General features: G+C 37.4%; 1 pseudogene across 1 annotated transcript; it reads left to right on the top strand.

Annotated features, from left to right (window-relative positions):
• The first annotated feature begins 35,586 nt into the window (after positions 1 to 35,586).
• On the top strand, positions 35,587 to 61,168 carry LOC309866589 (large ribosomal subunit protein uL22 pseudogene; annotated as a pseudogene). The gene is made up of 3 exons: positions 35,587 to 35,751; positions 55,722 to 56,263; positions 61,113 to 61,168. The product of its transcript is annotated as a large ribosomal subunit protein uL22 pseudogene (transcript).
• The last annotated feature ends 10,921 nt before the right edge of the window (positions 61,169 to 72,089 follow it).

The following is a 72,089-nucleotide window of genomic DNA, read 5'->3' as shown; positions in this document are numbered from 1 at the left end:
CATAATTGTGTTTAGAGATGTATGAATTATTTCAAACTCATTATCATAATACCATAAACATGCTGATTTAGGTTTAGTTTACATTCTAGATGAGTTCAAAATCATCATTTTCATTCAAAAAATACTTACTGAGTACTTTATGTTATAGCCACTGTGTCAGGTTTTGTGGATTCAAAAGTGAAAGGATCCAGACCTCATCTTCAAAGAATTTATAGTCACATGAATGAACAAATGCTCCCAATCCTATCAGAAGAGGTAAATTCAACAGTGGAGGCTATAAAAGTTGCCACCTATTCCCCTAAAGCAGGCTTCAGAGAAGAGTGGTTGCCAGAGACCACATATAAATGCTGAGTATCTCCCTAATCTGACAATGGAGAAACTGTCATTCATTACACAAGGAATAACAATTACCAAAAAATAAGAGCAGTGAGAAAATGCCACATATGCAGCAAACAGCCAGTGGTCTGGTTTGTCTAAAATAAAGGATGCATGATGTGGTGAGAAGGTGGTGGGTTTTCAGGAGCTAAGACTTAAATTTGTAGGGGAGGGAGAGAAATTCTGAAATACTTTGTTATAGTAAAGATTTAAACATTATATGACAGATATTGGGCTGCTACTGCCTTTTTTAAAGCAGAATAGTGGCAGATTATATTTGCTAATGATTGAGATAACCAGGAAGTCTTGTAAGAGATAAGTTGAACAAGGACATACCTAGAGGCAAGGGTCTTAGGTGACTCTGCAACCTTGATGTGGGGGAGCAAGACAACAGGAGTAGACCAAAGAGGAAAGGTTGAATGGGGCCCTGAAAAGAGGGAAAAGCTAATGTCCAAATTTTAAACATAGATGATGGAGTGTGCCAATTTATTGTGTATCAGCTAAAAAAAAAAAAAAAAAAAAAAAAAAAAAATAGAAAGAGAGAGAGGGAAACAGAAAAAATGTCTTCCAGAGCCTTCTCATATATTTGGTATGTTCCAATTAAGCGATAAGGATTCCTAGAACATTACTGAAATGTCATGGCTTTAGAAATGTCATTATTTCTCAACAAAAAGGAGAATTAGAGTTGAACAGGTTCTTCTGGTCTCAGAACCAAATTATCTTTCAGAGCTTATTTATATAAAGAATAAGAATTGAGTTATTTACACTCATCTAGCATGAGGAAAGAAGGGGAGAAGGAAATCTGACGACAAGAGATGTGGTGATGTGTGTTGGGACGAGCCCTGCATTCTAATGACATCTTTTAACAGTGCTCTTTTACAGCAGCACACTTGTACCAGCTGTTGAGTGGTTTTACTTACATCCATTTTAGCCTGTGCATTTAGATGGTATGTACCACCACGTTTCCTATTTTTAGAATATTATTTGGGCCTGTGAGTTATACAATATTCTGAAGTGCATATCTTCAACATCAAGTGCAAAGACCAGATGGATGGAAACTATTTCTTGCACTCAGTGATTTATTTAAGTCTCCACCTGGCTCTTGAATTCCATGTGGTATTTAAGTCTGGATAATATAACAACACCATACATATCTGAGTTTATGACATGTCCATGAGCTTAGGGAGCATGCAAGCTAATGGAAAGACAATACACATAGCTGCATTTCCTATAAGTAGTCTGACTTATTATAAATACGGATATATTTTCCCTCAACTCTCTACCTATCCAAAAATACTTTTTAAAAGGCATTTCTTGTTTCTTAGCACATTTCTTTGTGATCCTACAGAATGAAAGAGTAGAGATGATAAGTAAGTGAGGAGAATGAGAATTAGGTAGGGAAGACCAGCAGTGTAAATGCCAAGGGAGGTGAAGAAATAAAGAAAAAAGACTATGCGTCGCCCCCAGAATACAAGTAAGGGTGTATGGAGGCCAATGCCCATGAGTTCTACATCTATAAAGAAAAAATTCCAGGTGCACCTGCGTGGCTCAGTTGGTCAGGAGTCTGCCTTAGGCTCATGTAATGATTTCAGGGTCCTGGGACCTAGCCATGCCTGGCTCCCCGCTCAGAGGGGAATCTGCTTGTTGCTCTCTTCCTCTGCCACTCCTCACACACACTCTCTCTCTCAAAAAAATAAAATCTTTAAAAACAAAATTCCAAAAGAAAGACATCAATGAGTCACTACCCGAAAAGTATTTGCAGAAAGTTGGCCAGATTGATTGGCTGGCTATTACCTTAAAAGAAGACAAATAAAGGGAAATGAATTACTAGTCTGTGTGGTAAAACTCCAGCATAGCAAGAAGGACAAAGGCTTTGGGGCCCCAAATTTGGGGCCTAGATTGCAAATTTCCATGTTTCCACTTACCAGCAAGGTGACTTTAAGCAAGCCATTTAAATCTCCAAGCCCTGCGTGCTTCTTTGTTTACATGCCAATAAGAATACCTAACTCAAGACTGTAGTGAGAATTAGATTACATAATGTTTGGGAAGTATTTTATGTGCCCATAATACACTACTAAATGGTAACTATTACGTAACAGGCACTAATGATGACTTAGTTGCCCCAGTTACTCAATAAGACATAAGCAAGATGCCTTTGTAGGTGTTCTAGGACAGGCAAGGAAAACTGAAAAAACTAAATGGAAAAGGCCAAAGATGTTTATGATTGGATTAAAATATGAAAACAAAGGTTATAGTTAAGATAGATAAGGGAAGTATGATATCTGGTCACTCAAAGCAAAATCAGTCTTGTTTCATGGGAATAAATGATCATCATTCCTCTAAGGCTGTTAAAAAAAAAAAAAAAAAAGGCTTTTTTGCCCAGTTGCTTAGGACAATGTTGGTATAGATGGTTTCTCAGTCATGATCTGCTAGACTACTCTGGAAAAGTTGAACTACCCAAACCATTTTTTTTCACTCTTGTGGTTTGTTTCCCTTACTCAGCAAATATGTTAGGTAAATGAATGGATGAATCAATCAATGGATGGATCTATCAATCAGTCAAACAATCAATCAATCCGTAGATTAGAAACCCAAAGTACCACCCATCTTAATGCATGAAATAAAGTACAATGTTACTTGTCAATGAAATCACTGGAAAAAGAGAAAGTAGCAGCTATTAGGAAGGGCAGTTTTCAACAACTCTGAATTAAATGAATTCTATTTTGCTTTTGCCCATTATTTAAATATGCCATAAACACATGCTGCAAAAGTCTCCAAAAGGCAAGTAACTTTCACTCTATGTCTCATGGTTACCACTCATTATCTAAAGCTATTCCAATAGCAGAGATAATCACCCAGCCTTTGGTGACCTGGAAGCCCTCCAGGAAGCAATTTGCATCAGCAAAGCTTTGCTAGTCTTGCCTGCTGGCTCCTCAAACTCTCCCTACACTGTGGTGGGAATACACTGCCCTGATTAGCAATCCACTTCCTCATTTCTTTTGGTAAGAATCAAATTCCAGCCTTCAAATTCCCACTACTTCCTCCCTGCACAACATGTAAAATGACTATCTGAAGTACAGTAAAACATCATTAGAAAGCTCTTTACAATGTCAAATTTGGTTACACTGAATGTCAATTCATAGAATGTCAGGATAGGAAAAACATTGTTAGGTATGCCATTTTACACTCTCCCACCTGTGTTATAATTTGGCCACTATCTAATGTGCTAATGATTCAAATGGTCTTAAGATGGCTCCCTGTTGTCCAGAAACTAATCATGACACTGTGTCATTTCAAGAGCAGGTGGCCTCCATGTTTGGTATTACTAAAGGCATTGCTGAACATGAATCCATAATGGCAGTGCTAGAACTAACTTGCCACTAACTAGCTGAGTCTGTGTAGCAAATTGACTTAGGCTCTTTATGCTTCAGTTCCTTCACTAATACAACAGAGAGAACAGCACCCACCTCTGAGGGTTGTGTTGAGGATTGAATATAAAACCCTAGAACAGGACTTGGTACACAGTAAGAATTCTAGAGGAAACAGCTGTGAGGATTTTGAGTTTTATTTAATTGGAGAGCTATGTATGAAAGTAGGGCTACTCCAATCACTCTTAATGAATTGTTTGGCTCTGAAGTGCAGCTTACTTAGAAAGGTCCATGGATCAAACCATGTCATTCATAGACTAAAAAGGATGTGGTAGGGCAGGGAGGACATGTATTCCCAGTCCAATCTGTATATATTTACATCTGCCAGGGAAGTTATAGTCCATTAGGGAACATTAATATTCCTTCTCTTCGTTCACACTGATGGAGTTTGAACTTCTAAGCCATAGGCCATGTTATCCCTTAGTACTGATATCACAGTCCTAAGCTTTGAACTGTTTATTGTGAAGGTGGGCTTTGCCTGAGTCTTAGATATTGGTTCCCAAAGCTTCCCATCTGGCTATGTGAAAGTCATCGGCAATGCATGCTAAACATAGATCCTAAATTCCGTTTCTGAACATTTTGATTCAGAAAGTCTTGGGATAGCGCTTGGGAATCTGGTAATTCTGAGGCTTAGTCCAGGTTTGAGAATTACTCCTGCCAAACAGGATAATTTTTTCCCCCCACTGAAGAAACAGCTACTTTTGGAGGGAATATTTAACTTACTTTCTTCATCCAATTACACTCCTCCAAACTCTACATCCTCAATCACATAGTGTATTTAACAGCAAAAATCCTAGCCATCTTATAGACTGTAGTAGATCTCCTCAGCTTCCATTCCCTCTTTCCCTCTAATCTCCTAGTCAGGTTTTGGCAGAATTGACCCAACTCTAGCTCTGGCGCTGTTGTGGGGGAAGGTACTGAATGAGTCAAGGCAATCTGTGCATCCTGTCTTCTTGGCCACAGGAATAAATATGAACTTAATTTGAGCAAATGTGATGATATATTTTTGGAGCCTTCGTAGAGGAACTTCTTCTGTTTCACTCTCTTACTCTCTCTCTCATGGGAGGATCTAACAGAAAAGAATTCTCTCTGTTCCACCAAAAATAAATGATGCCGCATTAAACACCAACCTGGGTGCTGTTGACAGGCTTAGAAACTATGAAAGAAGTCAGGTTTAGAATGAAGCCAGCACTGTGGAAAATTAACTTGCCTGCTGAGACAGAAACAACTCATGTCCCAAGAGACGTCACTCAGCAACTGGACGAAGCTCACCTGAACTTCACCTCACCATTGAACATTTTACATACATAACCCAAAACATTTCCTGTATTGAAGCTAGTTTGAGCTGCATTTTCTAGTCTTTGAAGCCAGAAGTATCTCTACTGATTCACAGTCCATAACAAATAGTTCAAAGCTTCATAATGTTGGTCTTGTTCTCACTGTCACAGTTAATCCAAAAGCCCTTGTGCAGAACACTAGCCCATCCAATTTTTACAACTCATCCTCACATCTGCAACTCTGATCTTCCCAACTCCTTGTGTAAGTCTCAGGGACAGGTAGCGTACCACAGTCCCTCACTTTTCCTCCTACCTTACTGGTTACTCCTTCTTAGGCTTCTTTGCCAGTTCTTCCTCTTCTCCCTGACTTCCCTGGTTCAGTCCTTAGACAAGTTGTCGCTCCTGTCCTCACTTCCTTAATGATTTCATTCAGTACTGTTTATGTGCTAATGATTTCCAAACATATGAGTAGACTTCTTTCCTGAGCTCCAGACTCATACATAAAATTGTCTACCTAATATATACTCTTGGATATCTAAGAGCCATCCCCAAACTCAGTATTACAAAACTACTGAGCATCTGATTTCCATCTCTCTGAAGCCTTCTCCATCTAAATTGGAATCCAGCTTTCAAGTTGCTCAGGTCAAAACCTTTGGAGTCATCCTTGACATCCATGTTTTTCTCATATTCTCACATCTAAAAAGTCAGTGAATTCGCAATTAAAAAAAAAAAAAAAAGAAATGCAAAACAGATGTCCAGTCAAGTCCTGTAGCTATACCAAACTGCACCATGTTATAATAGAATTACATATGAAAGAAGAGTTAATGGTACCACAAGAGAGTAATTTATAAGTACCAAATGACTACAAAAAAGTCAATGTTAGGGGCACCTGGGTGGCTCAGTGGGTTAAGCCTCTGCCTTCAGCTTAGGTCATGATCCCAGGATCCTGGGATCAAGCCCCTCGATCTGCTCTCTGCTCAGTGGGAGCCTGCTTCCTCCTCTCTTTCTGCCTGCCCCTCTGCCTACTTGAGATCTTTGTCAAATAAATAAATAAAATCTTAAAAAAAAAAAGTAGATGTTATAGTACTTTATAGGAGAGAAAGATCTGCTGCAGCTCTGGAGGTCAAGAAAGAGAGCAAAGTAAGATGATTACTAATGAAGGTTTTAAGTTGTAAAGATGAAGGTTTAAATCTACAGTATGACTTTTAGCAAGTAAGCTATATATTTAACCTCTCTCAGTCCAGTTTGTCCATCTATAAAATTGGAATTTTGAGATTAGATAATAAATTGTAAATGTTTTCAAAAAATAATAAAAATAAATAAATAAATAAATAAATAAAAATGCTATATGAATAGAACTTTTGCCCTGATAATACAGTTATAATAATAATGTTTTTAGAGTTCACATCTTCATTCTTAATTTCTCTCCCAAAATTATTTAGATATCTTGTATTTTTATTTAAACATATCTGAAAGAGAATGTTGATATCATATACTCATGTTTATCTGTTTCATTTTAGAGAATTCCATGTTCCTCCATTATGTCTATATCAATGTATGTATATGTACCATATGTTTAGCTAAATTAAATTTAACTGAATAAGTCTCCATACAATGAAGTTTTGCAAAGAGTAAATAAATGTTAACTATTGTTATTTCTAAATCATCACCACCATCAGTTGATCTTAACTACAGAATGCATATATGCAAGAATTTATCAGTATGGGGCATCTGGATGGCTCAATCAGTTAAGGGTCTGACTCTGGATTTTGCTCAGGTCAGGCTGGACATGAAACCTGCTTAAGATTCTCTCTTTTTGCCCCCTATCCTGCTCTCTCACTCTCTTAAAAAAAAATAAAGTAAAATGTATGCGTGCATGATTTTCAGTTTGTCCAGCAGAGCAAAACATCTGCTATTTATAAGATAAAATCAGCCAGAACAGTCCTTATCTTTTATGGATTTTAATTCTTTAACACAAATTACACTTGTTCATATCTGGTGTCTTATTTCAAAATATATATTTATGTAATCAAATACACTGAGATATTTTTGAACTTTGATAAGGCACTGGATGGACCATCAGGATTTTATGGATGGGAGACACAATTCTAAATGACTAGCAGATGGTGATATAACTAGATATTGACAAAACCCACATTTCCCACCTCTCTTTTCAGTTAGAGTTCTCTTATAACTTGGTAGAATTAAATTACCCATTAGATATGAGAAGCATATTTTCTAGAAAATCAAAATATACTTTATTCATTATTTATTTACAACTGTCTTTTTTCCTAAAAGTAATATGTGATGCATCTGAGACAGGATCCCCCTGCACTTAGATTGATATGCTTGGCATTTACAGTGGATGATATTACAGACTATGTGTGAATTATTTTGAGAGGAGAAGTGAAATAATTTTTGTTTTAGAATTTATGTCACAAAGTAATTCACTTCAAACCAATTGAAATTTTAACTAATTACATTTAAATTTAAAAATTTTCAGTTATACACAATTTCTCGGAAATTGGTCAGATGAATTTGAAAAATATATCTAGTATAAAATATATCTATATATCTAGATATATCTTGGAAAATATATCTTTAATCAGGATTTAGTTAGGAAAACTGAAGCAACCCTAGATATTGGTATAGAAATCAATACAGAGAATTATACACTTACACAATATTGAAAGGATGGGAGAATGAAGATAAGAAGGCTAGTTTCAGAAATTCTGCAAGTGAGTTGACCACAGGGAAGCTGAGCTGTCTATTGCATCAAAATGAGTAATTCTTAGAAGCTCTTGAGTCAGAAAACCATCACTGAATATCTTGGTTAACTACTCAGAACTCTCTACCCAGTTGAGCACAAACCAATATAGAAGGGAAGCAAAGCAGTGACAGGTGCACTTTTAGACACTTTGGTTAAAAAATAAAATGGTAATGCTAATAGTATCCTTTCAGGTAGAGAAAATTATGCATTTTCTAAGATTATGACACCACTTTCCATGGGTGCTTTTAGGAGTTTTACATCTTGTGGAAAACTACAACCTGTTGTGACCTTGGCAATAAATGAGCTTGTACTGTATTAAGTGGAAAATCCTAAGTCTTAATCAGATCAGAGCCAGATGATCTTGTCATCTCCTCATGATCCGCTGGATTGGATTTATTCACACACACACAGCTCTCCCCCTCCCCACCCCCACCGACCCGCCCGCCCCGGGGCCCCAGCAACATGTGCTCAGTATTTCCAAAGCTAGCTTATGTCAATCTCACTTCAGGATCACTTCTCAATCTGTTTTTCTAGCATCTCATGATCCCTTTAATATCTCTATACCTGGACCCTTTTGCCTTACTACAAGCTTGACTTTCCTGTCTATTCCAATGTGCACAGAGATTTTTTAAAAATGCTGATGGCTCAATATTTTGTGTATGCCGTGTAAATTTATGTGTGACAAATCCATCAGGGACTGCAGGCACAGGATGTGATAAAAATTCTCATTCCTTGAATCTACTAAAGCGGAAAAAGTACCAGAATGTGGCAAATAAGGGAAGCCGCAATAGTTAATTATCATGACACACAGCTCATCTGTAATTAATCCTTTTCTTCAGCAGGATTCTGCAACTGTAGCATTTAAAAAAAAAAAAACACAAAAAAACAAAAAAAAACCAAAACAACAACAACAACAAAAAAAACAGGTCAGATGATGCTTTAATTAAGGCTGTACAGTGTTGTTGCTTCTACAGCAACAAGAACTGTTTTTTGTCTATAGGTGTATGTGAAGCACTACAAATATTTTCTTAACATCTTCACAGAGTGCTGTTTAAGCATCTTTGCTAGCATTATGTCTGGAGACAAACTGATTACAATTCAAAGGCGTTTTTCTGTTCTCCTCACACCCATCTTAAGAGCCACTAAAACAATCTAAATGTCATGCCAGTGGGAGAAGACGCTCTCACCAAGGAGCTGGAAATGAAACATAAGGTACCACTGCAGTTGGGAATGGCACTGTCTTGAAATTTACAACCCTCTTGACCAGCTGCCCAGGCTCAGATCAAGGGTCTTGGCATGTGCTCAATTGACAAGATCTGACTGGTAATGAATCCACTACTGTCACCCTGAACTATTGATCCCCAGCTGCAACATTCAGTGGTGGGATGTATATTGTGAGAAGGTAATACAGAAAGGAAAATTTAACAGTCATTCTATTTTATCTGCAATTCTTTTACAAACTATTGCATGAAATTCTGGCAGTATGCCCTAGCTAGGTCCTATTAAAAAGAAAGAAAACTAAACTAAAATAAAAGTCTTGTCCTATGTTTACAAAGATAACTGCTATTGCCAAAGCAGAGAATTGCACTGTGATAGACAGTGAGTGCTCACCATTATCTGTGTTCTTTTCTTTGGTGAATGGTCGGTCACAATTCCCAGACCTACTACAATTAGATAGGGTCGTGTGACTTGTTCTCACACTTAAACCTGAGAAGCAGCAATATGTGGCACCTCCATGTCAAGGCAGTTTAGAATGATGGTGCCTTCTCCACATTTTCTTTCTTTGTCAGTCAGCTGATTTCCGATAATCCGAAATCCGAGTACTTTTACTTCCTGGCCCTAGAAGATGAAAGAATCTCATGTGGAAGACCCCTCCATCCACTCTACTAGCTTGCATTAAACTATGATATAAGCAAGTAAGTCCTCATTGTGTTATGTCACTGAGTGGGAAAGCTTATGTTAGTGCTTCATCTATGCCAGTTGATACATGTGCTGCATTTTTACACGTATTTGTATTATTCTTCTAGTTCCTCCTGTGATTACTAGTACGTATTTGTAAGACACTTGGCTAAATATAAGGATCTGTTGAGATTTTTGTGGCATAGTTTGTATGAATAGCATTTTTCTCTACACTGTGGCAAACTAATTTACATTGGTCTTAAAAATCTTAGGTTTCCCTTGACCAAGGTAATCAACTTGAACAATCTAATCAAGAAGTGACCAAGATTTGTCATTAAGTAGTCTATTTCTAAATCCTAGGGAAAAAATACCTAATTCAGCACTGTAGACTTTAATAAATTTACAAGTAAAATATGCTGTGCTAGCCAGGATTATGGAGTAGCAAGAAAAAGTCCTCCCTTGTTTAGAGGGCTCCAGTGACAGTCATCGTGGGTCTGTCAGGCTACATTGCCTACAGATGGTAGGCAATCATTCTCCCATTATAATTGTATATAAACTGCATAAATTATAAAATGCTTTACTTGGTGGGATGACATATCTATAACCCATAAAGCATTTAATAAGCAATGGGAAATAACCCTTTGTACAATTTGCTCAGTATAGCCTATAAGCAAAGGAATTTGCCTCCTTTTTTTTTTTTATTCATTTGGGAGAGACAGAGAGAGCAAATGAGTGCATGAGCAGAGGGGAGCCTCAGAGGGAGAAGGAGAGGGAGAAGGAGACTCCCCACTGAGCAGGGTGCCTGATGCAGGGCTCCATCCCAGGACTGTAGGATCATGACCTGAGCCAAAGGCAGCTGCTTAACCAGCTGAGCCAGTCAGGCACCCTAGAATTTGCCTATTGTTTGCCCCAGAAATATATATTGTTCTCCTTACTGGAGATCTCTGTGGTTCTGATAAATAACTCTCTAAGATCTTATTTTTGAGGTTCTCAAACAGATCTGGCTGCTTCTGTACACATTAAAAAACTTGCAAACATCAGCTTTCTGGAAAGATAGAGGAAAGATGAGGAATACACAGACATAAAAGCCTTGATCTTTTCCATCTTATCTCCAAAAAAAAGTAAATTCAACCAAGTTCCCCTAGACAAATCATTTCCAGTTTTGGTGCTTTTCCTTTCTTCAAAAGCAACTGGAACTCTGGGATACAGAAATTTAAGCCAGCCTCTTCAGTTCTTTGCCTCAGATCTTGTGAGAATAAGGAGGCTGCACTGGCTATTTGGAAATCACCTGAGAAACAGAGAGCCAGTAGTAATTCTTTTATATCTGCTTTACCCCTCCAGGCCCTGTACCCAATTCCAGCAGAAGTTGGCAAAGTCATGTGGCAACTGGCTTTACCACTAAAAGTAAATGAAGTCATGTTTCTTAGAAGTATTACTACCACCACTGAGAAACCGAAGCCATTTCATCATTCTTCCCATGGTAGGGTATGTGACCTGCTTTGAATGCACCAAATAACAATTGCCTTTTAACCCTAGAGCCCCATCTTAATGGATTCTGAAAAAATTATGCAGTAGGATTATAAAAACCAGAAGAGAAAGAGATGTTATTGGTGTTAAACTGTTTCAGACCTCAGAAATTGACTCTGTTTCATTTTTGTGAATGTATGTGAGGTCACCAATGTTTTGACAAAACCCACATATATGCCACATATATCCCATATGGGAAATGTGCCCACAGTACTCAGGCTGTCTGCTGTTGATAAATAGAAGCTATGTTAGAGCACTTTCTATAGTGTGAGGACTGGCCTGTGGTACTTCAGTGTTCAGACAGTGTGATGTTGGTAGTTCCTGAAATGGAAACATGGGGCTGTTAGAAATATCTTTTCAGTTGTCATCATGACTGACACCAGCAGAAAAGAACTGGTCCACTTGTGACATACATCTCTCCCAATTGCTCCTCTTATTTCACTCACCTCACCATTACCTTTAGTAGTAGAGGAAAGAAGGTAGGACAGACAGATGAATGAATGAGTGAATGAACGAACGGAAGAAATCAAGAGCACTTAATGGATTTCACCAATTATATAGTTTTTATTTTTTCCTTCTTTTCATTATTAACCATAATGAAGCAAATTCCTAAACTTAGAATTAGTTATGCAAATATTCTGTGCTTTCTTTGTTTAAAAGTTGTTAGCAGCTGCTACTAGGACACCAGAATGTAAATAGTATCAGGTGTGTATTATTATACCCAGCTGAACAGCTGCAGCACTTACATTTAATTCCATAGGTTATACTTAACCCTTACCTCCCTGCAATAATAGTGGTTCTTGTGTAAAGTTATCCCAAGCTTCTCTCTAGAAGCCCTTGCCAATAGTAATAAAGAATGCATGGATAATCAAAAAACCACAAAGAACTCAAAAATGTCATTTTAGGCAACAGCTTCTCAAATACACTCATCTAAGAGTTGACCAAGATACCAGATTATCTTTTCTCCATTCTGTCCATTGTCTGGGGGTGGAGAGGGTGAAGTGGGGTGGGGGACTTAGCACTGTAGAACAGGTACAATGGTGAAGGAAGAAGAAAAAGAGATCCAAATGTAGTAGTCCACATTTTCTATAATTACTTCCTGGAAAATAAAAGCACCAGTGTCACTCACCAGTCAATAAGCATCTTCATTGTAGAATATACTACAGAAAAAATACTGCACAGACCCTGCACATTTAGAATTAACTATCTGATTGGAAAGAAGTTATTAATATGGAAGAAATGTAAAATAATAATAAAAATGTAAAAATAATAAATGTAAAATAATAATAATACGGAAGAAATTATTTCAGAACATGTAAGTCTCATGGGAGTCAGAATTCTCAAAGGTGAGAAATGGTTTTAGGCCAGCATAAAAATTTGAGTTGGGACTTTGAAGGATAATTTTTATGTTAGTGTGAAGAAAATAGTAATTTAGAGTTCTTGGAAGTCAGGCTCTAAGTCATCTGATTACCCAGTGGCACCAAAAGGCTAGAGCCAACAGTGGACATAAAGAAATATTTCCTCATATCAGAAATGTGTGCTATTTGGGGCCACCTTGACACTATGTCCTACCATTATTTAGGAAACAAAGTTAACAGTGAATTCACTATTAAAAGGGTGTTATATTATGCTTCTAAAGTAAGAAGGATCAAAGGGAAGGACTAAGTCATCATTTCTGTTCAATATGCCAGATAGAAAGAGAAGGTCCATTTTTTTGGTCACCTACAAAATGACAGGCCACATGCTGAGCACTTTTCTTGAGAGGCCTAGTTTTTTACCCTCATAACACCATCCAACGCAGTTATACAGCTAGGATTTATGTAGCTCAGAATTCCAGTCTCCAAAGCCTAAGCTCCTTCTAGAACTCCATTCTGTCTTGTCTAGACCACTTACTGGTCTATCAACATTTGAGCTGCTCAGTAGAACTGAACAGCAGAGTAAATTAACTGAAGATACAGTCTAGACCAGCTTTCATTTGGCCCAGGTGTAAATACTTAGAAAGACAATAACATGAGTGAACAATTTGCCTAAAACCATACAATAATATTCCCATTAACTCCACTAAACAATGGAATCTAAGATTCACCATCCACACACACAAAGGTACACAGACACACACAGAAGTGCACACACATGCATGTACACTTTCACATACTCCATGCACACATCACTGCCCCTTCACCATACCACACCAATACGCAAACACACACACATAATCCTTTGATTCTCACTCTTCTCTCTAGAACAGCCCAGCTCCTGGCACATCACCAGAGGCAAAGCTGGCTATTTGGCAGCTGAGGAAGTTTAGCCAGACTCACTTTGAGGGATATGATGCCTCCACAGACCTCTTAATTCTGTAGATGGGAGTACCTACATGGGGAAAATCACCAGGTTTTCCAAGGTATTTTTACAAGCACAAAATGATGACTGTTAAAACCTAGGACACTGGATCCAGGCTGCAGGCCCTCCCTCACTCCCACTCTGGTTGCTGTGTCCTCTCCTGGGCACAGTTCCCACAAAAATATGTATTTCTCTGGGCCTCTGGCAAGGTAAAAGGTGAGTCATCGCGGACCTTCAGAAAGGTGCACCCTTGAAGGCAAGAGTAGTTTATAGAAGGGTTTCGGGGGATTTGATAGGATGCCGTTTGTCAATAAATTCTCAAATGCTGATCAGACCTGGGATGGAGCAAGATGGTCTGTGCCTCAAGCCTCAGACCAAGCTGGAAGCACAATGACTGAAAATGTGGAATTGGGATCCTACCCCTCCTCTTCTCCAGTACCCACAGAATAAAAACTGTATACTTCTGGATTCCTCAGACTTTTGATCCTATTACCTGTGGTCTCAAAAAACATTCTTTGTCTGAAAAGCAGTTACTTAAGCCTGACCTGTGAGCTTCAGGCATAATCTTTTAACAGCATCCTTAATTTGCAGTCAGGTTTGATCTCACTTATTCTTGTGGGAGACTCCCTTTGCCCCTTTCCTGTGGGCTCATACATACTTGCTTTCTCTCTCTCTCTCCTTCACCTTCAGGTGTTCATCTGCAGAGATGTTTTTGACACCTGTTGGAATGTGAGGTTTAAAAGGGTCTTTGAGATTTAAAGAGGGAACTTAGAGGCATGAAAGAGATCTTGCACACACCTTGCTGGGGACAGTCTGAGCAGGGAGCACCAATGCCTGGCCTAAATCTCTGCATCTTATCGTTGACTTGGTTTTCTAAGTCTCTGATTACTGCGGAAAGCAGAGGCATTTTCACCTTCCTGTGGCCCTCTCTAAAGCCTAGGAGAAATTCTGAATCATTTCCTGCTGAGAATTATAATACTAACATAGGAGGGGAGAAATTAATATTTTGAAAACTTTCACAAGATCAGAATTTTCCTTTTGGTGTCTCCAAATTTTGATGGACTCAAACTTTGATTATAAACTGAATAAAGATTTTTTAGAATTTTATACCCCTGAGTGATAAGTTTTCACTTTCTGCCCTCCTACTTATTTACTATGTAGTAGGGGACAGAATTGAGTGAGGCAGGGCAGTGGGGGCCAGGGGGCGGGCATGCCAATTCTGAGTGAAAATTAAATGACCTAATGAATTACACTTTGTTAGTAATTTCTAACATCTCTGCCAGGTAATTTCTATAGAAATTTGGATGCTTTATCCAAAAAAACAAAAAACAAAAACAAAAACAACAGCAACAACAACAACAAACACACCAAAACAAACGGTGTTAAAGGTTTTACCATAGTAGGCCAGCCAGGGAAAATTTGGGGAATTTGTAATGTACTTCAGATAGTACCATACAGAGAGCAACAACATATTGCCTATGGATGGGCCAACTGTGGGCTTATGCACATAGAGAGCATGGGAGGGGGGGAAACATCATTAATCTCTATGTCAAAAGCTTATTTAAAAAAAAAAAGGCACTGAGTATTTAAATGATTCATTCCACTGAATGCTAAGTAAAAGGAAATCAACCTACTTTCTTATGGTCTTTGCTTCTGATTTACATCACAGGCTGTAAGTTTCAAGCCCTCCAGACTCTAACCGAGGCTATTGCTGGCATTTGCTCATCTCATGGGTAATGTGATACAATTTGGGCAGTGGTTGTTTACAACTGGCCCTTTGTGACTAGCTAAAAGAGAGATGATGGACCTAGATCACTAAAAATGGGCAATCAGCAGGCTGCAGGTATAAAGCAACACGGCCTCTTTGTTGGTTTGAATGCCCACATTGAAACAGGATGATTTCACCTGGTGCAGCACCCCCCAAAAGGTAGCGTCTCCACCTCCCTGCTCATGCTCAAGTGCCTAGAGATGGGATTAGACTGGAATGTGCCACCACAGAAAGACATGACCACACAGAATTTACAGATTTAAATAGGCAAAATGTTATGAGAAGCAAGTAAACTGATATGTGATGACAAGCACTGACCTGCTCCCATGAAACAACTATAGAACAATGCAAGAAAACCTAAACACAAGCACTAGACTGTGTGGCTGTTAGAGAAGCATAGAAATGTCTTCAATTAGCGGATAAGACTTGAGGTAAGTTCTGATTTTAAAATGGAGAGATCCTCGGGAAAGAAGCTGAGGACTGGCTTGGGCTGGACCAAGTGAGGACAACAAATGGAGACTTTCTTTTTTTTTTTTTTTTTTTTAAGAGGGCAGAGGGGCAGAGAAGGAGAGAGAAAGAATCTTAAGCAGGCTTCACACTCAGTGGACCCTGAGATCATGACTTGAGCTGAAATTAAGAGTTGGATTCTTGACCAAATGAGCCACCCAGGTGCCCCACAGACTCTATTTTTATTCATTCCATAAATAAATGAGGAACCTCCACAAGCCAGGCAGTCAGCAAGATGCTGAGTATACTGTATGGAGCATAGCATAGAAACCTAGGGGAAACGAAGTGAAGGAAATGAAAGAAAAAGGTATATGAAGTAAAGAAATATGGAAAAACACTCCTTCAACAGAAGAAATATGTATGCCCACCCTATAAAAGATTGCTATTGAAAAGAACATTTGTCCTAGTTGTAAATAAGCAATAGAACAACAACAAACCAAAGTGGAATGTTTCTTCTCCATGCCTTAACTTTTTTTTTATTCCACAGTTAGTTGACTCTGTATTTCTAACATTATTTAAGTAAATAATCACACAACACTTGAATTCAAGTCTTTTACCTAAATTTCATGCATTTCTGAGATTAAAATGTTTTCAAGAGTTTAAAATGGTAAAAAAAAAAAAAAAAAAAAAAAGGAATTATTTTCTTTAGAGTTGTATGGTGCGGTGGAAAGAGTTCAAGAATTGGAGTCAAAAGTCTAGCTTCAAATGCCATTCCTACCACTTATTAGCTATGATCTTAGGTAAATTACTAATTATTTCTGAACTTCAGCTTCCTCATCTGTAAAAAAGATCCAAACAACAGGGCAGTTTTGAGACTCAAATAAGATATTGTGGGTCTATATGTCATGAGCTATAAACCATCATGACAATAGTAACTCTAATTATTGTCCGTGTAATAAGGAAGATGTATGTTATGCTGTATCATGTTTTGGGGTTCTTTTGTTTTTGCTTTAGATCTCTTTCATTGCTCAGCACAACGTCTGGTACTTAGTAGATAATAAATGTTTGTTGAAAGAAAAGAATAAAAAGATAATGCTTCTGGCTATCTTGATAAAAGTTGTGCTCCAAATTCTTTTTCTAGGAGTGCTTAAGAATATTACAGTCATTTGATCAAGCTTTACAATATACAGCCTTAGAATAGTTTTTGTTTTCTACCTCCTGCAGCAAACCAACTAGCCCTTACTGGAGTCAAACCCATAAACTTATGCCCATCTCAGATCACAGTTTGTTCTAACCAAAAAAAAGGAATCAGCCTGGATGACAGAGAAAAAAACGAAAGTGTGTACTGAGCCCAGTCCTATAGATGTGTGCAGGTTTAAGAGGCCCATTTTCTAAATGATGCATGGATCTAAGAGAATGAAGAGGCATGATTTTTGTCCCTCTTAAGGAAAACAGATATAATGAGCTCACACTTTCAGCTTCCACTCATCCAAACAGTGAGTTAGGGAATCACAGAACAGTGCTTCTTTCTAGAATCCCTCGTTACCAGACTTTCAGACATATCGTACCCTTCACTTTCCTAGATTTTCACCTCTGTGTAATGCATACAGACATATGGGTAAATCAACAACAACCCTCAAGGAAGCTATAACCACCCAGCATGTACATTTTGCAGCTCCTTCAACTTGCTTCCCATCCTCTTGCACAAATCAGGTTTGAATGCCCGAGCTTGTCACCTGGTATACAAAAATGCAGTCTAACACTGTATTTATTAGCAACCCATTTCCCTTATGTTTAATTTATTGTTACATTTTTTAAATGTACAAACAGTTATACCAGTTTTATACACAAAACCACAGGTACCGTTTTGTAGCTGTCAAAATTCCAGCAGCCTGTGGAGAGAGACAGTTGAATAGATGTCCTATGCTGCCATCTAGTGCTTTTGTTAAGACACGGGCTTATTCACATTTCTGGAAATGAGGAAACAAAGGCAGCTCAAGGCGCCCAAATTCTGGAACAGCTACTGATATGCATTATTAAACAGATGCATTTATGACACTTGGATCATATTCCCTGGAACCAAGCAACTTAACTTGTTTTCACACAACGGCAGCTTACATCCCTGCTCTTGCCTGGCAAAGCTCTGGCCTTCTACCCTGGAGGCACCTGGTTTAAATCCAAACTGACTGGGCAACAAAATGTCCCTCTGAGCCTCTTTCTACAGCTCCCATCTGGCTGAGGTTCTGTTGGCATGTCTCATCTTCCAGGAGGGATGATTTGATCTGAATGCCTTGTCTATTACTTCAGTTTTGGGAGAAGGTACAAAGGAGTCAGACAGCTTTTTTTTTTAAATCATTATCTTTAAAATTGACTAAAACACCAGCCATTTTCTTTTCAGTGGCCAAAAGTAATGCTTCTGAATTTTCTTTTGCTCCTCAGCTCACATGATTTGTATCATTAGTTAGATCCTAGATCTGCTTTTGACTCCCTCCCTTTATCTATTCCTGGATTTCAAAAATATCTTTCTTCTCCTCAATCAATCAGCATGTCTCTCTATTACAGACATGCTATGCTAACAGCACTGTATCCGGCATTGGTTGATGGGTGGATAAATAAAAAGAAAATAACCTTTCCATCTGTATCTCTGATCACTTCCTGCCTCTGGCCTCTAAGAGACTTTATCTTCCCTCTCCTGCTAGATTCTTTCACCCTTTCTTCTCTACTGTTTCTTTTTCTTCCTTTGACTGTATTCAAGCCTCTCTTCTGGTTAAAATAAATATGGGGCTTCACTTGATTCTGCTGTACTTTCCTGCTACCGGAAAATGTCTACTTTCTGTGCTTGTATCTCTTCAAGCTTTTTTTTTTTTTTTTTAATCTCAGTGAAGAAGTCACTGACCCACTAATCTGTTGCTCAAATATGGAGCCCATTGACTGGCAAATTAGGAAGTGCCCTTCCAACAAGATGGAGTGAATGTCTGTTAGGGCTACAGATCCTAAAAGGGATTCCTGAAACTAAGAGGAAGTCACAGTAGATGACATCTATGTTCCTTCCAACTTTGATTCTGTCCTTTTCAAACTGAGTTCTGTTATCATCTTCCCGGTTTTGCCAGCTATCCCCTACTTGACTCCATCTGTAAACTCGTTACTTTCTAAAAATGAAGTTAGCCTCTCCAGAAGATTAAAGGGTCAAATTCTGTTCCCCCTTTGTGAATTCATTGCTTCATCAGTGCACCCTGACTGTGCCCCTTTCTTGAAGCACTTTCTGCTCTTCTCTACTTTGCTCATTCTGTTTTTCAAGGATTCCATTGTTTTCGATTTTTCACTGATTTCTTGTTTTCCTTTCTGGAGACTTTATCAAACATGCATGTTTGTGGATTTTCCAAATGTATTTACCTATTGCCACTGCATCCTTACACAATGTTTCACAATAGTGACAGTGATGATGACCGTACCTGATGACAATTTGCTCATGAGTTTAGCTCCTGCTTCTTCAAAGATAGTTCCCAAATCCTCCATTTCCAATATCATTTTTCAGCCTTTCTCAATATTGACATCACCACTTACATTTGCAACAGTATAGTTCTTGTTTGTCCCATCAACACTATATGGTAAGTGAACCCTGGGCTCTGACTCTAGTCCCCAACAGACAGGCTTCCTAACTGTGTCTATTGCTATCAACAGCAACAATATGCCAAATCTTCAACTCAGCTTAGTACCTTGCACTTATTTTGGATTTATCCTTCTTTTATCCCCAATATTTAATCTCTTCCCCGTCTTAGAAATTCCTTCTTGATTTACTTCACATATGCATCTTCATTTCCATTTGCCTTTGCAAATGGGCTTAAACCCTTATTACCTTATAGCTGGGTTGCAGAGTAACTTCAGGGAAGCTCTTCTGGCTTCTAATTCCACTCCTGAACCAGTTCATCTCACAAAAAAGCTGGAGTAGTCTTTCAGTCTTTCAGACTTTGCTATTATGGAAGTCGCCTGTTAAACACCCATAATAGCTTCTTATTGCTTCTCAATACCACATCAAATTTCTGCAGCTTCACATACTCAAGGCCCTTTGCCAATTACATCCTACTTTCTCTGAACGCATGTTCCCTGAACACATGTCCCCAGTTCCACCCAAACTCATCTTTTTGGCATCACCTATACAGGAATATTTTGCACACAGCAGTCTTTACCCACTGAAGGCCTCATTCACTCCTTCCAAAAAATTAGGTCTTATTAACGCATCAAAAATACACTTGCCTCCGGATAACAATCTAAGGCAGATCACACCTGTCTCTAAACTCTACCTTGAGATCCTTCCTCAAGTGGTCTCACTTTAAGGGAAATACAGATGCTCATAAGAAGCTGGACAACAGGCTCTGGCCTGATGGGTTGATGACCACATTTGCTGGTCCCTGCTTTCTGACATAGGTCCATGACGTTACTATGCCTCAGCAGGAATGCTGCATGATGTCTGCTTAGTGTGGTCTGTTTCTGACGCTGGACACTCACCCTGCTTTCAGATTGAGAGTTTCTTGGAATAGGCCCTTATCATGCCCTAGATGAGTAATGAAGATGAAGAGGGCAATCCAACAACTTTTGACACTGTGATTTGATGCACCCACTCTAACATAATCATTTTGATGTAGCTGTTTTGACATTAAAAATGGCACTTTCAATGTACAAAATCACTGTTTTCTTTGTTGTGTCATTACTAATTGACATGTGAAACCAACATCCCTGACTCTTACTACACCTTTAACTCTCACCATGATGCATATTTTAAAACACTAAAAGCCAGAAGTTAAAATATTATGTCAAACCCATGAATCCATGTTGAAAATTCCTGGCAGGTAACAAAGCAGCTGGGTCCCAGTGTCATGGCACAACTGGCCTTGGAGGTGAGCTGGTGATGTGGTATGAGAACTGACAACAGAGCTCTGAGGGAAAGGCATTAGCACATTTATGGGTCTCAAGCTGGTACAACCACCATCCTAAGGAATCCATAGCCAGTAGGTGTGGTTCCATATGAAGAAGTCATGAGAGGTAGACTTGTAACTTACTGGTCCCTTCGGCAGGGAGTGTTCTTCATGAGCATAAAATGGATGGGTAATTGGACCCCGACACAAGAGTTTAAGTTGCTTAATGCTCCTGCATCTATCATAGGGCAAAGCTGGGGATAAAGGTTTATTACTTCTTTCCTGTAGAGCAAGAAGCGAGGTTGCACTGGGAGAGAGGGTGGCTTAGAGGGTCCTTACAGTATGATCTTCAGTTTTATCAAGACTGCGGCTTGTATTTCTTAAAAGGAAAGTTCCTTACAGACAGCTAGTTTATGGTTCACCCCTAAGTATTCCATCATTTCTGAATCTAGTATGGGATTCTGTACCCCATAACTGCTTAGTAACTGTTCACATGAGTGATTTGGCCCCAGCAATTCAAAAAAAGTTGCTGTAGTTTAAAGAGACAGATCTTTCTCTTTGACAGAAAAATTAATGTATATGGGTAAGGAGGGAAATGCATGTCACGAAAGTATTGTTTTCTTGTTCATTTGTTTACTTGTGTATTGTCTATCTCCCTACATTCCACCCACAGTAGAATGTATGCTCCCTGAGAGCCGGAACATTGCTTATATTCCCTGATGTTGCCCCATGCTTTGCATAGTGATTGGCATATAGTAGCTATTCAGTAAATATTTATTAAAGAAATAATTACTTTTTTCATTAGGAAAATAGGGTCCCTTTGGACTAACAGTTCCAAAAAGGAGTTGTTTGGTCTGTTCCAAAACAGCTTTGTGATTAGCTATGTTTTTCTCTGGGCCTTTTTCTGCTCAGAATCCCTGCCAGGGAAGAAATGCTAAAACTCCCATCTTTTAAATATGTAGATCCCTGACATTTGGTTGCTTCATGAATTTTACATTGCATAATGACAAGTGTTTAATTTTATAAACTGCTCCTGTAATAGATCATTTTCAAGGAGAGGCATAATCTGGAAATGCAGTGTAAAGTGCTGTTGCCGAATTAGACAAATGTCTTCCCTCAGCCAGCGATCCTTTCTGTAGTAAATGTTTTCAAGCACTGACGGATTGGAAGCCATGGAAATAGTCTCAACACCCAGCTGGCTGACTGAGTCAGAAATGAGATGGTCCATGGATCCTTCTCTCTTCCAGGCTGGTGTGTACCAACCCTCAGAATATCTCTGGAGTGAAGGAAACACAAACAATTGACTTGTTTCCTGAGGCCCAAATGGTCTTAACTAGGCCCGATTTTTAATTCTTTCACCATTACCACAAAAATGGAAGTCAGAGAAGTAAGGAAAATAAATAATTATTTCTGGGTTCTGAAAAAGGAGAGGTTAGTGCCTTATTACGGACTACCTTAAGTATCTATGTAACGTATCAGTCCTCTAGATCACCTCATGTTGGTTTGAGGTTATAACGGAAAGAGAGGCCACACTGATAGTCACATTATGGATAATTCATGCTTCATGCCTCACATTTCTGTCATTGTTTGGGCTCAGGAAACTCACTGACTCTCTTGTTCCTTGGTTTCCTTGTTCAAAAAATATGTTCAATAGGGTTCCCTTTTTAAAAGGATTCTGATTAAGAAAATGGAGATTTGTCTTCAAAAGTGAGTGGCTGTAAAAGCTATATGGTTGAAAGAAATGAGAGAGTTTCATAAATTATATACAAAGATTATTCATTACAAATATTTCAAGCAAGATCATCTAATATGGTTTTTAAAAAAGAGTTGTACCAAAAAAGATTACAGTCAGTTACCCATTGTCAATCCTCAGGGTGTTCTGTCACTCAACAAGGCAGCCCCAGGTGGCAGACAGAACAGTGGGCAGATATCAGGAAACCCTGAGTTTTGATAATGCTCATGGAGTGACTATTGTATCTCAGGTATTGGAAAAGTTTTATAAAAGCTAAGAACCTTGTCCAAAGTCACAGAGCTGGGATTCAAATGCAGAAGTCAGATTCTAGTGCCATACTTTAACCATTCTTCCATACTACCTTCCAGTAAAATAATTTCTGGCAAGTCACACTCAGCCCACACTTAAGTTTAGGTTGAATTACATAATATATAAAGTCTTTTCCAGATAGAACAGGAGACTGGGCAAGCTATTCTGTTTCTTTCACAGAATATATCATTATATCCTTCTTTTGCAGAGTACAAATGCACACGCACGCACACACACACAGACACACACACATCCTTCCATCTTTCCAGCTCTGTCCTGTCCAGTTGAGAGCCCAATTTAGCCAGCCCAACGCCTTATATGGCACTAAATGCTCCATAAATGGAATTGACCAGTAACACTGGATTCATGTTTTTAATGATTTGCTGATTGTGTCAACAGCAACCTCATGCTATCCAGGCTTTCTTGACATTCATTACTTTCAAGCAATCCTCTTCTCTTGTTTTGTTGATTCCCTGACCCAATACCCATAGCAACTCTTCCAGATTTATTTACTCTCTAGTAACCAATCCCATTTACAAACCCCTTCCCCACACCTCTCACCCTAGAAGATAATCTTCCAACTTTTTGAGATTGGTGTTCCTAGAATCTGCATTCTTCACTTGACAGAATTTCTTTAAATCCTCACTATTCCTTCTCTCCTTTCTGCCCATTTAAGGGAAGTAGTATCTGCCTTGTCTTTTCAGAAACACTTCCTCTGTGTGCTCCATCTTATGAAAACTTGATCTGTAATTTCTCCTTTCTCTTATGTTTTCCATCTCTTAATCTTCTCCCCATACCTCTAGGCACATACTCAAGTCAGGGGGCTGGAGTAGGCCTGGACATGAACTAACACACCAGATACTGTGTTAGACACATAATGCTTCATTTAGTCCTCACAACAACTTCAAAAAGTTGATTTTATTGTTGGTATGTTATATGATGGAAAATAATGCTTAAAAACATTAAGTGATCTTGGCCAAGATCATTTAGAAAACAAATGGGTAGTGCCAGGATTTAAACCAAGTTTGACTCCACCTTGGATATCCTTTCCATCATATCTCACTTATTTCTTAAAATAAATAAATAACCCCTTTCCTGCAACCCTGCCGTTTTAAGCTTTCCTTTTTGTCTTTCACTGCCAAACCATTTAAATATGGCAAGTGTTTATTAAATAATACTTATGTGCAAGTGACCAAACTATATGCCTCCTCCCAGGAAAGATAAAGATGAAGAGCATTATTCTTCTCTGCCAGAAGCTTACAACTGAATAAGCCTATGAAATATGTAAATAACAATAAAATGAGGCAGAAAGAAATACTAAAGTTATCAGAATCTTCTGAAAGTACAAAGAACAATTAACTCTGAGGAATGGTCACAGCAGAAATTTTCATAAAATATTGGTTTTTTAGTACCTCTTAAAGCATTCAAGCCACTTTCAATTGACCTGCAATTCTACTTTGGGAACATGTCTTCTTATTCCTCCCTTTCTGTTCTGTCATTCTCAACCCACAAAACCACCATAGCTTCAGAAATTATCTCATCTCCAGACTTTCCCACTCTAATCCAGCCTGGAAAAAAATATTTGCAGGTGGTTTGCCCTTCATTAAGCCCATCTCAGAAATAATCTTTTGTGGCTCCCTCTTGCCCAATGAGGAAAAGAAAATTCATTAACTTGGTCCCCAACAGAGGCCCACTCTGTAGAGTTGTTATGTAGATCAAATGCGGTAACATGTAGGGGAAAGATATGAAACCACAGGGTATTATAAAGATAAGCTATTATTAAGGTATATTATTATATACCCTACATTTGGGCCAATGTCTGTTCCCTGACCCACCCTTGGCCTTATAGCCCATGTCATCTATGTTCCTGTGATACCTTTCCTCCTCATTTCTAACTCTAGAATTCTATAATATACATCTCTCAAGTCCTGGCCATAGAAACTATAGTCTTACAAAAACATTATCTGAACGTTTAATGAAAATTTCTCCTGGGAAAACTGGACAGCAAAATGTGAAAGAATGAAACTGGACCACTTTCTTACATCATATACAAAATTAAATTCAAAATGGATGAAAGACCTAAATGTGAGACATGATACCATAAAAATCCTAAAAGAAAACACAGATAGTAACTTCCTTGACATCAGCCATACAGCTTTTCTCTAGACAGATCTCCTGAGGCAAGGGAAACAAAAGCAAAAGTAACTATTGGGACTACATCAAAATAAAAAGCTTCTGCACAGTGAAGGAAACAATAAAATTAAAAGGCAACCCACTGAATGGGAGAAGATACTTGCAAATGACATATCTGATAAAGGGTTAGTATCTAAAATTTATAAAGAACTTAATAAACTCAATGCCCCCCAAAATAAATAATCCAATTAAAAAGTTGGCAGAAGTCATGAATAGACATTTCTCCAAAGAAGACATTCAGGTGGCCAACAAACACATGAAAAGTTGTTCATCTACATTTACCATCAAGGAAATGCAAATCAAAACTTTACTGAGATACCACCTCACACCTGTCAAAATAGCTAAAATTAACAACAGAAGAAACAAGAGGTATTGGTGTGGACATGGAGAAAAAGGAACACTAATGCACTGTTGGTGGGAATGCAAACTAGTGCCACCACTGTGTAACACAATGTATGGAGGCTCCTCAAAAAATTAAAAATAGAACTAAACTATGATTCAGTAATCTCACTACTGGGTATATCAAAAGAATACAAGAACACTAATATAAAGGGATATATGTACTCCTATGTTTATTAGAGCATTATTTACAAAAGCAAATTATGGAAGTAGCCTAAGTGTCCATCAATTAATAAGTGGATAAAGAAGTTATCCATGTTCCTATGATACCTTTCCTCCTCATTTCTAACTCTAGAATTCTATAATATACATCTCTCAAGTTCTGGCCATAGAAACTACAGTCTTACAAAAACATTATCTGACCGTTTATATTTTTTATCTCCTCTCTCTCTCTCTCTCTCTCTCTCTATATATATATATATATATATATATATATATATATATATCCACCCACTAATATTCCATCATCTATATGATGGAATATTACTCATTCATAAAAAAGAAACAAATAGTGCCTTTTGCAATGACATGGATGAAGCTAAAGGGTAGCATGCTAAGTAAAATAAGTCAATCAAAGAAAGACAAATACATACGATTTCAGTCAAACGTGGAATGTAAGAAAACAAGGGTAAAGGGGGAGAAAAAAGAGACAGATAATCAATAAATAGACTCTTCATTATAGAGAACAAACTCTGGTGGTTACTAGAGGGGATAGGGTAGGAGGATGGATTAAATAAGTGATGGGGAGTAAGGAGTGCACTTGTCATGATGAGCACCAAGTAATATACAGAATTGTTGTATCACTGTACACCTGAAACTAATATAACACTGTATTTTAACTAACTGGAATTAAAATACAAATTTAAAAAGCCCAAAATTTTTTTTTAATTTTAAAAAAAGAAAATTTCCTCCAGCTTCTCTGAACATCTCGAGAGCTTTCCTTCCAACTTTTCCAATTCATGTCATAGCAAGTCAAGTGTTACAGTTGAATATATATCATAGCTCCCCTGTTCAATTATAAGGCAAAGACCCTCACCTTTTAAGGTTCATATGACAGTGTTTTTTACATAAAGTAGGTTCTCAGTTATCTGTTGAATGGAAGACTGTACAATGGGAGATTATGTTACTCTGTATTGAATAATTTTAAACAAAGCGAAGGGAGAAACTTTTCATATATCCCTTGCCAGAGCCTAAAGCAGGGCATGAGGGTGGAGAAGATACATAGCTATTCAAAATAGCACCACTGTGGTGATGATATGGGGAAAAGAGAAGCCAAAATTGACCCAGCTGCATTCCTGTGTCTGCCATTCCAATTCTTACTTTCTAGTACCAGTGAACCACTGGAAAACCTAAATGACAATCATTAGATTTGACATATTTCTCCCAGAAGTTCAGAATTCAGAAATGGGGGCTATTTTGAAAAACAAAACAAGTGGCTGAAAGTACACATTTTAATATTACTCTCCCTAAGTTCTCTCTCTCCCTCTGTGCTATTTATCACAAGTAACTAGGGGACCAGGTTTAAGTGACATCTTGTTATAAACTGTTAAGTAGAATGATGCTGCTAGGGGTTGGACCCAAGGAGATCTGGGACCGTGGTCAAAACCAAAGGTCTCCTTTGTCTGGTGTAGACTAGAGAGTTCAATTTAGTTGGCTTCTCCAAACTGACTACGACTTAAAAATTAGATAGGAAGCCAAAGGATCTCTGAGGGCTGACTCATGTAAACAGGGGACAGTGCCAAAGGCCTCAAGCCAGCCCCAGGTGTGCAGACAGCAGGTCTGTATTCACCTCTCACTGACCTCTAGTTGGCGTGACATTATCTATGGGCTCTGCCATTTACAACTACCACAACTGTATGGTGTTTGGAGAGCAGATGACTCCTCTCCCTGCTGTCACTTGGAATTCACACAAAGACTGAAAAGTGTGGCTGCTCAGGCTAGGCAGTGAGATCCTCAATTCTAGTCAGACTTTCTAAATTGATCTCAGCTTTTATTACCTTATCATCTTCTTTCAGAAAATTCAAAATGTTTCTCATATGTCCCAATCCCACTTGCTCTACTTCCTGGGGAAGATCCAGCAAGTCATTCATATCTATAAAATATTCTATCTTTTACCTCTGCAGAAGCTGGTAGGAGAGTCAGGGATGGTATGCAGTTCTTTTCTTTTACTTTTGAGTAAAATAAGATCTCAAAGATGGACAAAATTTCACACCTGGGAACAGAGTCAATGTAAAGAAATAAAACTTTTATCTGGGCTCCTTTTTGTTTACCTGGACTGTCTCCCATTTTCCATACTCAAAAAAAAAAAAAAATCATTCATAATCAGTTTTTTGCCAAAACCCTAGCACAGGACAGGGATTGGGACTTGAGCAGTGCCAGAGCACCACTCTGGCCTCATATTTGCCACTTGGTATCATTATTCTTTCCTTTCCAAAAGGACAACAACTGCATACAACAAATTGCAAAATTGGTGCAAATGGCTTAACTGTTTGCCCAGCATTCAAAGGAGAAAATGGAATCATTTCACTGAATCCAAGGTCAGTGGTCCTGAAACTGATGGATCTGCCAGCTACCCGAGCTCCCCGCCCTCTAAAATGTCCTGCCCTATACTGCTGGTCCCTGGATCACTTCTTGTACTTCTGACACTTCTGAAAACTCTGGTGGCAACTGTTTTGCTTAAATTATGAGAAAGAGTCGCTAGAGACAGTATCGTGACCATCCAGCTTTCTCTTCTATCAGGCAGTCCACCACTCACTCTTCCAAACTGGGGACTGTTCCAACATAATGTGGGCATCTAGTGTCTAGCTCTGCCTCCTCCCTCCTGCCTGAGGGTTCCCTTCCATATAGACACCTGAGCCATAAGCCATAGAGACCAGGCAGTTCTGCACTTCCTGTGATCTCTTCACTGGGGTATTCACTTCAAATATCCTATTACATTCCTTAAGAATTTTGGTATTTAACACAAAAACAGGAGAAAACTAGAATTTCCACTTGGGCTCAAAGCACCTTTTCCTCTTAGAAACCCGAGTAGAATATCCTGCTACAATGTCTAAAGCCCCCGGTCCCTAGAGATGCAGTTTGGGAATGCCACACAGCCAGGCAGCACTGACTGAGGGTGCTCTGTCTTGGCTGTGTGTTAAATAATTCAGGCACCCCCCTGGGGTCCCCTAGAATGCTTTTTCTTGCTCTTTATTTGCTTGTTTATATCTTCTGCTCCTTATTTTGCAAAGGATATGAGATAGACTAAAAAAATATGTACAGTAAATCATGTTAAAATAATAAGAGTTGGGTAAAAAGAGAGAGAGAGAGAAGAAAAATAAAGCCAGGAGAAAGATTAGCACAGAGGAATGTAGGCTATAAAGTTTGCACAGCTCCTAGAAGTGGGTTACAAATTTGGCTCTGAGCTTGTGAGCAGCCAAAGAAAAATATGATATGATTGGTGGTGTCTATGATATAAAAATAACACAGTTGCTATAAAGAAGCCAAGCCTTTCCCAGTACTGAGACCAGAGAAATATTTTTCTCAGATCCACATAAAGAGAACATTGTGTGATACCATGGATTTTGTAGTAACACTCCTGTGACAAACAGAACAACTTTCAAGTGACCCTGTCTCCCAACTTCCCTTAAGTTAGAGGATGATACAATATTAAAGCACAGCTCAATAAAAGCTCCTGTCCAGGGGTGCCTGAGTGACTTAGTTGGTTAAAGCCTCTGTCTTTGGCTCAGGTCATGATCCCAGTGTCCTGGGATCTAGGCCTGAGTTGGACTCCCTGCTCAGTAGGGAGCCTGCTTCTCCCTCTCTCTGCCCCTCCCCTTGCTTATGCTCTCTCTCCCAAATGAATAAATAAATAAAATATTTTTTAAAAGCACCTGTCCAAAATCATTCTCTAATATGAAAATAAATTACTAAATAAAATTCAGGAAAAAATAATTTCCTGAGAGAGTAACATAAAATGCTTAAACTACCCAGGTCTCTCGTGGTTTGAAATTATCTCAAGGGTAAATATTTAAATATCTGGAGAAAAAAGCCATCTGGAGATCCTTCGGGCCATTCTATGAGACAACTATTTCTTTCAGCTGAGAGTTTAGTAAGACTCGAGCCATAGAAAATTTGAGATTATGATTTTAGCAAGAATCTGAAAAGCCAATAGTTGCTTTATTAAGAATACTTTTGGCTATCAACTAAGCAGGAGAAAGGATCAAGTCACCATATTAAGGAAGATAAAGCGGGAGGAGGCTGTTAGAAGAGGGGGAGGAGTGGGAAAAGGATGAAAGGACTCTTTCCTAGGCTATGTGGTAGACTACATGGTCTTAAGAAAGTGAGCCAAGTAAGAGCAGAGCTGAGACTAAAATAATCATGAATTAGATGTCTATATCCTCTATATCCCAAATCCTTGATTAATTCCAATTCCAACCAAGATAATACTTCTCATTTTCCATGGCTATGTTTTAAGAATGACTGTATTTTAACTATAGACAAGATGATATTTCAGGACATTTAAGGAAAGATATCTATAGCTCTTTAAACTATTTAGGGAAATTTCAAAGTATTTTAGGTTTCTTTAGTATGAAAGTATTGAAGGTGCTATGTAAATGTAGGTTATTATTACAATTTAATGACATTCCCCTCAAGCAAAAACTGCTAACATCTACCAAATACAGATAGAAGCATACACACTTATTATTTGGGCGTAATTAATTAACAAGCACATAAACAATTTACTCAGTCACAGAAGATAAATACTATTAAACACGTGAGCCTAGAAATCCAATTCTAGGAGTTATCTTATCTATCTCATCTCAGGAGAGAAAATACAGAACTGGACTCCCCCCCCTCCACCCAAGGATCCTCCACAGACAGACATACACACACATATCACACCCCTAAGACTACCATGCAGACTTTTTAGGAACAGACTTCCCTCTAGGTCACCTATGAATAAAGTCCATGTAAAAACATGAATTCAATCCTTACAAAAATGTGGTTTGTGAAAAAACTGAAACAAAATCTTATGTGCTGCATACTGGCTACTATCCACCATCTCTACTAATGGTGCAAAAGGAGGGGCAGACCACAAATACAATAACAAAACAAATTTCAACTTATGCTTAACTTTGGAATGCAAGAGTTTTAGAGTCGAGAACTGTTTAATCCTAGACACAGCATATAATTGGGGAAGACGAACTGGAATTAACCAGCCTTAAATGAACCATTTGCTGCAGTTAATCTCCACAGAAGATAATCAACCTTGGTAGAAAATGGAGAGCTGCCTCTGTTTAAGAAACCATGAAGTTATACAAAGATCTGCAATCATATAGGTATACATGGAAGTCAGTTACATACAGCTTCATTTGGGTTTGTCTCTCAAAATGTAATGTCTTTCTCCAAATCTAGTTTTTCAAATGTGCTTATCATTGGTAACTTTTTCTCCCTCTATTCTGAATGGGTCTATAATAACTGGAACTGGTTTAGTGGTCACCGCATTAATCCAAGAATTAGAAACGAAAAGAATGATTCATTTCCCATTCTATGATTTTAAATACAAATTAACAACAACAAAAAAGGCTCCTCTAAATCTTCCTTATGGATTTCGATGGTTCAGAAATATGCAGAGCACTTGAAAGCAATAAAAGAAATAACCTAAGAAAATTAAGCAAAATGAATTTGCAATTAGTTTGCGAAATTGCGATAAATGCATTTTGAAAGCAAAGAGTAAAATGTAACTTTGTTCAGTATAATTTGAAATTGCCTTTTGTGCTTAATATAGTTCACTTATAATTAGATGAAGATTTTGTTCTGGTTTGAAACATTCAAAGTTCCATCTTGAGATTGCTATGTACTATGTACACAGAACTTTTCAGCAAGAAAGTCTGCTGGTGCTGCTGCCGCATTTGCTTTGACAGCCTTTATCCTAGTTTTATAGAAATGAAAGAGTGAAAGAACACAGCTGGTTCGAACAATGGAGCATGTTCAACATTAGGCCAAACACTTTAGATATTGCAAAATATTGCAGGCTATATTTATAGCTCTTAGCAGGTTTTTGAAATTCATGCTGATACTGCCTTACTCCTGCTTATTGGACCAAATTGCCATTTAATGATTAAATTATCTTTTGCTTAAAAAAAAAAATCACTTTCAAAGGCAATGACACTTAGACTAACCTCTTGGCATTATCAAAACAGTGATGACTTGAAATGTTTTCTAAAATATTTCAAGATGTCCTAAAAATTCAAGATCATTCTGGTTATCAAGAGAGTTTAAAAGACTTTTATACTGATATGTTTTATTTTTCCCCTAAGGAAAAGGAATATCCTGCTTCTGATAACCTCCCTCCAAGTCATGAAATTGTGCACTGACTCATACGACAGCACCTTCCAGAAAACTGCCCAAGGGAAATCAGAGAACAGGCTTTCAGGTAATTGCCTATTGCCTATTTAAACTTTCTTTTTCTGTGGCAGTTGTTTTTAATAGAATTCTCTTGTTTTTTTAATAGAATTCTGTGACTTTGGGAAGTGCTAGCAGGAGCTCATATTCTTTCACATTAATAACATAAGAAGCAGTAAAAACAAGTGGGCAGTGTTTGTAAGTTGTGACCATAAAACTGATCCAGGCAAAGTTTTAGAGGACAATGGGATTTCTACAGGTTTATCAAGTGTCTACAAGCTTAAAGGGCTAGAGCAAATGCTATCCTACCCTTTCATTTCAGAGTGAATGTCACCTAAATTCCCACAGCATCTGTTTGTTTGACACATTGCCATCTATCATCACTGCTATTAGTGAGATATTTGAATGTGTATGCTTTGTCTCCTAATCTAATGATAATCATAATACTGACCATTTAATAAATACAAACCATGTGCCAAGCAATACCCTATATATTTTGTTCTCTAAGAAAGTGGTTAAAAGCAAGACTGGTTCAGTTATGTATTGATGCATAACAAACCACCTAAAAACTCAGTCACTTGTTATTTCTCGCAGTTCTGAGGGTTGGCTGGGCCATTTTTCTGCTGGATTTCTAGGGGGTCACTCAGGTAGTTGCATTCATCTGACAGCTTGACTGGGGCTATTAGATCCAAAATAGCCTAATTTACGTGTAGTGAAATTGGTGTTGGTTGTCAGTTGAGGAAAGTCAATTTCCCTCATTCTCCAGTAAGCTAGGCTGGATTTCTTCACAGCATGGTAGTCTCAAGTTTCAGAGACCACAAGACTAGAAGCTGCATAATCTATTAAAACCAGACCATAGTCGATTAAGACCAGAACTCACACAATGGCACATCTACCATATGGCCAGTGCAAATCCAAGGAGAGAGAGAAAGACTCTCTCTTGGGAGGAGCAACAACTTCATTTGCAAAAGTACATGGACACAGGGAGGTATGATTCATTGGGGAACATCATTATAACGATCTATCACATTATTAGACAAATCTCTTTGCAACTTCCCACGTGGGTGATTGTGAACAATCTGTTTTACCTCTCTGATTCTCAGGTTCCTCATCTATAAGTGAATTATCTTGTGAGTTTACATGATCCATTCAGGTAAAATATACTTACTGAATCTCATTTTTGCTCTTTTATTTCCAAGAAGATTTTGAGACCCATGTCCCCTGCCTTTTTATTTCCCATAGCATGGGGTATATCGAAGGTTCTCACAACTGTTTTGTTTTGTTTTGTTTTTTTCTGATGCTTTGAGAGACAGTTATTTTCACCCATAGCATTTTGAGTTCTTTCTCCATGATTCTTAACTTACTCTGCCTGGAGCAGAGTCATTTGAGCAGAAGGTGATTAAAATATAAATTCTTCAGATGTACATTGCAGGCTGTTGTGTATACTGAGGTATTTATTGCCCACATACAACAAGGCAAGTAGCTAAAAAGAGAATTTATTTCTTTGGGATTTTTACTGAACTTTAATAATCAGAATCGCAAATTTTGGTTATTGATTGCTTTTTATTTTTCATTTATGTAAATTTTGCCTCTCTTACTGATCTGCCATATCCTCAGGAGCCAGAATATTTCTCAGGATACATATATTACACTTGACATGTAGAACATACTAAGCAGTATTTGATTAAGGAAGGAGACATATATGACAAATAGTCTAGGAAAGCTTGTTTCTCTTATTTTGCATAAATTACAACAATGTATCAGAATGTTCATACCTTAGGACAGCGTTCTAGACTATAGTCTGTGAAGACTTGAAAGGAGAAAGACTGGAAACATGCATATTTATGACTTCAGCTTTATAGTTTATTGAAAAAATTAATAGTAGTTTTTAAACCTAATTCAGTCCATACTTAATCATTCCAAAACTAAGGTCTTTAAATACTATCAGAGTTTACTCATCAATATTGATGCTATTGTTCACATAAAAGCATTCCTACATCATTCATCCATTGATTGAGGGAACAGCTTGTTGAATTATTTTCCTGGTTTCATTTAAATGGAAGAAAATGTGCACACCATTTCTGCTTATTTTATGCACAAAGCCTAAAAGTTTAGCAATCTTAAACACCATGAAGTAGGAGCATATTTTCAAGATTAAATGTCTTTTTCAAAGAATTTTTTTTAAAAATCCCCTAGCGATAATCCATAAAACACAGCAACACCACTGTCTTAAAAGGACAAGAGCTCAAAATGAAGAAGAGATTCACATTAATAATAACATGACTTAAAATGTCATTCTTTTACCTCAACTTTTTCTCAGCCATTCACTGCCTTCAAGTCTCAGATTGAATGACACCTTCTCTGTTAAATACAATCTTTCACTCTCCACTCAAAAATAACTCATTGTTTCTTTGATGATCCCATATCATGTTTTATATACTTTTATTAAAGAACTTCACTAATTAATTTACCCATTTATTCAACAAGCATAAAGCGGCCTACTATTCATCAGGCATCATGCTTAGCATCTGGAATACAGAGAGAAGCATGACGCTAGTTCATCCAATGGTGTAATTGTCTCTGTCTCTCCTATACTATATATCCCCTGAGGCACAAAGTGTTTGTTTAATGACTTGAGCAAGCCAAGGGCAGCAGGTGACAAGAGGTCCCAGTATTGTGAAGTCCATAGATGTGCCAGTAAGGCCTCCATTTTCTCTTGTTGGGTTCCATTTTCTCCCTCTGCCATTTCCACTCCTCCCTCTACTCCTCTCTTGGAACCATTCTGCTGTAATTTCGTCCACCATGTATAAAAATGAGCCCATTATTTTCTCTATCCAAACATCCACCATCTTCCCAGTTTTCCAAGACAGAAACCTAAGGGTCATCATCAACTTTCCTCTTTTCCTGACCTTCCACATGTACAAAACAACTAAAAACTTAAAAGCTATTGATGGCTTTTCACCACCTACTTAATAAGGTGCTGAGAGGACCAAGCCTTTCTTATAGCATGTTAAGACTCTTTGTGAGCTGGCCTTGCTTTTTTGCTGAACTCTCTAAACTCACTCCTGCTCATTCTGTCTGCACAAAATACCCAATAAGGGGACCAAGGGAACCCTTAGGAAAACAAAGAAAGCTGAAATTTTCTCACATGTCATATACATATGCTGCTTAGAGAATATAAAGGATAAGAACTTTATCAAGCTCTGTCCAAGGGAGAGTGACTCTGTTCCCCTTAGACATGGATATTCCAGTCACAGTTAACAGAACAGGGAAATTTAAAAATCACAAATTAATTTCAGACATTTCCTGAAAAAACTGCTTCCTCCCAGAGCACTCACCTTTTATGTAGATTGTTTTTATGATTTTCAGGTCCATATCATGAAATTGAAAACTAGAGGAAATACTAAAATAATCTAATTCAACCTCCTCATTTCACAGATGAGAAAACTCAAACCCAGAACATTGAGAGATTTGTCCAAGCTCATGTGGCTAGTAAATATCTATTTCCTTTCTTTCTCCCAACAAAAATAAAAGTAGAAATACTGTTATATTAAACAATGGATTTGTTTGTGCATTTTTCTGAGGCACTAACTTCTTCATACGCCAAAGCCTCTGTTCCAATGTGGCTTCATCTCTGACACTCACTTCTTATTTTGCATTTTCAATTAGACACAAGGTGAAATGTCTCTTTATGGAAATCTTGACTCACTTTTACCTGTCGCTGTGGGTGTATTAAAGTATATGAAGTTATAAAAAGATATGAAATGTGAATATAATCTAGTTTAATTATTTCCATCCTCCAAAGACTATGATTGCAGTTAGATGTCAGTGAAATCTCCAGTGGTTGAACTTAATGCCTGGAAAAATAGTGAGCAGAAAGAAAGGCTAGAGAAAAGGGAGCTGATGAAGAGTACCAAAAAAGAACATCTTTCTCTACCAAAAGAACATATATCCATGATGGAAAAACTGCAGCTTCGTATAGCATCAGTGAGTCAAAGATGATGACAATATTTGGCAAAGTTAAACCAAGCCAAGTTCAGTCAATTTATAGATCATTTAGCTACTTTTTAAGTGTAAAAGCACTTGAAACATTTTTATTTGATAACTTACTTGTACTTCCTTTCTGTTTTTCCATTAGCCAGGGGCTAAATCTGAGATAAACTGGCTGCTGAGGTACAATTTTTTGAACAGGCTTGAGTCAGCAGCCCTCTCTAACTTGCAGGATGATTAATGGGCATCAGTATAATAATCTCTACCTGAGTTTTAAACATCTGTGTTTGCATTCAACATCTTTATTATGCTGATACATTTTGATCCCTAACTATACAACCATCCATGCTCTACAACCAGAAGATAAGATTTCCCCAAACACTAAACAAGTCCATACTGTAAGGCAGTACCTTCTGTGTCTCTCAGACTGCTAGAGAGTTGGGTTTGGATCTAGAAAGGAAAAGAAGGCTTTCTGCTCATTTTCCCTGGCCAAACATTGTCAACCCTGGTCAAATATCATTTCCCCTGACCAAACAATTCTGCCAACCAAATATTTCTTGGGTATCAACTTCAATGTCAAAGGGTCTTTTCTATTTCCTGCTTCCTAAGATATTTCCCTTTTTTTTTTTGCTGCATACCTGTTCTTTCTTCTCTTTCAGTTGCATCTTCTGCCTTTGAGAATTTTTCCACACATGCACACATGCTTACCACCATCCTCACCCTTCTGTATAAGGCACAGGCCTGGAGAGATTGCTTTACATGTCATCTCATATAAGCCTTCTCTGCTAACAAAAGTCTCCACTCAGAGCACTGTCCCATGTCCTGACCAAGGAAGAATCCTGGCATGTAGATCTATGTCCAAAGTGTACAGCTGGGAAAGGGGAGAAGTATACTCCGCTATTATCTGAGCTCCAAACTTTGGAGGAAGCTTCATCTATGAGAATTTATTACCAACTCAAGTAAGCAACTGATTATGGTAAAAAAGTTTATATACAGGTATTAAAATTATGTGAGGCTCATATGCATACCCACAACTGACCTACCACCTCCTCTTTCGTCACCAAGGCAAAATGATAGTACTCTCGTATTTCCCTTCCATGTCCCTCCTTTTACATTATTTACTGATTGACTTCTTTTTCCCTTCAAGGTTTTTCTCCTTGTTTACTTCAGATATTTCATGTGTATAAAAAATGCTGAAGGGTTGGCAATAAGTAGCATAACTTTCATGGATCATGTACTTTTTTTGGATGATCTTGGCAAATGGAATATCTAAATGGCCTTTCTCAGTATCCTTCCTTGGCACCAATATGATATAGTTCCTCCACGTGGGAGCTAGGTGAACGCAAACAGGATTTGAATTCTGTCACCGTGACCTCAATTCATTATGGGGTGTCAGGAAAGAGAAGACTGAAGATAAAAAAAATGTTTAATGCAAAGTCTCAATTCTCCTGAAAGGCCTCAACATTCCAGATATCCAAGCTGTTTTTCTAAATTCACTTTTTACTGTGAAGAATTTTAGAAACCAAAATGATGGCAGTTTATACTAAGACCCTATTATCTGATCCATTTTTAATAGAAACTCCTTAGGCCTACAATTAACCACAGAATAATAGACTATTTGTTTTCATTAAATATGTAATCCATATTTTAATAAAAAAGAAAGATAAATATAATTTTGATTGCTCTTTTCTGAAATGGGGACAATAGCATTTGCCTCAGAATACTGTTGTGAAGGTTAAATAAAATAATATATTTAAACTACTTTGCATAGCATTGGGCCGAGCATATAAAACATACTCATTAAATATCATCTATTTTTATCGGATCATAGAACTTAGTAGTATTTATTATCTACCCATACTACAAATAATGGATTTCAATGATTCATGCCTAAAACTCAGAGTGGACACATCAATGACTTTTCACTGGATATCAAAATAGGTAGGTGATTGACCTTATTTTTCATTTTCAATGAGTTGACGTGGCATTATATTGATCTAACCCAAGTGGACCATTAATTCCAAAATAACTGAAGGATGAGAATGACAGCAGAAAGTTTAGATTTGAGTCCATTTGGCAGTTAGGCAGTCATAAATATTAAAGAACTGCAACCCAATCATACCATCATTCTCAGCTTGGAAGTGAGTCTGTAGGATTATTAGCTCTGCTCTCAGTGATACAGAGATTGCTTGGAAATTAATGTGCTTACAAAGTCCCTTATTTTAATAATGTTCAGATCCTCTACATTGTACAACTTATCTCATAGGGTTGCTTTCTAAGGAGAATTAATTCTGTAATATGAGCTCTGTGGAGTAAACACTATTAACATTAATTAATGAAAATGTTAAAGGATGGCATAACACAAATTGTACTCTCAAGGATACCAAAAAAACTTATATGACTTCAGCAAGACATTTATTCTCCCTCCTTCTCTTCCTTCTGTCCTTCCCTCCCTCTCTCTATCACATACAAAGATAAGGCTGGGTCTGGGCAGCAAATTCATGTTGCTTATCAATCTTGATCAATTGGGAGTGTCTTTCTGGAGAGCTACTAAGTTGGGAAGGATTGTGGTGTTGAATAAAGGTTCATCAAGAAAGAGTTCTATGACTGATCAGTGATATATGACATGAGAGAGGAAACTGGAGTCACTCTGAAATCTAACTGCTGCCCTGAATTGGATAATCTCTAAGTGTTTTCCAACTAAAAAATCCTATCAACAATTCTTTTGAGATCCACTAAAATTGAGAAATACTTCCTCACACCACGCCTCCAGAAGCACTTTATTTTTTTCTCAGAAGCACTTTAAATATGATGTATATTCAAGTGCCACCAGAAGGATTTCAAGGTAGAACTAGTAAAAATTACTCCTGGAGATACCTAAATTAGATGGAGAGCTTACCAAAAATTGGACCTTTTCCCTAAGCTGTAGTGAGAAGAGATGCTGAAAAGTCTCCTTGAAGATTCTTATGAGGATAATTCACCTCTGAGCCATAAAATTTATCTCTACCCTCTCATCTTCAGAAATGGTTAAGATGGATAAAACTGGAACCCCTCTTGGAAACTGGATGGATGGTTTTATTGTCAAGAAAATGTATTTAAGGAGACTTTCAGTGTTTCAAGGGTTGAGAAGGAAAAATTATCCAAGAACTAGAGAAGAGAGCCACATAACAGGTATTTCAAGCCCTATGCAGAAGTGGATAATTAGATTATCTATGACACAGTGTGCCTGGAGTTGTGAGTGCCTTGGAAGGCGATAAGTATGGGACTGAAAGAGTTTAAGCTCTAAGAGCAAGGATGATCCAAGATAATCCTGGACATTCTTTTTTTTTTTTTTTAAGAGATATTATTTATTTATTTGACAGGCAGAGATCACAAGTAGCCAGAGAAGCAGGCAGAGAAAGAGAGAGGTGGAAGCAGGCTCCCTGATGAGCAGAGAGCCTGATGCGGGGCTCAACCCTAGTACCCTGGGATCAGGACCTGAGGCCAAGGCAGAGGCTTTAACCCACTAAGCCACCCAGGCACTCCAATCCTGGGCATTCTTTACTAAGCTTAGTCATTTTCCCTCCATCTTCCCTCTAGCCTCTCTCCAGGATGAGAGGTCCTTCTCCAGGTCCTTCTCTCCAAGGACCATGAAAGCTAGTGCTAAGACTTGGTTGGTAGAGTACTGTGGTCTCTGTAGGGCTTATTAATAACCACACTGTATAGCATCACAGGAACCAAACCCCACATTTACCCTAAATGGATATAGAATTCAAACCTATACCTCAAATGGGCTGTGTAAACTTCCAAAGAGAAGACATGAAAGAGAAATACTGAAGAAAGAAAGAAAAGGGAAAGGAAAGAAAAGAAAAGAAATATGATGATTTTTCCCTAGAGTGTTTGGATTTACTCCTGTGGGTTACGCTAGAACCATAATTTAGATATTAGAATCATTATTTAGAGAAAGCTCCTAGCATATTTTATAGTACTATTTCAAAAGTTACTATGGAAGTAGTATTCACATCTCCTTCTTACCATCCACACATTATCAGTTAGATCTTACTTTATCAAAGTCCTATTCAGCATATGTTAAGGTTCTGTGTTCAAGACTGTTGAATGGAAGTTCAAAGGAAGGTGTAGAGCTCAGGGATGATGAAGTAGTTTGTGTCCATTAAGAAAAGTCTCCTAGGGGACATTAAATCTGAAAAGCAAATGTGAAGGCCAGAAGAAAAAGGGCTTCACATGACACAGCAGATATATAGATGTTCATAAGTGAGAAGTCGAGAAACTATACAGAAGATGGTGATGGGGTTCAGTACATGCCACACCCAAATACGGCACCATGGCAAAATGAATATTTTGAGCTGGGGAATCTGAGAAACAGCAAGTACCTGAAAGATTTTCTAACCTTCTTATGAAGCTGGTTATAAAATCAGCAGGTGAGAAATGCCCTTCCTATATTCAGGGGAAAGGAGCAGACTTATCTCCAAGGACAGAGGGATGCAAAAAGGAATCTGAATGAATGGGCCCTGAAAATTTCCTCCAATTTACTATTACCCGCTCACAGCTTTTTTCGTCCTATCACATTTTTCCATGACTCTCCAAGCTTCATGAAGCCCAGCAAAAAAACCACTCAGGTTTAACTGCTTCTTTGGGTTATCATTTCCTTATGGAGACTCACATGACACATAAAAGTTAAATTAAATAAATTTGTATGCTTTTCCCTTGATAATATGTCTTTTGTTTTCCTCCCCTGCTATGGCAACCATGCTCTGTGTAGAGGAGAAAGCACCGACATCTGACAGGTGGTTAAACCCAGTGCAACAAGTTTCGTTTTCATTCAATTCTGGATTCAGAGTTCCCCAGGCCTATTTGCCAGGGTAGTGATATTATCTGAGTAGCCAAGAAAAATTGTTAAGCAGCGTTTCAGTTTCAATTCAATTCAACAAATATTTACTAAGTCTCCATGCTTCGTATACATCTTTGAAGGCTTTAGTGGAAAAAAAGTAAAAGATACCAATAAAGAAATTGGATGATTTTAAAATAGAAGTATTGATTTCTACCTGTACTTCTAACCAGTTTACTATGATGAAATCAGCTTCTTTGCTCTCATAATGTCTGCTCTACAAAAATCACTTCTTTTCTGCCCAATGTTTGCATTTAATGTAAATTAATCTTTTGTCTTACCAGTCTGTCACTAGTTTCTGACTCCCAGACACACTCACTCATCTCCCACACCCCCATCTCCTCTCCTTCACCCCTCCGCCTTTCTCTTTTTTCCTCCTACAGTCCTTGAATTCTTATAGCCTTCACTAATAATAAGAAATGTTTTCCACAAATTCAGTCTTCCTTCCTTCTTCCTTTCCTCCTATTGTTAGCCCCTCCACCTGCCTTTACTCCCACACCCCTCCTCTTAGTATTGTCACTGGCTTCTATCAAAGCCTGTACTTAGGACGAATCTAATCAGTTCTCTCATTAAAAGGTTCACGTTATTCATAAAGCTTAATATGAAGACTTTCCCAAGAGTATTTGCATTTTTACAGGTGGCAAAATCTTAAGTAAAAAGGACTGAAGCTGTAATGGTAAATTTTCAATCACGGGAAATCTAATGGAGGAAGCCATTGAGATGTCAAAAGACTCTTCCCAAGCTCCCTGAAAAACATCTATATATTCAATTCCATAATATAGAACACTTCTCAGTTTTCTAAGAGATACCTGCTGGAATTTCTTGGCTCTGATTTGGATCCTACTCTGTAATTTTCCTGGGGTGGTATTCGCTCATCAGAACTGGAGCTCCTGGTGTCCAGGACTATGAGGTGCAATAATTCTCCTGGAACATTCAAAAACTTTAGAGGCTAGAAGCCTTGGGAATGAAGGAGTTAATGCTCTTAAGTGCCCATCAAGGCAGAGTTAATGGGTCTTAACAGAAACCTGAGCAGGAGACCAACCACCTGCATTCAGAATGACCACTTTTCTATGGAATCCTGGGTGGTCTGACTAAACAGGTTTCCCCGTGCCCTGGGGGGTCAGTGACTTTGAGAAGAATCCAGTTCAATAATGAGCAAAAGAATGATTAATAGTGCTTCCTGCCCTCAGTTAGAGAGGGGGTGGGCAGCAGGGTGCCGGAAGAAAAGCAAACAGCTGGATATTACATTGCAATGTGGACAGAAATCACTTACATTTTAGATTCGATATCATTCTGGTGATTGAGAAATGGAATCAAAGCTTACACTTGACTTAGCATGGCAAAGATTAAACTGCTGTGCCATTTTTATTAATTTTTTATTAATTTGTTCATTTATCATTAAAGACCTTTTTAAAACTCAGAACCACTGTTCTCTCTATTATCTGAAAAGGTATAGTAACTATTTAGCAGCACATTTATACTTTTTTTTTCTAGTTCTTCTATACTTTTAAAGAAAAAGAAAATTTCATGTGTGGGCCTTCTTATTGGATGTATATATTTTCTATATATACACATGTATGGATACATATAATATATAGTCTGTAAAACACTAATGAATTCATACTTGACATAGGGGTTTGGATTGGTGCAAAGTGTAACTACACTGTGGGCTCTGTGGGAGGTACTGAGGAGGTGGGGAGAGATGGAGGCTTGATGAGTGAGACTCAAATCAGTTCTCTAGTTCCTCCTCCGGTGCCCTCACATGAATCAAGGTTGCTTGTGACATTACTGTTGGCAGTTTAAATACTCATTTTTGAAAAAATTAAATGAGAAACAAAGTTGATATCCCAGAGTAAAATTTAAACTGAAAATCAAATTTAAGCATACAGAAAATTCTCAATATATGAAGTGCATATATACAAGTGTATTCAAGCTGGTTATCTCCATATTTGTGTGCACACATACAAACAAAGATATTTGTAGGAGCCAGTTTATTATTAAAAGAGACAGAATTCCTAAATTTAGACCTGGTTCCACTGCTAACTGTCCAGTGAAGTAATTAGGCAACTCATGTCAACTCTAAATCTCCATTTAGTCATCAGTAAAATGAGGGAGTTAGATATCCTCATGGTCCTTTATAGCTTTAAGATCTCTAAACATTTGTGTACAGAAGGTCATTATTAAGCAATCGCAAAGATCTCCTTTGATCTGATCCCTAATGCTACACCTGCATACGCAGCTGTGAAGGACTATCTTGGACACTGTGGTTAGTGGAGATCATGTAGCTGTGTAGAGAAGATGATGGAATGCAGTGAGTAGATAGGAGCCACCCACAGGAGAGCTGAAGAAGCTCCAGGAACACTATGATAAAGTATAAGCCATGTCCCCCAACTGGGGCACATGGTGGGTGGGGAAGCGGGGTTTGTCTTTTTCCCTAACTCAGCAATGGTGGTTGAAAGCATAGATCAGAGTCTGATGGTTTCATGTTTAAGTCTTAGCAATACCAGTCACTAACTGTGTATCCTTTGTCCAATTACTATACTGTTCTAGTCCTCAGCTATTCCTTCCACAGAAAATAAAGATCGTAATGCCCCCCCAACAACCTCCTTTAATGTTCAAATGAGAATGGAGATGATGTTTTAATATAGTTCTCAGCTCATAAGTATTCAAAAGAAAAAAAAAACTGCGTATGTGTATTTCACATGATAAACCCATTGCAAGCTGAAAATACTAAAGTCAAAAATGCAATACATCTAACCTATTGAACATAGCTTAGCCTGGCCCGCCTTAAACATGCTCAGAACACTTACACTGGTCTACAGTTGAGCAAATTCATCTAACACAAAGCCTATTCTATAATAAAGTATTGGATAGCTCATGTAATTTGCCAATTACTGTACCAAAAGTGAAAACCGAATGGCTTTATGGGTACAGAATGGTTTTAAGTGTTATCAGTTGCTTATGTTCATGATCATGAGGCTGACTGGGAGCTACAGCACCTGATGCTGTCCAGCATCATAAAAGAAGATCATACCATATCTTGCTAGCCCAGGAAAAAATCAAAATTCAAACCACAGTTTCTACTGAGTTCATATCACTTTCACCTCATCATGAAGTTAAAAAATCATTAAGTTAGACCATCCTAAGTCAGGGACTATCTATATGCATATATCAATATATGTTTCACATATTATATATTATTAAATCTTTGGTACACTCGATATATGGAGATTTATGGAAGAAGGACCACTGTTATTTGGCAGTAGAAAAATAGAAACCACTCATGAAGGATCGGGTTTTCATTTTCTGTGGAAAAGAGGATTTGGAAATAGAAAAAAAGAAGTATAAGCAGAAGAAATGAATAGAGAACTGAGCACCCTATATTGTAGATATGGTCAACCATTAAAAGTTCTATATAATTTTTTATGTCATGTTGATTGCCTATAATATAGATAGATGGCTGGAGCTTCTCCTGGATGATTCCAGTAATAAAGCCTCAAGGATTAAGCATCCGATCTATGTATTCATGTATTTACTAAATCCTTCCATGAGATTCTTCCAGAATGAAAGCTCTAGGAGAGCAGCGGCTGTGCCTATCTTGTCCCATGCTGGATCTTAAAAGCCTACAATTGTGCTTGGCATGATGTGGGTGCTCAAAAAATACCAAGTCTATAGACCATACAATAGATTTCATATTTGTTCTGCATTTGTTCTGTTGATTATTTATTACCTGTCTCCTCCTGCTAAAATGCAAGCTCCACAAGGCAGTCAACATTGCTTTGTTCACTGATGTGTCCCATGCCTAGAACGGTGCCTGCACATCATGGTTGCTTCATAAATGCTTTCAGAATGATGACTGAAGCAGATAGAGTGATTTAGAAGCAGTAAAGTCTCAATAATCCAGGCTGCTAGACAAGCTTCTTAACCTTTAGTTTCAAATGGAGGTTTCAAGGAAAATGGCTTCCACTGCCCCTCAAATGTAGAGCATTCAGCTAAATAACCAGACCTTTCAGGAGTTTCTGAGAAGATGAAGGCAAGGGAAAAAAGTCAGTTCCATATCCAAGGTTGCGAAGGCTGTTCCACATTCATCCAAACTCACGCTCTCCTACACTGGTTTGTCAAATCCTTTATTTAAATATCTCATTATCTAAGACAATTTTGTACTTACTGTCATGAAGGCTTATGAAACCTGCAAACCTGTCTTGCTGGAGCAGGTACAATTTAAGCCAGTGATTGTTCAAAAGAGAAAGGAAAGGTGAAGAATGGCACCATTGTGAAGATTTAGAGCAGGAAGGTAGACAGCCCTCGGAGCTAACCTCTGTTCTCTGGGGTGTTTGTTTAGGCTCCTTAGACAATGCATAGAGCCTAAAGATAGAGGGGGAAAAATTGTAAGTCTTCATGTATAATTTTTGTTGTTATATCTAAACTGATAGTTGAGGGCTAGGAGCTGAAACAATATTTTATAGAAGTATCATGTTGAAGTTTTTGCAGGTTTCAAAATATTTAAATATGTAAATTTCAATGGAGAGATGTTCAGATTTTTTGATAGTCTAATGATTTTAAGCATCTCATTTCTAGTCACACACTGACAAAAGATGTTCAGATTGCAGTGTGAGATGGTTTCTATGGTTACAGTTGTTTCCTAGCATTTTAGTGACATCTTTTGTGAGCATTGGCTGCTTCACTTATTTGTCACTAATGTATGTGTAGAACTATAGTTAATAGCCTTGGGCGGACAAAATTTTTTTTTCTGAATGGCTGTATTGTTTTTTAGCAGCATTTTTCAATAAGGTGACAATGCATTAGAATACTAATGGTATGTATGGTATTTTAAGATGTCAAGTTTTCAATAAAATGATAATGAAAATTTTGCATTTCATTTAATAGTTAAATATTCATGAATTTTCACAGCATGATGAACTGAGTGAAAAATAAAGAAACTGTATAATGTATAATACTAAACATCATAAATTAAGTTTCTTTTCATAGAAGCTATTCAAGAGTGTTTAATATATGGTTCTTCATGGATTTAGACCAATCTGAGCTAAATTAAAGGCATCTAAAAAGGAAACTTGTTTAAACCAATTTAACATATTTTAACACAGCATGTTTACAATGTAACAATATAAAGGAAAATGACACATTACAAACAATATATACATTATATAAAACTTATGATGACTTAGTGGGGGATGTAATCATCAGGCAAGAATATTTTGAATAAAGTAATTACGAAGTAGGAGATGGAGGCATGCATGGGGGTAGAGATAGGTGACATAACCATGAGTAATAGAATGAAAGTAGGTAGTAGAAACTGAGAGTTTAAAGTTCTATCCAATGATGATCTGTTTAAAGCATTAGGCTAATTTCTGGAGAACCTAGGAGTAAACATTATATCTTTCCTCTGGACCTGGACTGATACAGTCTTAAAGCAAATGTTTAGAGTAAGGGGGTGGTGAGGAACCTTTACCTCAGCAATAGAAATTAAAAGACTTTTCCTCTAAATTTAAAGATCATCTGTGGTCATGTAGCAGCAGCCACTCCAACGACCTGTTATATAGGATGCATCTACGGTGAGTATTGGGGGATGCTATGCATGCATTTGAGCTACCAGAGAGAAAGTGACTAACAGAATTCTAATTACTGATTGCTGTGATGTAGAGGACAGAAAAAAGCCATTACTTGACTCTCTATCAAAAAAATATAGTCAATCACTGAATAACCCACAACCTCCTGGCTGGGAATTATTCAGCTCTGCTCTCCTGACTGGCCAGGTATTCCACTGACCCATTCTATTAGAACTGTTAGATGGGATTGAGAGAACCATAAGAGAGAGACACAGAAGACAGACTTGGTTTCTGTTGAAGAGCAAATCAAGATTAGGACTAGTATAAAGTAAACAGAAAATCCTAGCCTGGTAGGTGCTGCTGATCTATTGGAGAATGTGGACTTAAGATACAGAACATTAAATCCCTGTAGGTTAAATGCATCATCAGAGTATTGGTATACCCAGATTGGTGGTTAACTTGGTACTACCTCTCTCTCATAGGTCTTATTGTCACTAATTTAATGCCTAACACATATGTGTAATAATATTTACAGATATATACAGAGGGGAATTAAAGACAGTTCTTTTTACAAGTATTTTATACATGAGAATGTTATTGCAATGTCTATTATTTAACCAACTTAGCATTATCCTTGATTCTGCTGAAAGGGTGATCATTTTATGTATAAAGGAACTGAAATGCCAATGAAATAAAATAATTGACAAAGTAAAAAAAAAAAAAATTTCACAGCTTTCCTTAATTTTAATTGACTGCCCAAACTCAGTTCATTCTAACGTACTGATTTTGACCAGGTAGTGATATTCAGGGTCCTAGCTCTACCATTTACTACCTGTACAAGCTGGTAAGGGCAACATCATCTTTCATGCCTCAGTTTCTTCACCTTATAAATGGGGATAACTGGGGTATCTAAAATGTTGTGTAGACTGAATGAGATTGATATATACACAACACTTAGTATTAAGCTTGTTGAATAGTAAACACACAATAAATACTAGCTATTCTCATCATGATTACAACTAATATCAATTCATTTAGTGAAAGCTAAATATAGGGCCAGTAGAGAGATGATGGGAGAGAGATGTTAAAGACTTTCTCAGCACAAATATCATGAAAGTGAACAGAGGCACCAAGAATGTTTAATGAAGTATTTTAAACTGGATATAATATTTTTTGGGCTAGAAGCCAAGAGAGCAAATTAACTAACTTTTACTTATCAGCTCTATTTTCCATGAAAGTAGGTTGGCATTATTGATCTCTTCCTCGCCTGAATTATGATGACTATATGACTTTATGAAACCAGATGCTTGTCTACGGCCATACTACCCTGAATGCACCCGATCTCGTCTGATCTCGGAAGCTAAGCAGGGTCGGGCCTGGTTAGTACTTGGATGGGAAACCAGATGCTTAAAAAAGAAGTTATAACATAAAGGACAAACATTATGTGATTCTACTCACATGACGTACCAAGATTAGTCAAATTCATAGAGACAGACAGCAGAATAGTGGTTATTGGGGGGGAAGGGGAAAGGAGAATGGGAAGTTACTATTTAATGGATACAGAGTGTCAGCTTGGGATGACAACATTTTTCTGGAGATGGAAGGTGGTGATGGTTGCATAACAGTGTTAATGTACTTAATACTTAAAAATGGTTAAAATGGTAAATTTTATGTGATGTAAATTTTATCATCATTTAAAAAGACAACTATAAATGGCCAATAAACATTGGGGGAGGGGACAAATGAAAAAGGAAAACGCAGAATCAATCCAATACACTGAGGTTAAAAAAAAAAAATGACCCCTTATCCATAATTTGTGGCACTTAGTCAAATAATATATTTTGATTTTCCTTTCAGTTTGGGTTTTAATATTCGAATTTTACTGTCAGTTAGAGTCTCAGGTCCAAGACTCTAAGATTTTGATTTAAATATTACTTTATCATCATTAATCTTAGGCAAACTCTTTTGGCTTCAGACTTGACAATAAAACAATTACTTCATATCACTAACAAAAGTGTCCACTTCAGTGGCTCGGGGAATCTAATGACAGCATTGCGATCGGTACTTCTAGCAAGGCGATCTTCTTTAGAATATATCTGTATCTTGTGCCAGCAAAGAGAGCATCATAAAGACAAATTGTTGGTAATGCATTCTCCCTTATACATTTCTGGGCTGATAACTAGTACCATTAAATATCATCCTAAAGGGGTTGGGAATGCTACTGAACAAGGAAAAAAAAAGACATTTTCCTCCTGCATAATTACAGCCAACATAAACATCATCCAACCTGAGTGCTGCTCTGGCATTTTCTTCTTCATTCTGAGGTATTTCTTCTATGTCTCAGGAGATGAGGAACTAATCTCTGTGCAGAGATCCCAAATAAGCAAAAGGTCTTCATTATAAGCTAGCATATTTGATCTCTGGCTTCCAAGCCTTATCCTTTCACTCAAAAGTTACCCTGATTTCAAATAGCCCCATTTCTCTGTTTTATCAAGAAGTAGCAACAATCTACCACCACCACTGTTATTATGGCATTTCAATCAACTCATTTCATTGCGGTTTGAGAAAACACTTTGTTGAAACCCAAAGGAAAATCTGCCACGTTTCCATTCAGGCATATGGCCGGGGGAAAAGAGCTTAATAACCAGTAATCAGAGTCTGCCTTCTTTGGGTGGAATCCACTGTGGACAAAAACAATTTATGCTGCACTGGACGAAAATAGTTCATCGATGTTATTTTCCAAGAGATAGTTAAAATAACTCCTTCTCATCTGATATCCCAAAACTAGGAGGGAGAGAGTTCAGATAATGTTGGGATCGATAAAGTCACAAAAGCAGAGTCATATAGGAAATACATCTTGAAATTACTATCTTGCTCTTTTTGTCACAGAACTAGCCAAAGAATAGTTCAGGCCATTATGAAGGGTAGTATTACAACAAGTTTTAGTTCAGGGAATCATTGAAATTAAAGACAACAAAGATATAATATGTATCTACCTAGACTCGTGATTGCAATGATCAACAATCTGAAGTGTTTTTCCCTTTCAGAAAAATAGACTTCTGATTATTCCCCAAGGCTTAAATAATTCAGAATAGTAAATCATCAAAATTTATCTTTTTAATATATTTTGAACCGACATTTGAATATGAATATATATTTTATAGAAAATTAATATAAGCAAATTAATGAGGCTTCATTTAAGTCCAAACTCAGGTGAAATGGAGAACTATCCCTTTTATTTATTATGTACCAGAAACTTTAACTCTTTCCCACAACCTTCTATGCTCAGAATATTTTCCTTTTACTCCATGCCTTATTACCCTCTCAGGCAAAAGTGCCTCTCTCTATACAAACTACCCTTTCTGCAAAGGGGGTGTGCTTTGAGAACAAACGGTTTCTCCATCTGAGCAGTGAACAGTGGGAGTTCTATGCCAGTAAAACAAAAAATAGGCAATACTTGTTTTCACTGGCAATACAGTGATTCCTAAACTTTGGTGCATATTAGAATGACCTGGAAAGCTTTTTAAAAATCTGATGCTCAGGTCATACTCCACACCAATGAAATTAGAATGTCTGGGGCTGAGAGCCAAGCACAATATTTTTTTAAAATTCCCAAACAATTCCGATGTGCAGCAAGGTTTGGGAAACATTATAGTATATATAATGGGAAATATTATAATATATATATATATATATAATACCATTGGCATGGTATTACTTACATGCAATAAACCACCTCTTCACACCAATAACCAAGAGTTGGCAATGTTTTAATTTCTTAGCATTACTTAATCTCTAATAACCCTAGGAAAGTCAATTTGAAAGGAAGCCGTCAGGATAAATAGGACAAAGCATCTCTTCTTTTACTTATCATTATTATAAATCAATACCATACTATGGCCTCACTAAACACTTTCTCATTAAACACTTTATTTTACAGTTTTATTTCTACCATTTTCCTAACAGGGCTGACATAGACTCAACTCATGGGGAGAGATATATTCTTTCTCTACAAGGAATAGATTTTTCCAGCAAGGTTGCACATTGTAGTTTTCCAGTATGGCTTAGGCTGTGTGATGTAAGAAAGGAAGACTCAAATCATACTAATTGTAATCTCTTACTTTTGTCTTCAGACTCCAAACACCTCACCCCCACCTGGAAATGTTGCACTAAACCCTCATTTTTCTATTTGTAGATGATACAAATATCTTTTCATTCAAAACTCTCATTATCTATAATTTCATTAATGATTTATATCACCAAAGCATTTGAAAATATATTTACATCACTCATTAATTTTTCTAAGAAAAGCAATTTCTACATTCTCATAGAAAATTGAAGAAATTACCAGATAATGCACACTTACTTTGACCATCTTCCTTAGAATACTGCTAAACTAGCCTGTTTCCTTTGCCTAAATGCCACCGTGCCTTCAAACATACGTGTATTCAGACATCTGGCTCCTTCTTTCAGGCTTTTTGAACTAAGACAAATCTTGGAAACAATCAACTTTATAAAAAATACTTTTGTCTTATAGAGTCTAGATGGCTTTATGACCTGAATCTTTCCTTCTTCTCTCTTTACTTTTCTTGTCCAATAATTGGTACATTCACAAAGAAGAATACAAACAAAAGGAAAATCAAATAGTCCTCTTCAAAAATTTCTTTGGTGTCATGAGAGCTAATAACAACAGATACTATTTTTTAAAATATCAAGCCAACCAAGTTAATTCTTGCTCACGTTGTGATTTCTGAGTGCAAATCTGTATTTCTACATTTCTTCATTTTTTAGAGTCTCTTTAGGAGATTGTGGAAGTCTCCTTGAAGCTCAGAATACTTTAGTTTCCAAATACTTACACAATGCCTTATTCGCAAACAGACCTATCATGACTCTAACTCAAGTTAACAATAAATTACCAAATATTTACTAACGGTATACTATGTACCTGGCATTATACTATCAAGGATGCAAAAGAAAAGGGGTCTGACGGATGCTCTATAATTTATAACCTGGTCGAGGAGGGAAGATACTATATGTTACAAAACACAGCTGTTTTTTGACCCATAAGAAAGGAAAAACATGCAATCAATTAAGTTTTTTTTTTTAATTTTTATGTATTTATTTGACAGACAGAGATCACAAGTATGCAGGGAGGCAGGCAGAGAGAGAGGAGGAAATAGGCTTTCCGCGAAGCAGAGAGCCCGATGCGGGGCTCGATCCCAGGACCCTGGGATCATGACCTGAGCCGAAGGCAGAGGCTTCAACCCACTGAGCCACCCAGGTGCCCCACAATCAATTAAGTTTTGACACATCATCATCTGTCAAGATGCCCTGACATTTTATGATGCATTCTGATTTTAGAGATGCTAAAATGAAAAAAAAGAAAAAACTAGAAGTGCATCTTAGCATCAGTGCAATAGGGTATATACTGTAACAACTAGGAAATAATACACAACAGTGCTAAATACCGGCGAGGTTATACACACAGTGATGGGCAGAGGGCTAATGTAATAGATACCGCTGCAACCACTGGGAGGTGTGCAGAATGACTAAAGCTAAGTGGAAACAAGAAGTCAAAAGTACTGTAAAATCCCTAGAATTTCATATAATGTCAAGAGGGCAAATTCCTACTTACTCACTTTTATGTGAAAGGTACATTGAATACCACCCTCATATCTGGTCCACTGTCAAGTCCTACTTCCCTACACCCAAAATATCTTTCACATCCATCCCCTCATCCCCTTTTATACTTGCCACACACTGTTCCCTCTCACTATTTTCTTTACCAAATCTCTCTAGGCAGTATTTAAACTAATCTTGCCTGTCCACAACTCTGAGCACAGTGATCCCACAATTGTGGGAATGGCAACAATGGCTCATCAATGATGACTAAACTACTTAGCTTGGCATTCAAGGCCCTGAAAGACCTGACCCTAATATATATTATCTCCTATTTTTCCATTGCGACAGCAGTTCTTTCAACACATTTCTGTTTAATTGACTCATCAGATCAATGCTCTCCATTCTCTCTGTAAAACATGGATGATTAAACACTCCAGGCTAGCAAGCTATACAGTACATCTGTGCCCTTCTCCCACCAATTAGCTGTATGCTTGTCCAAACCTATTTATGCCAGTCTTACTTGTTCTTGCAATTATGTGATTTAATTAAATATGAAAACTGATAAAATATGAGTACGGAAAGAAAATTGTTTCTATGAACACTAAGTTATATGCTTGATTTAAAAAACAACCACCAACAAGCCAATAAAAAAATGATGTCAAACCAGAAATGGACAAGACAGCAATAATAAATTGAGAAAAAAAAACAATAAAAGTCCAGGATACCACACTCAGATTGTGTTTCCCAGTTTTGTTCCATTTTCAATAAACCAAACTGGATGAGATACCATATCAGGCATAAAATAGTGTTTTATGGGTAAGGACTACAATCAGCAGATTCATATTCCAAGAAAATTATTTTCCTTAAGAGATGGTTCCTCAAGAGATGACTGACAAATAAATACACACTTGTACATTTTATATTAAAATGAAGGCTTACACTTTTTTTTAACTATTTCCCCACTTTTATCAAGTTTTTAATCTACAAACTAGCTACAAGCCCCAGTTCAATAAAGTCAGCTCCTACAGGCTCCAACCAAACTTTAACCCCCAAGCCAACACTATTACTTTTTCATGAAATGAGCATTTCCCCTATCACACACTGTTCAAATCTCTGTAATTCTCAATCCATGCAAATGGCTCATCTCTGTGAAGTGTATCTTAAAGCCTTCCTGCCAGAAATTGGAGTTAGAGGTATCTAAGGATTCTAACATCACCTCTACCATCTACTGTGGAAACCAAATCAAGTATATTAACTTCTCAATCTCAATTTCCTCATTTGTAAAATGGGGATAATATCGATCACACAGGATTTAGAGGATTTAATGTCAGAGGATTTAATGCATAGAACACTAAGCATAATGCCTGTAATGCAGGTGGGTTCAAAAACTGAAAGACACCAATCTCCATCCAATGCACCTTTCTTTTGACGCTAAGAGTCCCTTTGTCTTCTTTCATGATGCCTCTTGTTTTCTGTTCTGTATTATAACAGTTTCAGAACATGTCTCTTCCCCTATTAGACATACATTCCTTGACTGTTAAGCTGTGCAGTCAGTATTTGTTTGCTATCACTTGCCTTGCTTTTAAATAAACAACTAAATGAAAGGCCAAGTGATTGATGAACCTCTGCTGTGGTCAGATAGAGGCCTGGCAAAAGAATAAGGAAAAGAGAAATAATTTAGAGTATATTTTTTGCTCTCTACTAGAATAGATAAAATGCTTAATTATAGCAGCTTAAAGATGGGTGCTTCTATATCTCCTTTTTAAATAGCTTCATCTTTTGTTTTTGTGTTGATTCTGTCTTTTTCCTAAAAATGTTGACGGGGTAGATTACACCTGACAGCAGTCTTGGCAGCCCCTAGAGAATTTCAGTCTTTGCAATGCAACATTCTTTGGAAGAATAGAAAACTTTTGCTGGTCCCCCAACCCCCACCTCAAAAAGGATTGAAATTCTGCATTCTTTTTAGTTGACAATTGACTGGAACATTTTGCAAATAAGTGCCAGGCCTCGATGAGGTGCAAAATACTGACTGTATTAGCTAGTTATTTAGAGAGATGTGAAGATGCTCTTGCCAACATACATTCAATTTAGGCTTTGGATGCTTTGCGTGATCTCCCAGGCAGCACTTGTTTGAAAATGTTGGAATTTAATTTAAAAGTTTTCACATTTGCTTTTCTGTTCTTATTTTTAAAAGCAGCAATAACTCTTTAGTTCTTTAAAGCAAACTCTAGAGTTAATCTTTATATGTGTGTGTACACTTACATATACATATGTAAAATATGAAAAAAGTTTACCAGGCTTTTTCTATTCTTTTGCTCTTTTCTAATTGTTGTCATTGAACTTAAACTTTCTCAGTCTCAGAATATTTGAAAATGGAACTGCATTGCTATTATTGTAGAGACAACCTTTTTAGGTCCATAGCCTTCTTGGGTTATCTATGTGGATACATATGTAATTTTATAATCACAGAGTAGAAGGTTGTTAAAGGGCACTGAAAGGTTTTTTACCTGCCTACCATGTGAGTTGTATCACTTATACCACATATGACCAAGACTTTCTCCTCAACAAGGGCATAAGACTCAAGTCTCTTTCTGAATTGTCACAAATTAATATTTATAATAATAACAACTTATATTTCTATATATAGGAAATAGTCATTGCTTCTGCTCTCTTAGAAGGAGATTCAGATTTGTCTGGGCATATTTAGTAAACCAGTGGGTTTGGCTTAACGAGGGCTTTGTCATACATTGCACAGGTTATGCACTTCCTAACTTTGGGAAGCCATTCACACAGACTATTTCATTATGACAAGCAGGGAGCCTTGACATAGGGTGAAAAATAGGTTCTAGGTAGGGAGAAACATTAGCACCACAGACAGAGGAACAATAGCATCAGAGTTCCAGCTATTAATACACATAAAAAGTATAAAAAGCAAGCTGTGGTCCAGGCTGATTCACAAGCAAACACGATTTCCCCCGGGGGTTCCCAGAAATGGCTGGAAGAGAGAAAGTTTTTGAAGGGTTGTCGTTACTCAAATGTAAGTTCCTCAAAAATATAAGGAACTCTCCTACAGTCACCCAGGTAGACAAACCAAGAATACAAGTCACTAGGAGTTTCACAGACATGTGTGACCATGAAGAGTCCATGAATCCTGACTCTGTGAATGACATGTTTTGCGATCAACAGAATAATGGAAAAGAGGGTCACCTCCTAGAGTGTGCTATAATGTTACCAAACACTATGTCTTTTTAAAAAGATTTATTTATTTATTCTAGAGATGAAAGTGAACATGCACAAGTAGACGGAGGGGCAGGGGGAGAGGGAGAGGAGAGAGAGAATCTCAAGCAGACTCCCTGCCAAGATTGGAGCCCCATGCAGGGCTTGATCCCATCAAAAATGAGATCATGGAGGTGCCTGGGTGGCTTAGTGGGTTAAGCCGCTGCCTTCGGCTTAGGTCACGATCTCGGGGTCCTGGGATCAAGTCCCGCATCGGGCTCTCTGCTCAGCAGGGGGCCTGCTTCCCTTCCTCTCTCTCTGCCTGCTTCTCTGCCTACTTGTGATCTCTCGCTGTCAAATAAATAAAATCTTTAAAAAAAAAATGAGATCATGAACTGAGCCAAAATCAAGAGCTGGACACTTAATTGACTGAGCCACCCAGGTGCCCCTCAAACATTATCTTAAACCTATCTTTCTAACACTGATATGAGAATTACTTAATACCCATGGGCTAAGATATTAATAACAAGGAAAAAATACAAACATTAATGCTGTCCCAATATAACTATTTTACTAAAAGATCCTTTTATTATGACAATGACTAAATACTGTTATATATAGTCCACTACCTCTCTACCTTAGACAAAGATTGTAGGTCTTGCTCTTCCCATAAGCAGACTAAGGTGATCTCTGAAAATGGTTTGCTACTCCCACATGACCCAGAAAGTCTTATAAAATCATGCAAATCAAGAAGTTCAAATCTTTATGTTCACTTTCAGAGCATATGTGAAACTGCCCAGGCCATCAAGAGTATGTGTATCTGAAAAGCCACCAAATATCTGAAGAATGTCACTTTGCAGATGCAATGTGTACCATTCTGTCACTACAGTGGTGGAGTTGGTAGGTGTGCCCAGGCCAAAGCTGGATGCAGAGTGGATGGCCCAAAGAGTGCTGAATTTTTTACTGCACATGCTTAAAAATGCAGAGAATCACACTGAACTTAAGGGTTTAGATGTAGACTCTCTGGTCACTGAGCACAGCCAGGTGAACAAAGCCCCCAAGATGTGGCGTATGATCAGATTAACCCAACAGGAGCTCTCCTGCCATACTGAGATGCTCCTTACTGAGAAAGAGCCAACTGTCCCTAAGCCACAAGATGTTGCACAGAAGTTAAAGATATCCCAGAAGAAGCTGAAGAAACAAAACTTCTGGCCTAGAGGTAAATTCTGCATATTATAAATAAATGCAAATAAAAGTTTAAAAAAATGTAGGTCTCCTTAGAGAACATCCTCTAAAGAGAAATTGTGAAACTATTTTTAGTATTCCTCCATGAAACTGGCTGGAATGACTAATAACTGTGCTTAGATCCAAAGTTTGAGAGTTCTAAAATCTAATACTGCTACATACATTTTCTATTGTTTATTTACAATTGCACAGGTTTTGAAACCAACAGACCTGAGTGGGAATCCCAGGTTGACACTAAATGTGTGGTCTTGGACTTGTTAGTGAGCCTTTCTGAGGCCATTTCTTCATCTGTAAAATGACGATTATAATATCCACCTTGCAGAATTATGCTAGGGCACGGAGATGTCATCTGATATAGCATCTCACAGATGGTACTGGTAACTATGATTGTTTTTATTATCTTGATAACTAAAGTCCCCTTATTGCTCAGTAATCTTTGACATAGAAATCCATTTCTTTACTCTTTAAGAACCAAAAATTAACTACACTGCAACAGAAATGTATATTACTTACTTACCAGGTATGAAAAACATGAGCTCTTCATAAAGCAGTCAAGAGCACAAGAAGATAAGATCTTCTAAATCTGCTCACCAGATTTATCACCAGCTCTAAAATCAATTTACCATTCTCCCTAAAATTTACAAAATAATTTTATTGGGTCTTTTTTTTAACCAATTTTGCAAATTTGATTTTAAGATTTTAAAACTTTTATTTAATTATTAAATTTAAAATACAATTGAATTTTACCAACATAGAAATATATAAATAAAACACAGTCTTCCCCTTCCCCACCATTCAATCCACTTCTCCTAAAAAATCAGTATTCTCTGTTTAATTTTTGTCTTTCCCCATATCTTCCTACAATTATACTAATATCTAAACTTGTCAACCATCACTGCAGCAACAAGGTACTTTGGAAATGTCAACTTCTGATGTTCTCTTGTGTGTGAGCACTCTCTCTACCCACACCTCAACTATGATATACCACAACTGGATAAACGGCCTCCTACTAAAAACAAAACAAAACAAACAAACAAAATCTTAAATGTTTACAGGAACCAGCTGGAATCCTGTGAATGAATTTCTATTCACTGAAGAGATAGCCAATGTAGTCCACTGATCAAGTGTTACTTACTCTCTAAATCCAGACACCCACGAGAATGAAAGGGCACATTATTAATAGTTATACTGGATTACAGGCCTAAACCAGGACTGCCCTATGCTATTGGGGGTACATTGTCTCTAATTCACACTGACACCTCTATCTTTTTCTCAATCTTCCTCAAAATATGGTTTTAATGGTGTTATATCCATCTCAAACTCTTCAATGACTCCCCACTTTCTAGAACATTTCTAAAATTCTTTGTCTCAGAATATTAATGATCCTAGTAGCTTGCTTGCTTGCTTTTTTTTTTTTTTTTTAAACTTAGAAGGACAAATTTGCAGCCTGCAGATACAGATCTGTCTCCCTATTGTCTTCACACCACAATATATACATATGATCACCCCTGGCCTCTAAAGGCATCTGAATTTAGAATCCCTGCTAACTTAATATGCCCAAACTTACTTAATAACAAAATCCCCCTCTCCCACATCCTGACCCTATCCCGGTATGTATGACTTCCAACTAAGTTATTAGCTCCCAACCATCTTCATATATACTATTTTCAAAATAGATTATCAGTAACCATATATTCCTGCTTAATATGTTATCTGAAGTCAGCCCAACTATTGCAAATCTGTGGATACTAGTGATATGGAGGTTATAAAAGTTTCTAACCTCTCCATATATTTCTCTTGTCACTGGAATCACTAATGAGGTAAATAATTAAAGTGTAAGAGTGACCCTAATTTGAATAGGACAATTAAGGGCCCTGATCTGGGCAGGAAAGCCTCTTCCTCTATTGCTTTTCCATGAGTATCAGTTAGTTATAAAATGATAAAGAGAAAACCTAAGGGTATGCCATAGAAAATGGGTAAGCCCAGTCATTGGGAAGCTGTTCAGAAGTGTAGAGGGCACTATGAGATACAGTATTAAGGAGTGAGTAATGGGACCACTTGAAAAACTATCAGAGGTAGTGCTATAGTTGCTTAAGACCAGCTATTTTTAGTTATTAATTTTGCCATTAAAATTTCCATTGTGTTTGGGAACAAAAAAAGGTCAGCAATTTCTTCAAATGTTCTAGAAAGTATGATTTGGGAGCACACTAAAATGTCAATCCTACTGCTTGCTGCTGTTGAATAGTTAATGGTAGGATGGGGTCCCTAAAATATAGTTAGGTGTAGCTGGCTTCCCTGAAGACTCATCACTGAATTAGCTAGGCAACCAAGAGGCAAGTTTGGGGAATATAAAGGTAATACATCGGGATAATGGTATAGTAAGAAAGGTGTGGTTATACATTGAGATCTGTTGGTCTTAGAAAAGTTACAATAATCAGAAAAGGAAAATTGATGATAATGATGATGATAATGATGGTCCTGGTGGTGATCATAATAATGTAATAATGATTTGGTAGGGTGAAAGAAGCATACAACCAAAAGTGAGAATGCCCGGTACTAGCTCAGCTCTGCTATGTACCTGCTCCATGGCTTTGAACAAATCATTTAATTACTTTAAGACACTGCTTTCTCATCTCTATGATGGGAAAATTAACACTTCTCTATGTGCCTCTTAAGGTTATTACATAGGCAAAGCAAGAAATAGATGGAATCACTCTGTAATCGGCAATGTGCTTAAATAATTAACGTGCAGATTTGCTCGATTGCCTTTGCCAACCAAGTTATCCGGAGGAATTGCCAGCCAGGTTGCTAGGTTTCAGATGGGATCATGTGAAGTGAAAAACCCATATGCAGAGTCTGTTCAACTCTAGGAACTTTGTGTGAAAAATGCAAGCAAATATGTAAAGTTTTAAACAGTGTAAAGTTTGCTGTCCTAATTAAATTAACCCTTTAAAAAAAAACAACAAAGTATGGTTGACATATAATATTATATTAGTTCCATGTGTACAATATAGTGATTTAACTTTCATATACATTAGAAAATGATCACTATTAGTTACTATATGTTATCATACAAAATTTCTACAATATTATTAACTAGATTCCATATGCTGTTTTTACATCACCATGACATTTTTATTTTATAACTGGAATTCTGTACCACTTAATCCCCTTTACCTATTTCGCCCCATCCTTCATCCTTCTCCCCATGGCAAACACTAAGTTTGTTCTCTGTAAGGAGTCTTTCCATTTTGTTTCATTTGTTCTCTTGTCATTTAGGTTCCACATATAAGTGAAATCACATGGTATCTTTCTCTGACTTATTTCACTTAGCATAATACCATACAGGTCCATCCATGTTGTCACAAATGGCATGATTTCATTCTTTATTTATGACTGAGCAATAGTCCACTGTATACATATACCACATCTTCTTTATCTATTCATCTATTGATGGTCACTTGGGCTGTTTCCATAATTTGGCTATTACAAATAATGCTGTAATAAACAGGGATGCATATATCTTTTCAAATTAGTGTTTTCATATTCTTTGGGCAAATACTCAGTAGTGTGATTACTGGATATAGGGCAATTTTACTTTTAGCTTTTTATTTTTATTTATTTTTAATTTTTTTATTATGTTAGTTAACATACAGTCACCATACATCATTAGTTTTTGATATAGAGTTCCATGATTCATTGTTTGCGTATAACACTCAGTGCTCCATATAATACATGCCCTTCTTAGCCACCACTGGGCTAACCTATTCCCTCCACACCCCTGCCCCAAAACCCTCAGTTTGTTTCCCAGAGTCCATAGTCTCTCGTGGTTCATCTCTGCCTCTGACTCCCAACCCCCCTTATTTTTTCCTTACTTCTCCTAATGTCCTCCATGCTGTTCTTGAGCTATCATATGGTTTCACTTGTGTTTTTAGTTTTTTGAAGAACCTCTATAGGTCTTCTATAGTAGCTACACCAGTTTGCATTCCCACAAACAGCGCCTGAGGGCTCCTTTTTCTCCTCATTCTCATCAACACTTGTTGTTTCTTGGGTTTTTTATTTTAGCCATTCTGACAGGTGTGAGGTGACATCTTATTGCAGATTTTATTTGCATTTCCCTGATGATGAGTGATGTGGAGCATTTTTTCATATGTCTTTTAGCCATCTGTCTGTATGTCTTTTGGAAAATGTCTAGTTAGGTCCTCTGCCCACTTTTTAATTGAATTACTTCTTTGCTATTGAGTTGTATGAATTCTTTATATATTTTGGATATTAACTCTTGATAGATATAACATTTGCAAACATCTTATACCATTTAGTAGGTTGTCTTTTCGGTTTATTGATGGTTTCTTTTGTCATACAAAAATTTTTTAGTTTGATGTAATCCCAGTTGCTTATTTTTCCTTTTATTCTGCTTGCCCTAGTAGACAGATTCAAAAAAAGAAATATTGCTAAGACCTAATTTTCTTATACAAAATTTTTAAATAACATGTTTTTATGGCATTTATATTTTTAAGTGATTTCTAAAATAGTTGACCCATAATAGAAAAGAGGTATTCTGTTATATACTTTAAGATGAAAGGAGAAATACCATAGGTTAGAAGGAAGTGTTGACTGGCACTTAGAAAAATCTTAATTCTAGTCTATCATCATCCTGGGGCTCTGAGCAAGGACCACAGTTTCCCCATGTGTCAACTGAGGATGTAGAACAAGATCATGTCCAGTCTCCTTCCCAGTTCTAACATTTGACAATTTCTATGAAATTACCTATGCTTCCCCCAGATTATCAGACAAAGTGACACTTAATGGCATTCTCTTTTCAGCCAGCTCTGCTGTTGACTCTCCTAAAATTGGTTCTCCAAATATCGATGGGATGTGACACACAAAGAAGAAATGGAGAAATGTGCTTTGAAAACATTTTTATTTCAAACAGGAAAATTTCTGTTTACACTTTGCATGCAATTTGCAAGATGTAAATGTCAAAGCAAGAGCTTGATAAAATTAACACACAAGTAGTTGGGTTAAACTGAGAAAGAGACATGAAGTTGGCCATCACACTAGTGAATGGACAACCACACACAGGCTGGATCTGAGCTTTCCAGCTCACAAATGGTTGAAGACAATCTATAAGATAGGGATAGTATTTGAATTCAGTATCTATCACGAAATATCAACCAAATGTCCATAAAAATCTAGGCTTTCTTAATGCACAATTTCCTGACCTGAATGAGTTCTTGCTTCTAAAGGTTGCAAGGATGGCATGTTAGAATTTACAGTAGATAATTCAAATGCTTTAGGGTTATTAAATAATTTTAGTTCATTATGCCACAATCATTACCTTAACGCTGAATACCCCTTTATAAGATCCTGTAATGTTTGCCTGCCACTAATATTTAGTAGCACTTCACAATTGCACTCTATGCTGCAGCCCTCCCCTTCATTAATCTTTCCTATTCCTTTTAGGTAATTTTGGAAATAAAGAAAAATTTCAAAGTTGAAAGAACTCTTGATCCACTTCCTTGTTTTCTACACCATACCTTTCAGAGAAGGAAATCTCTTAATCTTTCCCCATAACTTCCTCTAAGCTCTAACCAGTTTTGTATGAGGAAATGCCTTATATGTGCTCTGATTCTTTCTTGCCATGGAAGAACTTTACCTTTCAGTTCTCAATATTCTATTATTAATACAGACCTAAAGAAACTACTGAATAAGGGATCTGGTGGTTCTTGCTTGCCATGTCTTCACTTTATCTCCCAGTACTATTTACACCATGTACTCCATGAGTGTCCATTTTATGAATCTAAGCTTTTACATATATTGTTTCCAATTAGAATGCTCACCCATCCATCCACTCACCCATTCTTCTGACTCATCCTTATTCATTCTAAAACATTTAATACAAATAGCCCCTTCTCCTGGAAGCATTCTTTGATCAATACTACCCTACACACACACACACACACACACACACACACACACACACACACACACACACAGTTAGAAACTCTTCATCTCAGCTCCCATAACAACCCTGACTTAATTCCTACTTATTACCACAGCATATCATAATTGGTGGCATATTTCTCCCTCCAAGTGTAGATAATAATGCTCTTGAGGGCATGGATAATCTTACTCCCATCTGTATCTCTGTCACCTACCATGGAACCTAAACTACAGAAAATAGTAAAAAAATATTTAGTAAATGAATAAACTGCATCCATCTCAAGCACTGGTCCCTCCCACTACTTCTCTAAAGCAATCTTTTTTGTTTCTATATTAAAATTATGAAAATTTAACAGCCTCTTGATGACAATTTGGAAGCCTCACTAAGACCTCTCAGACTGCATTTCTCTTGTGTTTGAGAATGTGTCTGCTTTGCATGACAGTCCAGATGTCAGCCTTTCCACATTTCCTCAGAAGTACCTTGAGCTGAATATGTCCCTCCTGTGTAGTTCCAAACCTTCTATCTGGGCAGGCAGCTCTGTTGTTAGCTAACTGTCGGCATTACACTGCTGTATTCATAAAGGATTGTCAGCACGGTGCGGTATTATTATGCGAGATCATTTGCTCATGTAAAGACATATTAAACCTAGCAGTTGCTTTGTCTCTTGTCAAGGGAATTGTGCACTGTTACATTAGAGATGAGAGTTTGTGACATCAACCTGCTATTGCTGTTTTGCTACCCACTTCAGAAGAATCAACAATTCGTGCTCATTTCCTTATTTCCCTTCTTTGGTAACAACTCAGCCACTATCCAAACAGGAATTTTATCAGTGCCAGGAAAATAATATCCCATGGGGCAAGGGTTATTTCATGCAAGTTTCTCTCCTGGGGGCTTCAGCACTGTGCTTTATCCTCAGTTCAGTGACCAGAGCACTGCCACTCCCAACCTTTACTCCACCTCCCATACCTGCTTACAAACTAGCATTCAGAATTTCCCATTGTCTCATATTGCCAGGGTTTCACCAGGTTTCATAAGAAATGCCCTCTCCAACACATCCTTCTTACTTGAATTACCGCCTGTTTGTTATTAAAACTTTCAGAAACCTGCTCTGTTGGCCAGGCTAAATTACTACCAACACGTGCAGCTGGATTCCCCTCCAGAACTGCACCTACCCAGTGAGCAGTCTAGTTCCAAAGTTCCATTCCTCCTAGTAGACCCCATTCCATAACCATTAACTGAGTCATATCCTAAAACATGATACATTACAGGATTCGATATACAGGATATTTCTATTTAGAAAAAGAAGAGGATAGGATTATTAAAATCAAAACAGAATACAACTTCCTGCTTCTGTTTCTCCAAGATTTTCTTCCATCTCTTCACCCCTTATTTGTTTCCAAAATGCCAACCAGAAAACGAAATATCCAAGCCAGACAAAACAACACGAAGAAAAAGTTTAATGCCTCTTAGAGAAAGTTGGAGTCTTTGCAAGTAGGAGAAGGTGTTAGTTAATGTTAGCTTAATCATTGGCCAGGCCTACTCTTTTTTAAGACTTACTTTGGTAGCCTCTATTATTACTAAGAACCAGCACATTTTCAACACTACATTTTGCCTCAGCAGGTCCCTTACAACAATATATTATGGCTCTGTTATACACTGGCCAAATTGCATTAATCACTTTCTTCGAGATGTGGGTTTTAGTGGATAATACATTTTTAAGTTTGCTTTCCTGCAAGAGCTTTCTGACAAAGGGATAACCTGTAAAAAGCCATCCCTTTCCATTCTGAGCCCAACAACACAGCACATTCCACTTATCTTTCACTGTCTCCTGCTCTCAGTTGCACACCTCCTTATTCCTTTCTGTGTTGCTCTTCATCTCAGATTCCTTAACAATTCAGCCAGTATAATCTGATTGTCTGACTAGCCATCTTTCTGTCTGTCTGCATTTTTAAGGTCTCATGTAAATAGCATTTTTAGTTCTTTTTTGTTAAACTCATGAGAAGCTAGAATTTTACAGAAAATAAGTTTTTGCCTCCACAAGGACATGTCTGACAGAGGTGGCTTTCAAAGACAACAAATATGAAATATAAACCTGTTTTCCTTAATGAAGTCAAATAAGTGTTCTCTTTGTCATCCCTCCAATCTTAAGCAAGATGTGTTCAGTTGTAAAAGTTAAAGTGTGATTATACATATCTTGATCTAAACCTGCATCCCAAATTCATCATTTCAAATATCTGTATTCTACTAATCCTGAGGTTTCAAAGAAGTTCATTTATATTTTCTGAAGAATTCTTGAAATTTTTATTTATTATGGACACTGGGGAGGGTATGTGCTATGGTGAGTGCTGTGAAATGTATAAGCCTGATGATTCACAGACCTGTATCCCTGGCAAAAAATATATTATATGTTAATAAAAAAGATTTTTTTATTTAAATTATTTCAACATCTATTCTCTTAATGTTATTCTTTTAGTTTCCCCCTTAGGCCCTCTGCTATCTTTTTAAAAATATCATGTTATGGGATGCCTGCTTTCTTAGTCAGTTAAGCGTCTGCCTTCAGCTCAGGTCATGATCCCAGGGTCCTGGGATAGAGTCCCACATGGGGCTCCTTGCTCAGCGGGGAGCCTGCTTCTCCCTCTGCCTGCCACTCCCCTTGCTTGTGCTTGCTCTCTCTTGCTCTCTGACAAATAAATTTTAAAAATCTTTTAAAAAATAAATAAAATAAAAATATCATGTTATTTTTAAAAAACTCATTATTTTCTCTTCCCATAACTACCGTCATTTTTATGAGAAAAAGCCACCTTTGTTTTTTTTTTCAATTTATTTATTTTCAGAAAAACAGTATTCATTATTTTTTCACCACACCCAGTGTTCCATGCAATCCGTGCCCTCTATAATACCCACCACCTAGTACCTCAACCTCCCACACCCCCGCCACTTCAAACCCCTCAGATTGTATTTCAGAGTCCATAGTCTCTCATGATTCACCTCCCCTTCCATTTTACCCCAACTCTCTTCTCCTCTCTAACACCCCTTGTCCTCCATGATATTTGTTATGCTCCACAAATAAGTGAAACCATATGATAATTGACTCTTTCTGCTTGACCTATTTCACTTAGCATAATCTCTTCCAGTCCCGTCCATGTTGCTACAAAAGTTGGGGTATTCATCCTTTCTGATGGAGGCATAATACTCCAGAGTGTATATGGACCACATCTTCCTTATCCATTCATCCATTGAAGGGCATCTTGGTTCTTTCCATAGTTTGGCGACCGTGGCCATTGCTGGAAAAAGCCACCTTTAAGTGGTCTATTCCCATCCTTTTCTTGTCAATTAACCTGCCCAAGTCTTACAGCCTTGACTGATTATTGAATTGAATAATTAGAGCTTGCTGGTAGCATGGTACCTGGTTATATTCAGCCCAAAAAGGAACTCCAAAGGCATTAGGGATAGAGACAAAAGAAGGAGTTTGGATATATATGGTGATAGAGAAAATGAGTAACGTATTACAATGAAAAATAAAACTTAACTGAGAATTTTATGTACTTTCTCTAAAACAGAGATTACAGGCAGAGGAGTCATAATTCAACAGGTAATGGCAAAAATGGCATTTAAATATATACATTTTATTGCTAAAAGGGTGAAATTAATAAAGAAATGCAAATTGAAGAAATACTAAGGTATAATTAGTTTGTTGAACATATTGGGGAAAAAAGATACTACCCAAACATTGGCAAGAGTGTGGAGAAACTATTGCTCTTATTTGCTGCAAATGGAGGTGTTAACTCGTAAAGTTTTTAGAGGTCAATTTGAAAATATACATTTAAGTTCAAATATTGCATATCCTATGACTCAGCAATTTAATCTTTATAAAGGTACCATGCATGTACACCAAGGCATACATACAAAAATATTTGCTAAGTGAGTGTTGAGTTTAACTCTGGAATTAGAGAGACGAGTTGAAATCATAGCTCCATTACTTTCCAGCTATGTGAGCTTGGGCAAGTTACACAGCATGTCTAGATTTCACTGCCTTCGTATAGGATTATTTTGAGAATTAAATGAAATGATGTTTATAAAGTGTGTTACAAAATGCCTCATACCTCATAAGTACTTAAGAGGTGTTTATTACTCTTTGAAGTAATGATACTATTATAAATATTATGCATCATCATTTATAATAGCAAAGATCTGAAAACAACTCTCATCTATCAACTGGGGTATTAGTTAAGTATGATTAGGTTCAGTCAATGGAATACAACATAGTCATTTAAAAAAATATCAAACTATATGGAAGTAGAGCCAAGATATACTCTGGAAAAAATCAGGTTTTGGTATTAGTATTACTCCACCTATGTGAAAAGACACAATAATATATTTTTACTAGTATGTTTTGAGATAATATGAACCAATATATCAACAGTGATTATCCCTGGAAAGTGGAAAAATGAGGTACTTTAATTTTTTCTCCATCACAAATTTTTGAAATATTTTGTTTTTACATTCAATATGAGTAGAGAGATCTAATTTTCTAAGCTAGCTCCTACTTTTCATTTATGTGTGTGTGTGTGTGTGTGTGTGTGTGTGTGTGTGTGTATAAATGAATGATTATCCAGATCATTTCTATCCTTGGATTTCCAGAACCTAGTTTATAGAAAGTATTCAACATGTATTTGTTAAATTAATGAGTGAGGGCAGAGTCTTGGCTATCAAACATACTTCTTTTAACTTCTGAGTAGCTGGACTTATGTGTCTCTGTTGCCATACTAGACAGGAAAGATATCTGGTGAACAGGGTAAAAAGAAATGAATCCAGAGGATCTTCTGGAAGACCAGGAGAGAATATACAGTCAGAGAACTTTAGAGCTAGAAAATAAAGATGAAACTATTCAATCTAACTCCTATTTCTATGAGGAAACTGAGTCCCAGAAAAGTTAAGTCACCCCAGGTGGTCTAATCACAGGTTAGTTTCAGTCAGAACCTAACTCAGATCTTCCACTTTGATTCAATTTCCCTTCGTACCCAGGTTGTTATGCCCAGAAGACGGTTATTACTTAGAGAAATTGGCACAGATTCTTCGTTCCTTATGAAGAAGGCGACAGTGGTAGTAAGAGGGAAAAGTTTACTCCAGTAAAAGTATATACTTTTATCAGTTTATTTTATCTTAACCTAAATTGTTGTTTTTTCCAAGTGAATATTTACAATGCAAATAGTAGACAATTGGAGCATCTCTACTGTTACTGTGTCCTTTTAAAGAGGTTTCTGCTTTTCCACCTTTCTTTTGATACAGGACCAAAAATAGGGTTAAACCAAGGCTGTTTGATGTCTTTGTGTTGACATTGCCTGAGGAAAAAAATGAAAAAGGCAGGATATTTTCTCAAAATATAAACTGAGACTACCATTATGAATGTGGAAGTAACAATCTCTTCTTTAAATGGATTCTTCAACTATCTTCTTCTGTCCACTCAAACAAATTCCTTCTCAGTTATTATTTAATAGCCCTCCTTCTGCATTAGCTATGGCAGCACTTATCACAGGGGAGGTAAAATGTCAAAGCTGAAGAAAGGTAAATGGCTGGAAATGAAAGATCCAAGCAGAGGGGATACACAGTCAATGCCAACCAAGAAGAAAGTGGACTCTGAGCAGTAGAAGGAATTTTACTTAGCTGAATTTTACTTAATGTGGCAGCAAATATGAGCCTGGTATAATACATGAGATTTTAAGGAAATCCTATTAAAGGGCCGATATTTTTATGAGATCTGGCATTTTCCCTTAGACTCTGGTCCATCTGAATTTAAGCAGGCAGAAGGGTGACTGATTCAACAGTGTATCTTTTACTTACTCCAGCTCCAGTGAAGTTTTTCCCCCTATTACCAAGTTACACAAGGGCAACCCCACACTGGCAGTTGGTTGTTAATTACATTTGATGTGCAGTAACACAAGTGAGCTAATTAACTTGCATCAAAAAAGCTTTATTTACTGTGACAAATTAAACAAACTCATAAAGTGTTCAGCCACAATGGCTCTCAATTATCATGCAGTCCAAGTAATGTGGTGCAAACATATTCCCAGGCCTCTCTTCAGGTATCACTTCAGTCTCGCAGCCCTTCTGCACATGTGCAATTATAAATGGATCTTTATAATGAATAGAACTGAAAGTCAACTGTTCTTTGTTTTGCTTTGTTTTGCATATGTGTGTGCTGAATGTGTATATATCCTATAAGGTATGGCTAGATATGTTGGTCATATTCAATTTCTTATTTCTCAATCCTTGCTTACCTCACAGATCCACAGAATCTTCCTGGCCTTTAATCAGAGAATTGTCATAAAACAAAAAAGGAAAATGCTTATTGTTCCAAAGTCCATGCTCTGTGTTAAGCATGACTGTCTAAAACTGGTCATTTCCAGACTCTTCTTCTAGACAGTGTTGACACTTTTATTTTTAGAGAGAGTGAGGGGGGAGGGACAGAGAGAATCTTAAGCAGGCTCCATGCCCAGCATGTAGTCCCATGCAGAATTTGATCCCATGACCCACTGATCATGACCTAAGCCAAAATCAAGAGTCAAATGCCTAACCAAATGAGTCACCCAGGTGCCCCAGTGTTGATTTTTAAATAGAAACATCACTATTCCCTGATGACTCACATACAGGGGGTATATAACCGTGCCTTTCTCTTTTGGTGGAATAAAAGGATAAGATTTGCACCCTCACCTAACAGAAAGCACCCACAGAACAACTGCTTGTCTTTCAAGCAACTTTTCTAGCTTTGAAAAAAAAAAAAAACTGGTTATAATTTCTACCATTCTTTGAAAACAGGGTCTAAAATTCACTGCCTGAGGTAAGTATGTAGGAAAATACAATACCCTTCTATTGAGTTCATTTGTAAGGAAATGAGGTTGGTAGCACAGTAAAACAGAAGAAACACTGAACTTGAATCCAGATGAAGAATAATAGCAACTTGAATGAACTTGAATCCAGATGAAGAATAATAGCAACTTGCTCATGAACTTAGTAAGTAGCCAAACAAAGACTGCCTAACTCAAAAGCTTGCTCTCAATTACTGTCAACAAAGAAGATTTAGCCAAGTTATTGAACTTGCATTTCCTTATCTCCCAAGAATAGATAACATGAGAATGTTTATAAAGGGGATGTTTGATAAATGAAACTATAAACTGTTAGTATCATTATAAATATTTGTTGATCAGCCTCACCAAAAAAGACTCGAGTGAAAGTCTCCCAACAGTCACCTTTTACTAGTAGAGTTCTATACCTACAGGCCAACAAAGGACCACAAAAAAGAAATTTCTCAGAGGACAAATTTCCTCGTCTACATGACAACTTAGAATACCAGTATGTCTTGAATGTTATTCTGAGCACTCCGAATAGAGAGGAGAAGCACTGAGAAACAGGAACAAGATCTAGGGAAACTGCTTACTCCTTAATAACCCCACAAGTATTTCTGAAAGTGAGCTGTCCTTGAGTCCCTCATAAAACACTCCAAGATAAATTTAGGCAAAAGACAGTCTTAGAATTGATTTCTTTGTAAACTGAATCAGAAAAAAAAGAGAGAGAATTAAGAAACCAAATCAGAAAAAAATAAAATAAAACCAAATCAGAATGTGGCCTCCACAAATTTAGCCCAGCAGTCATGTTTGGTCATTTCCCATTAAACTTCAATCCATAGGGAAGTCATGCTTCCCAGAGACGGGTGGTAAGGCATCCATCAAGACAGGATGTACTAGTCTTTACCTTTTGACTCTTGACATTTATGAATAAGCTGCAGTTTATAGCTGACGTCCATAGTCACTCTGTGCCTGAAGGACTTCCATCCTCCTTCTACCTAATCAGTGTTTTTGTCTTCTGGACAGACATCAAGTTCAGACAAAAAAGGCTCACCAATATTGCATTGTATTTGGCAATAGGTCACAGCAGGGTCTGGTAAAGAAATCACAGCAGGAAATGCAGCTGAGTGTGGGCATAACAAAATGTCCTTTATTTACAGGAGCATAACCTGTAATATGCAATTTCAACATTGAGGTACACCATAGTGAGTCTAAAAGACTGCTGATTCTCTAATGAAAACTTTGAGTGACTCCAAAGGTCTAGGGTCTTGTGCACTGGGTGATTATTATGTACTAACAAGGCAATGTGATTATTCTACCTCAGAATATTCACATAAATCAATGGCACACTTCTACCTCTGCCAACATTTCCTGTCCAGGGCACTATAGTTCACAACTGTCACATAGGTCTCCTATTTGAAAGAATGACAAAAGCCTGAACAATTTTATTTTTCACTTACTGGCTTCTTCCAAACTACATCTCACTTAAATGGCTCTCAGAGACCTATATTTCACAAGCAGAATCCATTTGCCTCCTCCTCCCTCAGGACAATTATGAGATAAGATGAAAACAAAGACTTGAAACAGAAATAAACCCTGAAATAAATCATTTGGGCAAATGGAGAAATACGACTAGTAATATTGGAAATCTTACAGCCTAGTCTACAAGGAACAAGCTTACAGTTTTTGATCCCATCAGGAAAGATAGACACATAAGAGGCTGACCAATTTATTATAAACAGGTCTTTTTATGCGAGACTGATTGCAGAGATGTTACTGTAACGGAGAATTCTGAAGAGGACATTAAAATACAGCTACAATGCCAAATGGAATGGTTGATTTTTTAGAGCTTTATTCAGACTGAACTTCTGCGTCTGGAAGTATCCATGGGTGGCCATTAAATCAAACTGAGCATCTTACAGGCCTATTCATATTGACCGGAATATGGTGGCTCATTTAACCAATTCTGCAAGTGCATATTGCAGGGAGCTAGAGGAGATGTAAAGACCCTTCTAACATTGTACAGAGCTCTCCTTGATTACAATGCTCCCTGTGGGACCACAAGAGTTACTCACCACTCCCCAGCCCCCATTTTTCATGTTAAGAAATTCTGAACCAAGTGACACTGCATTCCTTTCTGCTTGGGTCACTTCAGTGAAATATAAAGTTAGTCAAATCAATCCGGTTTGTGGTTTTCCCCTTGCATTTTAAGGGAGAAAACTGCAAGAAGACCCACAAATCTGATTCTGCCTTGTTTCTTGGCATAAAACTTGCTAGATTCCATTGTGAAGAAGTGCCTTGAGCTGCAGTTGGCATTCCAACTTCTCAGGATCCAGGCTTGAAAAAAGAACTATGTGACTTCATGGATTTTTTTGAACTGTAAGAGTCTATAAGGCTTTCCACTATTGATGAAGCAAGAGATGTCCATGTCCCTTTCCTTACAAAATGCCAAATTAGGTGATTCTCCTAGTCTGAAATATCCTTGAGGATCAGAATAAGGCTCTCACCTCTCTCATTTTCTCATCTTAATGGGCTATGATGTATCAGTCAACAATCATAATTATAATTGTATTTCAGGGAGCTCTATGGAGTAGGCAAGGAGATAAACAACGTGTTTATTTTAAGGACATTCTAGAACTTAGAAATTTCATGGCATATAGGAATCCAGTGTCCATCAAAGGACCACAGTGAGAGAACACAAACTCATTCCATGCCTGTTGTCAATACTGAATCCATTTTGGGAGAGATCTTTGAATATTTTCATGAAAGCCAATTTTCATACATAGGGGATGAATTTTCTGCAACAATTTTAATTCACTGATAATCATTTATAATGAATTAGGTAATGAATTGATTGTCCTGGAAAATATTATTATTATCTGGGAAAAAAAGAGACATGGGACTATAATATTCTAGTGCTAATTTTCTTATGTGGTTTTAGAAATGATTCTGAAAGCAGTATGAAAACTTGCTTGAGGAAAAAAATGTTACGCACCCACACAAAATGTCTACTT

Source organism: Mustela nivalis (genome assembly GCF_964662115.1).
Source record: "Mustela nivalis genome assembly, chromosome: 6".
NCBI lineage: Eukaryota > Metazoa > Chordata > Mammalia > Carnivora > Mustelidae > Mustela > Mustela nivalis.
This window is presented reverse-complemented; position numbering and strand designations above follow the sequence as displayed.